The sequence below is a fragment of the Delphinus delphis genome, chromosome 12 (assembly GCF_949987515.2).
Source record: "Delphinus delphis chromosome 12, mDelDel1.2, whole genome shotgun sequence".
Classification (NCBI taxonomy): domain Eukaryota; kingdom Metazoa; phylum Chordata; class Mammalia; order Artiodactyla; family Delphinidae; genus Delphinus; species Delphinus delphis.
The window spans coordinates 52,434,343-52,506,431 of record NC_082694.2 but is presented as its reverse complement, the minus strand read 5'-3'; the positions used below and the strand labels follow the sequence as shown (position 1 = coordinate 52,506,431).

At 46.1% G+C, this 72,089-nt stretch overlaps 1 protein-coding gene across 1 annotated transcript; it reads left to right on the top strand.

The window, feature by feature from the left end:
* The first annotated feature begins 45,594 nt into the window (after nucleotides 1-45,594).
* TMEM247 (transmembrane protein 247) lies at nucleotides 45,595-70,021 on the top strand. Its single transcript, XM_060027541.1, is given in 5 exon segments — nucleotides 45,595-45,612; nucleotides 45,615-45,713; nucleotides 46,425-46,778; nucleotides 49,542-49,730; nucleotides 69,998-70,021. Coding segments are annotated over 5 exon segments (684 nt in total).
* The last annotated feature ends 2,068 nt before the right edge of the window (nucleotides 70,022-72,089 follow it).

The following is a 72,089-nucleotide window of genomic DNA, read 5'->3' as shown; positions in this document are numbered from 1 at the left end:
CCAAAAAAGAGGGGATATATGTATATGTATAGCTGATTCACTTTGCTGTACAGCAGAAACTAATACAACATTGTAAAGCAACTATACTCCAATAAAAATTAATAAAAACAAAAAAATAAAATAAAAACTTTCTGATGGACTCTAGGGTTGATCTTTATTATCTTCATTATAATGTTTCTTGAATATGTGTAAAACTATATATAAATGCCTTATACTTATAGAGCTTATATTATGAAACCAAACAAATAAATAAAAATACAAATTGTAAAACCAAAAAATAAAAAGCAAATTAGGCAAGACTGCTGCTACAAGGTCAATAAACAAGTTTCAATTACATTTCTATGTACAAGCAAGAAACAGAAAATGAAAATTTTTTTTTAAATACCATTTACAATAGCAAAAAGACATATCACATATCCAGGACTTTAACAGAAGTTCTGCAAGACCTTCACATAGAATAATATAAAACATTACCGAGAAAAAGTAAAGATGAAAACAAATGAAAGGCTTTACCATGCTCATGGACAGGAAGACAATATTTTAAAGATATCATTTTTCCCCATATTGATCAATAGGGTCAACGCAACTCCAATCAAAATCCCAACAGCCTTATTTATAGCAAGTACAGACAACTCTTTCTAGAAGTTTGGCTGTGTGGGGAGATGAAAAATAGGGTGACAGCTGGAAAAGGCCATGGGATCAAGAAAGGATTTCTTTTTAAGATGGGAAAGACTTAATTATGTTTACAAAAGTGAGAAATGGTTGATGGTTGTTCAAGGGATGAGATCCAAGCCAGGTGGAAGGAATGACTTTAGAAAGAAAAGGGAGCATCTCATCTATTCAAATGGATAGACAGAAGGAACAGGTGGGTGTAAATATAGGTTGGTTTGTAGATTTGATATGGGAATTGAAGAAAGTTCCCAACTGATAACTTCAATTTTCTTAGCAACACAGGAGATATTGAGGAGCGAAATGGAAGTTCGTAACAGTAAAGTGTTTAAATTATACTTGGGGAATGTGAGAAAAACAGCTGACAAGAGAAACATGGTACAATTGCTGACCAGTCCCAAGCATGTATTTGAGATTGGAAAGCATGAACGTACAAAGACAGCTGACAGTAAAACTGAGGCGGGATGGGATTTTCAGATACTGGCAAGAGTGATCCTGAAATGGCAGATGACAGTATCTAAGCTGGATAAGGTAGGACGGGAAGGATGGAGGTGCTGACGAGGTGGGAGATGGGAAGGGGATCAGTGGAAAGTGAATATCCCAAGGAAAACCACATCTTCATCTCTGTCATCTAATTCTGCACCTTCCTATAGCTTGTCTCACTCAGAGGCAGCGGAGATCTTGAAGTGATGTGATAAAGTCTCCCGGGGACATAGCCAGGAGTAGAAATGTCTCCTCAAGAACACTGGTCCTATCCGTTAGGATACCTTCAGCTCCAAGCAACAGGAAACCTTGACTAATAATGCCTTAAAATAATATCCAAACACAGAGCAAACTGCCAGATTGGCATATTCAGAGGCCCAGCAATGCCATGGAAGACCCAGGTCCTTTCCATCTCTCTGCTCTATCTTGTTCTCAGATGACTTCTCCTTGTGGTACCAAGTGACCATGTGCCTTGGCCAACTTTGTATTTACAGTGCATGACACAGAGTAGATTCTCTAAGTGTCCTTGTAAAATTGAATGAATGAATGAATGAATGGGTTTATTTCCTGGTTTTTCATAGACTTACAAGTCCAGCCTGACAAAGTAAGGATTTTAATACCAGACTTGACTCATATCCTTGGAAATATCTGGATGCTAAGATGACCAACTCTGAGAGCTGTCCAAACCTGGACAAACCACCATCCTTTGGTCCTGGGTCACAATGGGTCTTGGGAGGATGTCAAATTAGTTGCTTTAAGTAGATGTCCTCCATCCCTTAAGCTCAGGCCTCCTACCCATCATGAGCCTACTTTAGGCACCAGCCCCAGTCCTCAGCTCCCTGGGATCTCCCCTTCCTTTCATGTCCTGGAGCATATATATTGCTATGTCCTCATCTATTTATATGCCTTGTCTACCCACCTATAATGTAGGTCACCTGAGCACAGGGGTTGTGGCTTGCACATCATTTTGTATTTTACACACCTTATTAATCTTTGCATTTGAGTCTGGACTCCATAATTATCTCCCCGGTAACCTTATGCAAAGCCATTGCACACTCTGAGGATCAAGTCTCCTAGTTTACAGAATGTTCTCTAAGGTTCCATCTAGCTCTCACAACTCCTTGGTTCTTTTTGAATGGTTTTTGTGGCTCTTTGAAAAGATATAACAAGAAACAAGTATGGTTGCCGAACAGCATAGTTTCAATTGTTGATGGAAAAGATTAGAGGCAAAAACTCAAGGAGAGAACAATGATAAACTAATGGCAAGGAAGGGAGAGAAAAAAAAAACAGAAGCAGGGAGAGTGCTCAAACCAAGGAGATAAGGGTCATTAGCCTGGCAACTTCATGGGATGTTGTCTGCAGAAACAGGAAACCAGTGAGGGTCACCAAACATTCCTGGAACTGGAACTCTGAGTGTAGGGCTATGAAATTGTGGCGGCTAGTGGGAACGTACCACTGCAAAGTGTACTGCCTTCTGTCCAATAGAAATTTAATATGTCCCACACATAATTTTAAATTTTCTAATAATTACATTACAGAAAGTAAAAGCAGGTAAAGTTAATTTTAATGTTTTAGTTCATCTCATATACCAAAATATTATCATTTCAACATATAAAAATTTTAAAACTATGATAAAGGGATAAAGAAGATATGGTATACATATACAATGGAATATTACTCATCCATAAGAAAGAATGAAATAATGCCATTTGCAGCAACATGGATGGACCTAGAGATTATCATATTAAGTGAAATAAGTCAGACAAAGACAAGTATCATATGATATCACTTATATGTGGAATCTAAAACAATGATACAAATGAACTTATTTACAAAACAAAAATATACTCACAGACATAGAAAACAAACTCATGGTTACCAAAGGGGAGGGAGAGAGAAGGATAAATTAGGAGTTTGGGATTAAATTATACATACTACTATATATAAAATAAACAACAAGGACCTACTGTATAGCACAGGGAACTATACTCAATGTCTTGTAATAACCTATAATGGAAAAGAATCTGAAAAAGTATATATATATAAAAATATATATATGTATAACTGAATTACTTTGCTATGCACTTGAAACACAACATTGTAAATTAACTACTTCAATTAAGGAAAAAAATGTTTAGCTATTAAAAAGATATTTTACATTTATTTGTTTATACTAAGTCTTTAAAATTCAGCGTGTATTTTACACTTACAACACATCTCAATTTGGATTAGCTCTATATCAAGTGCTCAATAACTGTATAGCCCAGGTCTAAATGATATGGACCTCAGGATGCAAGGGTTCAGTTGTATTTTAAATTTCAGACACTGTTCTGAAAGGTCCCTTTTCTCATGGAATTTACATTCTTATGAGACAGGATATGAACAGGCTTCTTTTTAAGTTTCAGATGGTGACAAGTGCTATGAAAAGGGGAAAACATGGTAACTTGACAGAAGGCAAGTGGGGAGAAAATGGTGGAGACAACTTTAGAAAAAATGGTCAGAGGGTTAGAAGGACTCTCTGAGAAGGTGAAATTTGAGCGGAGATCTGAAAAGCAAGAAGGAGCCAGTCACGAGACTTGAGGGTGAGGCATTCCAGGTTAAATGAAGAGTCCTGGGGTCAGGATGAGCTTGTCTGGGCTTGAGAAACAGAAAGAGTGCCAATGTGGCAGGAGTGTGGGAATGAAGGGACAGTGATAAAGAGAGTGCAGAAAGGCAGGCAGCTACCGGACCACATAGGGCAGTAGCTCTCAACTCTGGTTGCAAAATACAATCGGCTCTGCAGCATCTAGAAAACACTCATGCCCAGGCCCTCATCTCCTCTCTCTGATTCAATTGGTCTGTGGAAACCTGAGGCATCAGTATGTTTAAAAGCATTCCAAGTGATTCGAAAGCTTAGGCAGGGTTGAGAGCCACTGAGTTGCAGACCCCAGCAGAGAGTCTGAATTGATTCGAAATGCAGGGGGAGGCATTGAAGGGTCTAGGGGAAGGTGTGACGAGATTCGATGAACAGTTTAAGGCCGATGATTTGTGGAGGCTGTGGAGGGATAACAGGAGAAGGAGGGGTGCTAGCAGGGAGCCCACTGGAGAGTGAGGGCACAGTGGAGAAGGATGCATATGGGGCACAGGGCTGATGGAATCTGCTGATGGAGGAGGTGCTGAGAATGAAGGACAGAGATGAAAGCTGACCCTATGGGGACACAGCAGCAAAGACCTCCACAAATCTGATATGGAGTCTCTAGAGGAGAATCACTTGGCATACTGACTTGGCAGGGAGGCAGAGGCTAGAGGAGGGTGTTCCTCAGCAAAGTGACTTACTTTGAACATTCGTATTACATTTATGAAGTGGACTTATTCTCCCTTGGAAATCTAATCTGTGTATGGGCCCCAGAGTTGGCCTTACCCCAGCAATACTGGTGCCATCTGTTCCCCCATCCCTTGGAGGCTTTTATGACCCTCTCTCTGCTGCATTTGAATGACCCAGGAGTAGACGGCTGACGGATGCTGGGCCAATAAGGGAACATCGTCATAGAGATGGAGAGACCGGGAGGCCGCCATGCTCAGCGCACCTTGGCGCCGTCGGCTGCCACAGTTCCTACGCGAGTGAGAGCGTGACGCGGACGAATGGAAAGCAGCAGAGAGAAGCCTCCTAGAGGCCTTGCAGTCCCTGCTTCTAGCTGTTTCTGAGGACCAGCCACGTGCCTGTCCTTCCTGAGGCTGTGGGAGTGACCCTTAATGAGGGGACATTCACACAACATAGAACTAACCACTTTGAAGTGCACTCTTCAATGGCATTTAGCACGTTCACGGTGTTGTGCAACCACCACTCCTAATTCCAAAACACTTTCCTCATCCCCAAAGAAAACCCCATACCCGTTAAGCGGTCACTCCCCAGCCCTGCAGTAACCACTCATCTACTTTCTGTCTCTATAGATTTACCTATTCTGGACATTTCTATAAACGGAATCATACAACACGTGACTCCCGTCTCTGGCTTCTTTCACTTAGCATAATGTCTTCAAGGTTCATCCAAGTGGTAGCGTGTATCAGAATCTTTCCTTCCTGTGGCTGAATAATATTCCATTATATGTATATACCACAGTTGGTTTATCCATTCGTCCATTAATGGACATTTGAGTTATTTCCACCTTGTGGCTACTGTGAGTAGTGCTACTACGAACATGTATGTACAAGTATTTGTTTGAGCCTCTTTTCAATTTTGAGGGCTATACACCTAGGAGTGGAATTGCTGGGCCATATGGTAATTCTTTCTAACTTTTTGAGGAACCACCGATAGTAGCATTTTCTTTTTGCTTAAAGTTGTACACATTGGCGGGGGCATAAATTAGGAATTTGAGATTAACAGATACACACTACTATATATAAAATAGATAACAAGGACCTACTGTATAGTACAGGGAACTATATTCAATATCTTGTAATAACCTATAATGGAAAAGAATCTAAAAGAAAGTATATACATATATATACACAACAGAATCACTTTGCTGTACACCTGAAGCTAAAATAGCATTGTAAGTCAACTATACTTCAATTTCTTTAAAAAATTGTACACATTGTATTTATGTCACTTTCGTTAAGTATACTGCTGTTATGGGCTCAAATCAGCTTTCCGGTCCATTCAGCAACCCACCAATTCCTTTGCAAATGCCTGGTCCCAAACACCCCAACGGCAGCAGCAGGACAGGATGCAGGGCCAGTGCTGTCACCTTGTGCTGACTCTACCCGTGCTCCATCCTCCCTGCCCTTCTTTATGCCCTCACTGCTTGCTCCTAAGCACCCTTCTGCTCCCCTCAGTGCTGGCTTGGGCTCCTCCCCGTTCCCATTAACTGACACACTCATTAACCACAAGCCTCCTCGTCTTCCCCTCTACCTCCATAGTGCTTACCTGCAGCCCATCCTAAGTCCCCATAAAGTCTTCTACCACTGACCCTACGGGCTCCTGTACTCCCATCCTCCTGGGTATACCCACAGCCTTTAATACAGGTTTCCACTCAGGTCAGCGGTCAGTTTTGTGGTTTCTGCCTGCTGCTCCTGTAATTTCAGGTATCAGACGGTAATCTCTGCCACCCCTTTCTCTGATGGTCCCCACAGCCTCCAGCAGGGCAGGTACTGGGGAAGCACACACAGATGGTCCAAATGAAGCAACAACCTCTCTGATGCAATGGACCTCTGCCTCTGTGGGGAGTACAGATCTCCTGTGTGACTGTGGTACATTCCTTCCCCTCTCCAGCCTTCATAAAACAAGAATGATCTTTTCCAGTGCCTACCTCGCAGGGAGAGGTATCCTGAGCACCCAACGTGATAATGGACAATGACAGTTAATAGTTTCTTTTGAACATAACAACCCTGCAAGGTAGGGATTGTTATACCAATTTTACAATGAGGCCATCAGGTCTGAGATATTCAGAAAGTACCTGAGGTCAACCCGCTATCAGTGCTAATTGCTGGGTTTTGATCCAGACCAGTTTGACTCCAAATTCTAGATTCCTTTCCCCACATGAAGCTGAAATTGCATTGAAATTACAACATGTTAGACTCTATATTAGCAAGAAGGCAGGGAAATGGTTACATTCATTAATTGTACCTCATAGGGGATAACGGTGGGATTCTTTTGAAAAGCAGCTTGGCAGTAAGTATCAAACCCCTAAATGTGTTCCTACCGCTTGACCTCGATGAATTTATTCTCAGGAAAACAGTTTTATAATGTAAAAAGGTACGTGCATAAAGTATTTATTTCTGCATTATTTGTAACGTCAATAAATTGGGAGTAATGTAAATGTCCAAATATAGGAGTTGGTTAAGAAAATTAGTGTCAAGTCAAAGAATATTATACAGCAATGGTGCTCAAGTGGGGACAATTTTGCCCCTGCAAAGGAAATCTGGCAATGTCTGAAGACATTTTTTGTTGTCCCAGCTTGGGATCAGAGGGTGAATTCTATTGTTATCTAATGAGGAGAGGCCAGAGATCCTGTTAAACATTCTACAATGAATAATACAGGCCCCAAAATGTCAATAGTGCTGAGAAACAGAAATTAAATATTATTAATATAAAGACCTTATGATTTCATGTTAAGAGAAAAAATAGAATTCTAAATTTGGGGTACACCATGATTATAACCATGGAAAACTATCTTGCATATTAAGGAACACTAGATGAAAACATATGAAACTGCAAAAAATACATTATTAAAGAGAATTTTCAAAGAGAAAAGGTATATATATATTTTTTACACTAAGCAAAAATTGGAAAAACTTGAAGGACAACTTGCTACAGTTGTGAGTTGCAACTGTTGTTTCCAGATCTAACATCGTACCTGGCACATTTTTGTGCTTGATAAATACTTTTGGAAAGAACAAAGGAACGCACCTTTTTTTTTTAAACAAAAAAAATGTTAACAGATCTGGATCAGAAGTGGCATTTTTAGAAAACCATCCACATGTCATATCCATTGTACGGATCAGGCCTCCTTCTGATGCAAAGGACAGAAATCAAGTTGAAACTAGTTTACGTAAGAAAAGAAGTATATTGGTTCATGTGACTTGGAGAAAAAGGGGTGGATCAGGCATTAGGTCAGACAGGATCCAAGAGCTCAAACAGCGCTACCTTCAACCTGCTATGTTCTGTACTCTCCCTCTTTCACTCTCAAACTACCACCGCACACACACTCTGTGAGTGTGGCCCTCGTTCTCTACTGTATACGGACTCCTCGTGCAGATGGGCGACAGAAGAGGCACAGTTGGCTCCAGACTTAACGTCATTTCAAGTATCCAGCTATGAGCCCAGAGAAAGAGAAAGCACCATCTCAGCTTCCTTGGAGAAAATCTCAAGGAAGGTTTCTGGTTGCCTGTGTTTGGGCCACACAACTACCCTTTGGTCCAACTGCTATGGTTGAATGCAGTTAGTAGAAAGCAGGAGGAGAACTGGCAGGAAAGAAGGCAAAGCAGACAAAAACAGCAAGTGTCCACTACCCTCAGGAAGCAGCAAACATTCAAGTATTTGAAAACAACTACTGACACAGATATAGGAGTGAGGTATGAGGACAGAGCCCAAAAGATGCAAAACGTTTGGGGTTTCACCTTATCCAAAAAAATGAGATAGTTTTGTGGACTGCTTTTTTTCTGCAACAAAAGAGGTAGGATCATGGAATCATAGGGCTGAAGGGGGCCTTAAACAGAATCTTGATCAGCCATCTTTTTAAAAGAAGTTTCAGGTACACGGCATTATAGTTCAACATCTGTATACACTATTGAGTCACCGCCACTACAAGTCTAGTTACTATCCATCATCTTACAGTTGACCTCCTTCACCCATTTCATCCAACTCCCAAATCCCTTCCCCTCTGATAACCACTAATCTATTCTCTGTCAGTTTTTGTTTAATTCTGTTTGTTGATTGGTTTTGGTTTTCGTTTTTTTCAGATTCCACATATGAGTGAAATCACTCAGCATAAAATCCTCAAGGTCCATCCTCATTGTAGAAAATGGCAGAATTTCATTCTTTTTTATAGCTGAGTAGTATTCCATTTTGTGTGTGTGTGTGTGTGTGTGTGTGTGTGTGATGTGTGTGTGTGTGTGTGAGAGAGAGAGAGAGAGACACACACACACATCTTCTTTATCCTTTGATAGACACTTAGGTTATTCCATATCTTGGTTATTTTAAATAATGCTGTAAAGAACATAGGGGTGCATATACCTTTTTGAATTACTGTTTTCATGTTCTTCTGACAACCATCTTGTTTTTGTACACAAAAGGTAACATAAAAAACACATCTTTTTTGGAAGCCTACAGCATGTCTAGTCCTAGGCTAGGCCCTGGATATCTGGAAGAAAGGGAGAGCCCATCCTTGTCATCCAGGTCAGCCTTCCATGGCAGGATGGGACATAAAGATGGACTTTGACCTTCAAAGCTATACATGAACTGGATCTAAGAATGGACCCAGTGAGTGAACTGAAGGAGGTATTATTTGAAGCAATGGCTTTTAAAACTTTTTGGATGGCAACTCAATAAAAAACACATTTTACAATATAACTCTGCATATCTGTATCTGTTATATAACACATACACACACATAACTGAGACATAAGTTTGATGAAATAAAACTTATCCTTACTACACATGACAGTGTTTAATACATTTTACTCCATTCTATTTTATTTAATTTTTAAAAATATATTTTAATGACCCATTAAGTTGATTTCAAGTCAAGACCCACTAATGGTTTAAGAACAGCAGTTTGGAACATTTGTTAAGAGAGGCTGAACATGTATTATTAACAAGACTCCCTTAGTCCTACATGGGGGTGGTGTTTGAATTTTCCACCATTAGACTCACCATTAGGAACAGAGGCATCTCCAGAAGTTCTCTTTAAAATTTAAATACTTTAATCTGGAGAGATTATAAGTAATCTTTAAGACCTAGTGAATGCTCTTCTATTGGCTCACATGGAAAACTTTAAAAGTGGTACCAGTAGCACTATCTGGAGATGGAAAAATGCTGATGGGGCCTGGGCGTTAGCAGTCTGCAAGAAAAGCTGAAAAAAATGCGTTCATTCGGGCTTCCCTGGTGGTGCAGTGGTTGGGAGTTTGCCTGCCGATGCAGGGGACGCAGGTTCGTGCCCCGGTCCGGGAGGATCCCACATGCCGCGGAGCGGCTGGGCCCGTGAGCCATGGCCGCTGGGGCTGCATGTCTGGAGCCTGTGCTCCACAACGGGAGAGGCCACAACAGTGAGAGGCCAGCGTACCGCAAAAAAAAAAAAGCATTCATTCATTCATGCATTCTTTCATTCAGAACCTGCTTAAATTATCTGAGCTTCAGTTCCTTGTTATAAAATAGGGCTAAAATTGTTCCATGCCATAAAACTACTATGCCTGTGGATATACATACATTGCCTTATGCTCCAAGCAGGGCCAAGCACCTAGTAGGAATCTGTGGTAAAACGTTTCATCGTTCCCAGCTCTTGGCTCCCTTCCTTAAAACACGATCATGCCATTGCCACGTGACTTAAGAGCTTTCCTACAGGTTGGGTTCACATCCTTGCCTACGTCAGGTTGGCTGTGTAACTTCCTTGAGTCAATGGGATGTGAATGGAAATGACAGAGAAAAAGCTTCAGGGACAGTGAGAGTTTCTTCCAGTTCTCTGGCTCTTCCTTTCAGCCATGGCTCATCTCAAATGAGGGCTTCCCCTTTAGCCTGGGTCCAAGATGAGAAGACACAGGGAGCAGAGCCACAGCTGACCTGGAGTGCTCATGACACACAAACAAATCTATGTTTTCTAAGCCACTGAGGTTTGGGGGTTACTGTTACCACAGCAAAATTGATTAATACAGAGCCCCACAAACAGAAGAAGCCACAGGAGGAATAGGAAGAGGACAATGCAGAATACGAGGGGAGGAGAAGAAATTTTTGAGTACCTATTGGTGCTCAGAATCATGTTAATGTCCGTGAGAGGTACAAGACTAAGGTTAGGAGATACATGCTGCCCTCTAGAAGTTTACAATCTAGTCGGAGTGGAGCCACGGACAGATGAAACGGGACCACGGGGACAACAGAATTTAAGGGCCAAGCATGCTCCAAGACCTAAGGCTGCCGTAATTCCAGGTGAGAAGGGAGAACTGTTAGTGGTGTGGAGAGAACATCAAGGACTCGACTGAGCTCTGAAGGATGCACAGCACTCGGGAAACCGCTATTGGCTGAGGAAAGGGCACAGAGCACGAGGAGTGAGGACACCTCACGGGGAGAGGCCGTGGCTGAGGAACACATTCTTGGCTTGAGGCGTCCATGACTTCTCCTAGGGGTCATCCCAAGTACCTACCTCTTCATCAGGATTAGACAGAGCTCACGGGCCCTCCTGTTTCTTTGGTGGGTGAAATAAAGATAATTAGAGACCTATGGATACAAGCAGAGCCCCAGAGATGCATGGAACTCTGGAGGCTCTGCCACGCAGGGGGTGGGTGGGTGTTCAGAACAGCTGCTGAGCCCCCCAGAGGTGAAGCGGACTGGGGCCGTGGGGTCTTGACCAAAGGTGTGTTTGGTTTTGGTTGTGACCCCAATCATCTACTTAGTATGACCCCATTTCTGGTCAATGAGCCCAGACTTTCATTTCTAGAACATCTCCCATGACTTCCTGAGAAAACTGAAGCTTGTGGCCTGAGGGTATTGCCCGCAACCAGTGAGAGTCAGAGGAGAGTTTTACAGGAACTGAGATGCAAACACATGCTGACCTTTGTTCTTTAAGGAGAATGCCTCCCCTTTGCTCTTTCCTCTGGAATTTCCCACATACCATGCTGACCTTGCCAAGGGAGAGTAGGCTTTTGCAAATTTAGACTTGCCCTGATCTACTCATAAAGGGATTTGCGCCAGTTACAGATATCTATATAGTACAGCTAGAGTTTTGTTTCAGTGAGAAGACTGGATTGAAGGAAAAATAAAGCAGGCAAAAGAGATAAAAGCAAAGAGTAAGACACAATGCTAGGCAAAAAGAGAACCACACATCGGACAGTATGCTTCCCAGGGCCAATACACAGAGGGTAATATTGGTTACAAGTCTTGTGGATTCTAAAAGGTGAAAACAGGTACCCAGGTGAAGCACATCTTGTACTGGAACTGAAACCAGGGAGTATTTTCTTCCAGCCCCGATGTTGTGGGTTGGAATGAATTCCACATTCAACAATGAATACAACCACAATGAATACAACCGCAGGTTTCAAGGGGCCATTCTTCAGTATAGACTAATGGCATGGGTCAAAGTTCAACTCATCAAAATGAATTCTCTGAAAGACCAAGACAATGCAGTCCAAGTCTGCAGCCATCTGACAATATCCTTTGACCCAAGGATAATATTTAGAATATAGAGAAACAGATGAATGGCGTCTCCTTCAAGTAATCCTCCTTGAACATTATTGCTTTAAAATGAGCTTCTGATAAGAATAGAGCTGCAGAGTTTCAAGCTACCAGGCAAAAGTTTGAGGTTTAGAGAATCTATTGTTCCCATTAAAGGAAGACTGAATATGCTTTGGCCACAAACCAAGTGGAGGGTGGGACCAATGTCCTCTTTTGCCAAAGAGCCTAATCAGGATTGGAGCCGGCATGAAAATCCACTGAACCTCCACCCAGAAGGGGGCCAGGAAGAGCAGCAAAGTTTCCCACAAGAATTAGCTCCCTATCTACTCCAACCTACGGCAAAGTCCCTAAAGCTGTACATCATAGAAATCAGCCACTGGCATGTTAGCCTAGAAAATGTTCAAAGCAGCCATTACCAACTGCCCACTAAGTCCACAAAACATTTAGTAAAGTGCCCAGGACACTTAGAATCTTAATACCAGTTCATAGATTAAAAAAAAACAACACTGCATTGGCCTAACCAAAATGAGCTGCATACAGTTATCTTTCCAAGTCACAAAATGAGAGTGCTAGCTTGAGAAAGGAGCGGGGGGGGGGGGGGGGGCGGGGGGGGGGCGGGGGGGGTAGTATACCAATGTAAAAAAAAAAAAAAAGAAAAGGTTTGGATATCACTATGAATTACTGTCTTTGAAAATAGATACTTGTCCCCACAAAGTCTTCTGATGACATGAAAAGAAAGTTCTAAGGAATTCTCATTTGTTCTTCCCTCTCTTGCCCACTGTCCACAACTCACTCAGCTCACCCAATAACCCTGAGAGTCTGTTTCACTGTTTCGTTCCCACACCAGCACCACACTGACAGTCTGGCCTTTCCAAACCACCACTGGAAACTTCAACTGAATTGATCATATATCAGACAGCCCTGATGCCAAAAACCTGTGACATTGTTCCTATCAGGAATCAAACCTTCATCTGCTAAGCTGGACTCATCTCCTGGGCAAGTGAAGGGACAAAGTTTGCACCTCACTTTACCTGGAGCAACAATTTTGGGACACAGTTCAAATTAGCCTTTAGTGGGAAAGATTAGTTTATACACTTCTGATTCCCCATGATACCTAATAGAGTATTGTGTACACAGTGGGAGCTCAATAATTGCTATCATTTGAGGAATACTCACTTTATTCGTGCTGTACTTGAAGCTTTACATAATATATTTCAGGCAAACATTTTGTCCTTCATTCTATCAATTCTCCTAGAAAGATATTATTGTCCCCATTTTAAAGATGGGAAAACAGAGGCTCTGACAAATCCATTGACTCATCCAAGACAGTACAGCTAGTAAGTGGCAGAGTGGACTTTGATCCCAAGACTGCCGAAAGCTAAAGCCTAAGTTCTTTCCACTCCATTATGCTGCATCCCTAAAAGCACATCATGAAAGCTACAAGCTCTTCCAGTGACTGTTGAACCAATAAGGAAAGTCATAGGTGGACAAAACTTGGCTCAATATCACAGGAACCTTCTAACAGTTACAAAATCCAGCAACAGAATAGCTCACGAGACAGTGAATGCTTCATCACAGAAACAACTTTCTGTCTGAGATAATAGAGGGGATTGCTACTCTGCATGAAAAGTTGAACTAGATGATCTCAATATCTGGAAGAAAAAAGAAAACAACAAAGACTGAAAGATTCTGAGGAATGAGGTCAAAGTTGAATTTTAGGCCCTTTCATAAGCACCTTATATATGAGACACTCTGTTTCAAGAGATAGAGATGAAAAAGACAACTCCCAGTATGGAAAAAGGGTTATAGTTTGAGCTGGGTATTAGAAAAAAAGTCAGATTTCAGAAAATGGGAGTGGAGAAAAGTTGAATGTTATGCCTAGTTCCAAATGAGGGGAACAGAATGTTCAAACACAAGATAGTGAGAAAGTATAGAACATATTTAGGGAAACGGAGGGTACCTCAAGAAAGTAGTGGGAGAGAAGCACAGAAAGGTAGGCCAGATTACAGAGGGCTTTGAATTTTAGTTGATTGCATTTGAGAACCATTGAGGCTTTTGAACAAGGGAGTGATTTATTCATGACTGTGGCTTAAATAGATCAATCTGAATCCTCAACAAAACATTAACAAATAGAATCCAACCACGTATTAAAAAAATCAATGTAACCCACGTCAATAGGCTAAAAAAGAAAAACATATGATATTAATTGATTCATAAAAAGCCTTTGACAAACTCTAACACCCATTCATGGTAAGAACCCTCAGCAGACTAGTAAAAGAAGGGTACTTCATCAGCTTGATAAAAAACATCTACAAACACCGGCACCTAACATATTTAATGGTGAGAAGACGGTAATTTTTCCCCTAAGATCAGGAACAAGACAATGATGTCCACTCTCACCATTCCTCTTCACAATCATACTGGAAGTCCTAGCTATTGCAAGAAGACAAGAAAAGGAAATAAAAAGTATACTGATGGGAAAGGAAGAAATGAAACTCTTTATTCACAGATGACATGATTACCTATGTAAATAGATCAATCTGGCACTCAGTATAGGAAGGAATCTTACTAATTTGGTGGCATAATTTTGAATCAAGAGAGTGGAACTAATGTCTTTTTTTTTTACTTGAACAAAAATGTTTATTATAATACTCTTTATAAAGGCTAACAGCTAGGGGAGAAATATCCAACCCTTAATGGTTGCATCACACAAATGCTACATCAAACAGTAGAATAATATATAGCCATTTAGAGTTGATGAGGAAGAAGCATTTTTCTGTCTCCATATTTTTAAATCTTTCTACAATTGACATGCATTATTTTTTGCAAAACATGTACTAAATAAATAATAAAAATTAGGATAAAATAAATTTGGGGGGGCTTCAAAAATTAAAACTCCTGTAGAAGAAAAGCTCTATTGTTTATATTCTGTTCTGTGACAAATAAGAATTTTAATGTATTTTGTTTTGCTTCTTTTCACATAAATAACCTGAAGTGGTCTTTTTTTTAATTTAATTTTTATTTTATATTGGAGTATAGTTGATTTACAATGTTGTGTTAGTTTCAGGTGTACAGTAAAGTGATTCAATTATACATATATCCATTCTTTTTCAGATTCTTTTCCATACAGGTTGTAACAGAATCTTGATAGAGTTCCCTGTGCTATACAGTAGGTCCTTGTTGATTACCTGTTTTATATATAGTAGTGTGTATATGTTATTTCCAAAAATTTATCCCCCACCCACCTTTCCCCTTTGGTAACCATAAGTTTGTTTTCGAAGGCTGTGAGTCTGTTTCTGTTTTGTAAATAAGTTCATTTGTATCATTTTTTTAGATTACAGTGGAACTAATTTCTTTAGCTCATGCTAGAGTAGAGACCTGTCAGAGCCCACATTAAAAACAAATAAACAAGGCCAAATTCCCAATTTAGATAGCAAACTTGAACTGTGTTGATATAGATGCTAAGGTACTTAGATTAAAAGTGAGGAATTTCACTAGATGTCAGGTATCAAGTCATCTGTTCTGTTCAGGCCAGCTCAGTAGCACTCTCCCTCTCCTCCTCCACCCTGGAAATAAACTTCTGTTCTGGAGGGTAGGGTATGATGTGATAGCTGTGTACTAATAAGCTGCTTTATAATGGTAATGAATTTATTTCATTTTCTTCTTCATCTTCTGCCAGGCTCAGCCCAAGCAATTAGGATAACATTAGAAACAAAAATGGCCACGATACAATCCAACACTTCCATATTTCTGTGATGGTTTCCAAGTGAATATGTCCTTCTGTAATTATCAAACTAGATAGAAAACTTCAGAACAATTAAATCAGTGAGAATGTTATTGACAATGTGTAAGATTCAACAGAGAATAAAAAGGAATGTAAGACAAGTATAATGTGGTGAAAGAGAAAAAGTAGGAGATTTAGAGTCAGATGGGCAAACCAGAGTTTTGAGTTTTGCACTGTTACCTTCAGCCACGTGATAAGCAAGTTTCTTAACCTCTCTGAGCCCTCAGCTTTCTTGCTTTTTCAATGAGAATGATAATAACAACCTAACGTTGTAAGAATGAAATGTGGAAATACGCATGAATTTGACTGATTGCAAATGGCTAAACAAATATTCGGTTTGTTATCCAATTGGTAAGGCAAAGCCTACCTATTGAGAGCATTAAGTGTACAAAGCAGATGAGGGGTACAGGCAGTACCAAGAGCAGAGGGAGAATTCCGTGGGCTGGGGTGGACAACTAAGGCATCCTAAAGGATATGGGATTCCAGTTGAATCCTAGAGGAATCAGAGTAGAATTTAGATAGTCAGCAAAGATGAGAGAGTTGCTGGCATAACAGAGGAGCTCAGAAATAATTATCGAATGAAGTAATGAATGGAAAGCATAGAGAAACAAAAGAACAAATTGGAATGTCCACGATATATTCTAGAGACAGTGATAGGCCAAAGGTTAAAATTAAGATGGCCCTTGACTCTGCAGAAATTTTGTTTAAATGAGTTTTCTCCCTACAGGTGCCCACATGAACACTCAGGCATTTTCTAGAGATGGGCATTTCTGTTCCTCTGACCTTAGAGAGGTCACATGTCTATGGAAACCACACTGTGGCTGGTTTGACCCTTGGGTACTATGCTATCTCTCTGACCTGTGACTTGTATATTTGGGTGAATATATTTCCTGTAGCCCCAGTGGGACAAGACAGCTCTTGCACCTGCTGACATATTTAGACACATACATTATCTCAACGGCCACCGTTCTCTCTTGATAACCACATCACCTAGATTGCTAAGTCAGCTTTCTCCACAAACCACAGTACAAAATATTCTCATGGGGGAAAAAAAAAGGTGCCAAGGCATCTTCTGACTTTGACGTTTGCGTTTTCAAAATGAAGCTTTCAGGTAAGAATAATGGTCAGAGGGACAAGGAGCTTTCGTGGCCTGCGGGGAGGTACAGAGGTTGAGTCTGAGAGCAACAGAGGAGAGAGGTAGAGGCAGCAGAAATTAACAGAAGGAACCCTAGAGATTTGGGCTCTGGGCTAGGGCCTGTCGTTAAATAACTCCGTGATCTTGGGCAGGTCACTTAACCTCTCTGGGCATTCGTTTTGTCATATGACCATGGGGAGGCTGAGGGAAGTGACCTCCAAAAATCTTGCAGCTCTTACATTCTAGGACTGCAAATGAAAGAGACCCTATTTTCTGTGCTGGGAAGAGGCAGGTCAAGCCCAACTCTTCTTCTCTGATGCTCCTTTATCCATTCTCCCCCTCACAACCCCTCGTGACCTGGAAAAGTAACTGGCCCCATTATTAGAAAGCCCACGAATAACTAAAGTCAGGTGGAATCAGTAGGTCTGCTTTTTTCTGTTTGTTACTCTCACTGTCCCACAAAGAAGAAAAAGTCACTGCAGGGAGGTTTCCCCTACCCACTGAGGCTTTAAGTGGGACTGTTCGTCAAGTCCTAGTCACCAAAACATTACTACGAGTACCACACTTTTGCTAGACATTGACTGGACTTGATTGGAGGACACAGACCAGGACGGCAAGGGTCTGGGACCCTTGTCTAATGAGGAACAAGAAGGAATGGGGGGGGGGCGCTTCCCTGGTGGCGCAGTGGTTAAGAATCTGCCTGCCAATTCAGGGGACACGGGTTCGAGCCCTGGTCTGGGAAGATCCCACATGTCACGGAGCAACTAAGCCCGTGCGCTACAACTACTGAGCCTGCGCTCTAGAGCCCACAAGCCAAAACTACTGAGCCCGCATGCTGCAACTACTGAATCCCATGCGCCTAGAGCCCGTGCTCCCCAACAAAGAGAAGTCACTGCAATGAGAAGCCCGTGCACTGGAACCAAGAGTAGCCCCCGGCTCGCCACAACTAGAGAAAGCCCGCGCACAGCAACGAAGACCCAACGCAGCCAAAAATAAATAAGTAAAATAAATTTAAAAAAAAAAAAGAAGGAATGAGGGCACTTGAGAGAAACACGATGATGGCTACAAGCAGCTGAAAGGTGGACAGAGATGGTAGGTTTGCTTGATGCCGCTCCACAGGGCATAACTGAGCGCCACCAGAGGAAGCCTGAGGGAGGCAGGTGACACCGCCACTGGAAGAAGAGCTTGCCCACAATAAAAGCATCCAGAAGTATCTCATGGGGGTAGTGACCTCCCTGCCCCAGGAAATGTTCTAGCCCCAAAGGCTCCTTGCCCATCTGCCAGGAGACCTCATACACTCAGCATGGCAAGGGGTCAAGGGTTCTTTCCAAGGCTGAGATTCTGTGGTTCTACCATAGAGTTGACTCTGAAGCTCAGCAAGTGTGGTTTGCCGTACTTTCTAGTTTTTCTTTTTTTTTTTTTTTTTAACTTGCCTGAGTTCTTATATATTGAATCCTGTGCTTTGACTGTACTCATTGCTTTTTCCATTGAGGGGGCAGGGACTCCAGGCTTTTGGTTTAAAGCCCCCTAATTTCCATCTCCTCTCCCAATCAAAAGTCCCACCAATGTGATCAGGAATAAAAGTTTAGATGCACAGAGATGATCAGTTAAAGGTTTTGCTAAGCCAATTGTCCTTTTACAAAGTAGAAAAAGGCCATTGTAAGTTTCCATTTTTCTGATCAGACTATTATAGAGGGGGCCCACCCTTCCTGTACTGTACAGAGAAGAATAAAATACAGTCACTTTTACATAGCATCTGAGGGGACCTCACACAGGTCAGTGGCAGGGATTCAGAACAAACTCCAGAGCATCCCAGGAGGCAGGACAACTGACTACGGCCACTCTCGTGCTGGTTTCAAGTTTCTTTGCCCACTTTTGGAATCCTTGGCTCAGATTCCCTTTCTTAAATTGTTACATAATTTGCACCTAAGACATTCCTCTTCACGAAATCATTAAATTTGACATAGCAATACTGTTTATAAATAGAAACAACCCAGCTCTACAATGAAAGAGTACTATCTTGTTAAACTTTGAACAGTTCACGCATTGCAATGTCATGCAGCCCCGAGACAGAATTATTTAAAATCCATGAAGCAACATGTGCTGGAGATCCCCAGACCCCACCCCTATCTTCTGGTATCCTCAGTTGTTACAAAAGAGCACACAGCCAGAGAAGGACTTCAAAACAGGACCCGGGCCCCACAATGTTCCTGAGTTATCACCTCATGAACATTCCCCACAATCTGACAGTTGGAGAGATCCCTCCCACCTTTGAGGAAAACTAAAGAACTTTTACTGATGACCTCAATGTTGTAGACCAAAGCCAATGCAGCCCTCTCTCCCATCTCCCTGGAGAAAACAGTGCCTAGAAGTACATGTGCAGGGGCCCTGGGCCACTCATATCCCCCCAAAGGGCCTGACGTCCCCTCCATACAGTGAACCTAAGGCATCTTTTCAGATGGAGCCACACAGGTATTTCTAGTCCCTTAAATTCTAAACTCCTAGACACTAACTTTATTCACCTGGGTGATAAATCATGTCAATTTCACTGGAGATGTTGAACCTTTCATAACACAGGGAAAGTCACCCTGTGTTGGCCGAACGGACCATCCAACCCAATGTCTGCCCTCTGATATCTGTCCTAACACCACTCGGCGTAAGAACGGCCCTTTCCAAAACTCCAGTCCACACTGGCCCTGCCTCTGCAGGTGCCTGAGCCCTTCCTCTGTGGGTCATACCCTGAATGTCAATCTTGTCTCCTTTGCTCCTCCTCTAATTCACCCTGTTTCTTTCATTGGACTGAAAGCTCCTGCTGGCAGGGCCCGGAACCCAGGCCCAGGGAATCCAGCACAAGATGCAGGCCCATAGCGTGTGCTCCCTAGGGACTTGTGGAATTAAACTCGAAGCACAGGTCTTCCCAAACAGCCTAAGTAGCCCTTAATAACCCAATAGGAATGCCATCCATGAGCTTATCCATAACACACGAATCAAGCTTTGTCATACAAATCCTCCAAGTATTAGCTTCTGGAATATGGCTGGCAGCCGGAATCCCCTTGGCCAGATCATCTATGAATATCTGAAATAAGGAATACATCCTCTAACCGCAGAGGAATGTTACAGGTTTAAGTAACAGAAAATATCACATAGCACGTGTATCAGAAAGCACCAGGGCTCTGTGGGCCCCGCCTCTTCTCTCCCTGCCCCCTGGGCACACGCAACCCAAGAGACACAGCCCTCCTGAAGCCCACTCTGTCTCCCCAGCTCACCCCAATGTCTCCAGTTCTCCTGCTTCTCTCACTGCCAGTGTCCTTTCTGAGTCTCCCTTTAGGCCTCTTCCTCCAATGGTCCTATTTTCCTGTTCACACATTTCTCAGGCAGTAGGGGGTGAGAATTTTCCCAGTCTCCTAGCTTCTAGCCAGGGACCCTCTAAGGAGGACTGCCATAAGCTTAGTCTCCTCTAATTAAAGTGGGACAGACTAAGATGTCCTAAATTCAAGCTGTCCAAGACTCTGGAGAAAACTGCCCCATGTGTCTGACACTAGAACCTCATCCCTCAGCTCTGAAAGCCCTTCCTTGGGGCAGAAGCCCGGGAAACACAGGGGCTCCCAGTCACCATGCTGACTTGGCGTGCTGACTCTGCCCCTCTCACGTGTCTTCCAGGATCCCTTACAACACGAGTACTCGTGATTTTCCATTGCTAAGGGCTTGTGACAACACACACTCCTAATCCCTGCAAACACTGAGAAGCATGGAGTTCTAATCAGGAAGGGAACTCCAGTGATTTCGACTTTTATATGTCCATACATTCAGTCCTTGGAAGTTTTCTGTCTACAGCTCAGGTCAGAAGGACAGACCTTTCCCCTCAAGCACTTGGCATTCATGGAAGGAAGCTTCCTTTCCATGAAACTTGGAAAATATTTAATTATAGAAAACGTGCAAAATTTCTCATGTGCACATGCAAATGCCCATGAACACAGAAGCAGGCACACTTGCTTGAAAAACTGGAAAGCCAGCCTAGCGAAAACCAGCAAGTAGTTACAAACATAATTCTAATATAATTCAGGCACGTTCAAATTCAATTTATTTAATATTCAAATTACTCATTTCTTTTGAGTGGGGGAAAAAACAGGTACTTTGTGTCTTTCAAGGAATTTTTCCATTTCCTCTAAGTTATCAAACTTACTGACATAAAGCTGTTCACAATATTTCCTTATTACTCTCTTCAAAGTGGCATCACCTCTCATTCCTGATACTGGTCATCCATGCTGTTTTTCCTGATAAGTCTGACAAGGGCTTTATTTTTCTTGATCTTCTCATGGAACCAGCTTTTGATTTTTCTGTATTTATGGTGTCTGAGTCTATTTACTTTCTCACTGATTTCCTCTCTGGTCTCTAGGATTTCCCTTTTCTGCTTACATTTCAGTTTTATTTGCTCTTCTTATCCGACCTTTTTATTTCCTAATGCAGGCATTTTAGTCCTATGATTTCCCCTAGCAGTACTGCTTTAGCGGTATCCCACAAATTGTGAAATCCTGTGTTTTCATTCCCATTCAGTTTAAAAATACTTTCTAATACTGCTTTTTATTTCTTCAACTCATGTGTTATTTAGAAGTGTGTTACATAGTTTCCAAATATTTGGGAATTTTCCAGATATCATTCATTTACTGGCCTCTAGTTTAATTCCACTGTGATCAGAGAACACACTTATATGACGTAAGTCCTTTTAAATGTATTGAGACATACTTTATTGGCCAGAATTTGTTCTATCTTGGTACATTGTCTGTGTACATTTGAGGAAAATATGTATTCCGCTGTTGTTGGGTGGAGTGTTCTATAAAGTATCAATTAAATCATACTGATTGATAATATTGTTCAAGTCTTCTATATCCCTACTGATTTTCTATCTGCTTTGTTCTATCCATTATTGAGGGAGGTGGGTGTTGAAGTCATTACTGATAATTGTGAATTTTTCTACTCCTCCTTGCAGTTCTAGCAATTTTTGTTCCATACATTTTGAAACTCTGTTTTTAGATGCATAAATGTTTGGGATTGCTATCTTCTTGATGAGTTGAAGTCATTATGAAATGACTCTCTTTAGTGTCTGGTGTATTCACTGTTCTGAGATCTACTGACATTAATATAGCTGCTATAATTAGCATTTCTTTTTCTTTTTTTTTTTTACTATAAACCTATTTATATCTTTATATATATTATTTATTGTGACAGGATTTCTACCATCTAGTTAATTAATACACCCATCACCTATTTTTTTTTTTTTTTTTTTTTTGCGGTACGCGGGCCTCTCACCGTTGTGGCCTCTCCCGTTGCGGAGCACAGGCTCCGGACGCGCAGGCTCAGCGGCCATGGCTCACGGGCCCAGCCGCTTCACGGCATGTGGGATCTTCCCGGACCAGGGCACGAACCCGTGTCCCCTGCATCGGCAGGCGGACTCTCAACCACTGTGCCACCAGGGAAGCCCTATTTTTTTTTTTTAATGAGAACACATAAGTTCTACTCTCCTAGCAAATTTTAATTGTAAAATACAACGTTGTCAACTACAGTCACCATGTTTTAATCAGATCCTCAAACCTTATTCCTCTAACAGCCTTTTACCAACCTCTCCCTATTAAATCGTCAATATTTAAAATGAATTTATTCTAAGCATGTAATCGGACCTTGCTTTTTTATCCAATCTGACAATCTCTGCCTTTTAATCTGGGTGCTTGCACCATTTCCATTTCATGTCATTATTGCTATGCTGGAGTTTGAACTTACCATCTTGATATGTGTTTTCTACTTGTCCCATCGGCTTTTGTTCCCTTTCTGCCCACTTTTGGATTAATTATTTGTGATTCCTGTTATCTCCTTTGATGGCTCATTCACTAGACTCCATAGTGGTTGCTTCCAATAAGCATATTTTCTTTCAAGTGTTTACTCCTTTACAGAGTATGAGAACCCTAAAATAGTACTTTCATTTCTCCCCTCCTGCTCTCTGCTATTATTGTCATACATTTTAATTCTACATGTTATAAAACTCACAATACATTGTTATTTTTGCTTTAAAATTCTACTACTTTTAAAGATATTTAAATAATAAGAAAAAAGCTATACATTTACCCACATAGTTACTATTTCTGGTGCTCTTTATTTCTTGTGTTGATCCAGGATTACATCTGATATAATTTTCCTTCTACGTGAAGAACTTCCTTTAACATTTCTTGTAGCACAGGTCTGCTGGTGATGAATTTTTTCAGTTTTTTTTTTTTTAGGTCTGATAAAGCCTTTATTTCACAGTGAAGGATATGTCACTAGGTAAAGAATTCTATGTCAACATTTTTTAAAATGTCAGTACTTTAAAGATATTGCTCCATTGTCGTCTTACTTACATTGTTTCCAGTGATAATTCTGTTATCATTCTTCTCTTTGTTCCTTTGTCCTTTTTCCCTGGTTGCCCAGTTGGTTTTCTCTTTGCCACAAGTATTAAGCAATTTGATTATCATGTGCATTGCTTTAGCTTTCTTCATGTTTTTTGCACTTGGGTTGTTTCTGTAGATGTATAGCTTTTATCAAATTTGGACATTTTTAAGTCAATTTCTTTAAAGATTTTTCTTCTCTCCTCTCCTTTGGGATACTTTGACTACTTGAAGCTGTCCCAGAGTTCACTGATGCTGTCCTTTTTTTTTTTTTCTTTTTCAATCTTTTTTGCCCTGTTTCATTTTGAATAGCTTCCATTACTATCTCAAGTTCATTAATCTTTTCTTCTGCAGTTTATAACTTGCCATTAATTCCATGCACTGTATTCTTCACCTTAGACATTATAGTTTTCACCTCTAGTAGTTCAGTCCAGGTCTTTTTAATGTATCTTCCATGTCTCTACTTAATATAGTCAATCTTTTCTGTAGCTTTTTAACATACTGGATATAGTTACAGTAATTGTTTTAATTTTTGTTTACTAACTATCATCTGTATCATTTTTTGGTCAGTTTCAATTGATTGACCTTTCTCATTATGTGCTGTATTTTCATTTGTTTCTTTTGCATCCCTGGAAGATTTTGATTGCATGCCAGACATTGTGAATTTTATCTTGTTGGGTACTGAATACTTTGTACTCTTACAAATATTTTCAAGATTTTTTCTAAGATGCAGTTACTTGGAAACACTGATTCATGCAGGCCTTTCTTTTATGTACCAGAACAGCACTTTGTCTAGGGTTCATTTTCCCCATTACCAAGGGAAAACCCTTCTTAGTTACTCTAAAAAATACCCTGTGAGTTATGAGGTTTCTAGTCTGGCTACTGGGACTAAGCACTGTGTTAAACTATATGTGATGTCTGGTGACTGTCCCCTCTAATCCTTCAGGCGGTTCTTTCCCAGGCCCCCCAGGTAGTTTCCTCACATGCACACATTGATCACTACTCAACAGCATACTTAAGGCGGAACCCTCTACAGATCTCTACAACTCTGTGTGCAGTTATCTCCTGTTTTCTAGTATGAAAAGTCTAGCCATCTTGGCTTCCCCAGACTTCAGTTCCATCTCTTTAACTCAAGACTGGTGGACAGTTTTTGAATTCCCCTTTCCTAATCCATAGCCTGAAATTTTTCTCCAGGCAGTAAAAGCTGGGGAAATGGCAAGACTCACTCATTTTTTGGTCTTTCAAGGATTACTGTTCTTTGCTGCTTGATATCCAAAGTCTTGAGAGCTATAGTTTTATATTTTGTCTGGTTTTTTTTTTTTTTTTTTAGGTGTTTTAGGTAGGAGGGTTAATCTAGTTTTTGTTATTCTATATTGGGCAGAAGTGGAAGTCAGGACTGTGGATGCCCATTTTAATATCTGCTACAGTGGTAGCCATACCAGAGTGAAAACTATGGGGGAGAAAAAGGAGGTTTATCCCCTCTTAAATCAGATGATAAAATTCAGAGATGACATTATTTTGTGAGAGTATAAAGAGCCAGAGCAAAATACATTCAAACATATCAAGTGAGTCAAAGAAATGTAACCTCTAACCGAAGCAGTGGCAGAGTTTGTTGTAATCTTGGCAAAGTAATAAACTGTCACAAAAATCAGGCAATGTGTACATTGATATTGAATGCAGAGGAATGGGCTTACGGTGCCCATTTGGAGGTCAGGGACCAGAGCCCTGTTCCAGTGTCATGGGCAAGATTCAAGCCCTGTGGCCTGCTCAGGGTTTTCTCTGATCAATGAGAAACTTGTGTCAGAAGCCCTGAGTCACTCAAATTGAAATAACACAATTGTTTTCCTATTGGATAAGTGCCTTTCTAACACTAGGAGATCTAAAACTTAGTATAGCAATGATTAAATAAATCAAATCTGTACTAAAGGTAAGATGTTAAATTTAGGAACAATCTCTGTAAGTCTAATATTCAAGTCCCATATAATGTTTAAGAGAATTTACATATTAGAGTATCTAGCAAATTAAGCTTATGATTCTAATTTATAATGTGTATTAGAATTTTCAACTTAAAATCATGTCTAAGATGCATTAGGTTTATGTAGACTATCAGGAATTACCTTATTTATGTTTAATTTCATATCTTTTAAACAATTACATAAATACTTCAGAAGATAGTGTTGATTAACTGGACAGTTGGAGCACTTAAAAATAGAATTTGAATGTTAAAGGCAGTTTGAATATTTTTGAGTAAATTAGAGTGGGCCCCCTTCAACATGATTCTATCGAATAAATATTTGTTAGAGTGACAAATAGAATTATGAAATTTTCAGGTTAAACTTAAAAGCCTAGAGGAAGACTAGAGTTATCTACAACGTAAATATAAATTTTGAAACAAAAGTAGACCCTGAATAATCTTGTGTGTCAATGCTCCCTCCTTCCCCCAGAATAACAAAAAACTCACGATGACTCCACAAACCCCAGCCCTCCTAAAGCACAGTGTGAAAACTATTGCTGTCAGCTGTGGGCAGTCACTGAAGGGTTTTCACAAGGCTAAAGATAGCTAACCCTACTGAATACTAACTCTGTACCAGGCACTGTTCTTTACCAATTTTCTCACTGAATTGTCACAATAACCCTCTGAAGTAGGGATTACTTTTAGTCCTAGTTTTACCAATGAGGCAACTAAGGTTCACAGCCAAGCTGTGGTAGAGCTGGGGTTCAAATCAGGCCTCTTAATCCAGAGTCTGTGCCTTCAACCACCACGCCATGTGCAATATGATCCCTTTAGGTTTGGTTTTATTTGCCTTTGTTTTCAAAGAGTATTCCAACAACAACACAGAGGATGGGTCAGCAAGAAGACAGGGTCAGGGAGACCAGCAGGGAAATGGCTGCCCCCATCCAAGTGATGGGTAACAAATACATGAGTTAGGACTGTATTACTGGAGTTGGAGGAAAGATGGCAGATTTAGAGGAAAGCTGGGAGAGGTATGCTTGGGAAGTAACCATTGGACTAGCTGAGATAAAGGTGACCCTAGGTTACTACAAGGAGTTGGGCAGGGGAACTGGGGAGGATAGCAAGGGACAAGGTAGAGAGAAGAGAAGGATTGAATCTGAAGTGTTTGTGGAACAGTCAGTAAATTGCTGGGCATGTGGGTCTGAAGGTTAGGACAAAGACAGGGGCTAAGACTTGGGATGGCAAAACATTTGTTAGCAGGCATAGCGATATGAAAAGAATAATGCTAATCCAACTCAACCCATAACTAGTTTTTGCCGAAAGCTGTGGTTTTGTTTGCTAATTTTTAGAGATCTAAGTCTCTAAGGGTTAACATGGAATCACGGTGGGAAATAAAACTGCCTTTTACAGTCACCCTAAAGAGAAAACTAGGTAGCCAACGGCATCAAAAAAACAACAAAACAGAGCGTTCCCCAAACTGACCATGGCCAAGGCCTGTTGGTGAGTGAGTGCAAAGGATATACCAAAGAGTGTTAAACGTGGTACCTGCCTTCAGGGGGCAACCAAACTCCCTCTGTACCTGGTATTCAAATATCTGCTATCCACCAGGGAGCTAAATGGGTCAATCCAATATGTATTAATGCGTCTGTAAGTATCTTTCACAGTTTAGGATCTGGTCTTGCCTTAAAGTTGCCAGGTTCTAGAAACTTTGTTATTTCTTCTTTTATTCGCTTGGATCATCAAAGGGGTAGGACACATAATCATTTTTCCATTGTTTGGGCAGAACCCATTACAGTTGCTGAGAGGCGGTAATTGAGTTTATCAAATGAAATTACCTCCACTCAGCCCACCTCCTCTTCAGCTTGCCTGTCTCAATCAGGAAGAACCAACACCACCTTTCACAAAGGACACTTGCATATTTGAATGGCTTCCCAGGAGTCTTTGAGTGGCATATAATTACACATAATTTAATTTTTTTTGTCATTAGTCCCTGAGGCTTTGATCCAAAGTCTGTATTATTCTGATATAAGGAAAATAAAGCCCCACCTCAAATTAAATATTTGCCTTTGAGTAGAGTTTGCTGTTCATTGTACAACTGATCTTCTGGTAGAGTCTTCGGTTTCCAGGAGCCACTTCGGGGCTTGGCATCTTTTCCAGGTCCTTGTGTTTCCCCATCAGTTGTCAGGTCACCAGGAGCCCAAGCACCACTCACGTTTCAAAGACACTTCCAGACACAAGGTCTCAGGAGGTGACACATACGAGAATCTCCTATCTCTTGTATCTTCCACGTGAGGCTAGCCATCCTGACCTTGAGTTTAGGGGATGGGGTGCTCGTGTTGAAACAACACACTGATGGAGGCAAAATAAAGCACTCGTGCATTTGTTTCAAGTAACGTAGCCAACACCAGTCACAATCTGGCCAATTTTCCATTTTTAAATTAACATCTATTAAGTACCTCCAATATGAGAATATATTATACCTGCCCTCAAGGACCTAACACTATTGTAAAAGAAAGAGACTGGAAATGGTCAGCAGTAGAAGGAGGTGAAATGAAGTACAAGCTGCTAAAATTAGGCAGAGGAATCTCAGAAAGAAGAATGAACTTACCAGGCCATTCCTCTTCAGCTTTTAGGAAGAAAATCTCCCTCCCTCCCTGGTGGCTAAGCCAACCATCACATTGTTCCCAACTCCCCATTATGATTCTTTAGGAGCTGCCTAAATTCTCCCCAACTTAGACTGAGGAGTTTATCACCCAGACCCGCTGATTTCCTTTTCACTCCAATTCCCAGCATCAGCTCAGGGGAATTTTGAATCCATGTAAACGATATCTAGCTTCCCAGTCCCCAGGTCATTAACACTCTCAGCTCCAGTGACCTTTACTCCTTTCCATATTGGGCTGCCCATCCCCTTGGTCCCACCTCCTATATTACAACCACCCAAAACCACTTCATCCTCACAGTCTTAACCTTAACATTGCACTCTCAGATCATAATCTTTGATTTCTCCGGCTGTCACTCAGGTCTTCCCACTATACCTACTCTCTGACCTCATCCTGACCTCTGAGCTCCTGACTCTACCTGGTTCTCCATGTCTGTCAGCATCTCCTGACCTCACTTCATTCCCCATCTACATGGTTTCACTTCCATTGTCCTCTCACCCCAGTGCTATCATCATCCGCTTGCCTTTCTATCACATCCACCCCATAAACTCCTAAACCTGGGTTAACCTAAATATCCACCTTCTGTACTAGGGCTACTTTTAGGACTGCCGGAGAACATCTCACTACAATGAAGAATGGCACCCCACAAATTCACAGCATCAGCTGTACACTCACCACTCTCAGAAACTCCCGGACTTCTCCCACTCCCCTCAGGTTTCTAACATTCGTGTTTTTCCTCAAGTTCCCAACTCAACTCCCTTCTCTCTTAGTTGACCCTAATTCTTATCTTAGAGAAATATCAATTAAACTCTCTCAACCTTCTGCCCCTCCATGACCACTACGTAGCAATCTCTCTAGGTCCGCCCTCAGCGTTACCCTTCTGCAGAAGACAAGACATTCCGGATGTTCAGATGTATCCATTATCACTGACTTCCTCAAGGACTTGGCTCCATCAGGAACAATTTCTCTTCTGTAATTGTCAGCCTAGGAATTCCTACTGGATTCTTTACTTCTTCCTGTAAACAAGCTCATGCCTCTTCTTTAAAAAAAAAAAAAAAAAAAAATCTCCTTCGGGGCTTCCCTGGTGGCGCAGTGGTTGAGAATCCGCCTGCCAGTGCAGGGGACACGGGTTCGTGCCCCGGTCCAGAGAGATCCCACATGCCGCGGAGCGGCTGGGCCCGTGAGCCATGGCCGCTGAGCCTACGCGTCCAGAGCCTGTGCTCCGCAGCAGGAGAGGCCACAGCAGTGAGAGGCCCGCATACCGGAAAAAAAAAAAATCTCCTTCAATCCATCCCTTCCCTCTCACTTTCACCATACAGTACACCTTCCTTCCACAGCCAAGCTTATAGGACAGTCTCCACTTCCTCACCTCCCATCCACTCCCCAACATGGACAATCTGGCATCCACCCCTCCCAGGCCTCTGAAAATGCCTAGTCAACATCTACACTCAGGTGTCTCACGGACAGCTCACACTCAACATGTCCAGAACTAAACTGTTCATCTCCGAACCCAAACCTTCTTCACCCACAATCCTTACCAGCTCAGTTGAGGGTAATGCCTTCCTTCCAGTTGCTCATGCTAGGAAATTCAGAACAATCCTTTCTCTCATGCCCAGTAGCCCAATTCATCAGGAATTCTGTTGTCTGTACATTCAAAATAGATCCAGAATTTGACACTTCTGACCACCTCCAGTGCCACCATCCTGACTCAAGATATCACCACCTCTCGCCTGGATTACTCCACTAGGAGGTCTCCCTGCTACTACCCTCCCCTCCTACAGTCTATCATCAGTGCAGTAGCCAGAATAATCTGTTTTTTTTTTTTTTTTTTTTTTTTTTTGCAGTACGCGGGCCTCTCACCGCCGCGGCCTCTCCCGTTGCGGAGCACAGGCTCCGGACGCGCAGGCTCAGCGGCCATGGCCCACGGCCCAGCCGCTCCGCGGCATGTGGGATCCTCCCGGACCGGGGCACGAACCCGTGTCCCCTGCATCGGCAGGCAGACTCTCAACCACTCTCAACCACTGCGCCACCAGGGAAGCCCCTAATCTGCATTTTTAAAGCATAAGTTATACCATATCATTCCTTGGCTCAAAACATTCTGTTGCTACCCAAAGTCAAAGTCCTTCTAATGGTCGGCCAGGCCCTAGAAGGTTTGCCTCCACTCTACCCCTTACCTCCCTGATGTATCTCCTACTATTTTCTCGTCACCCACTCGCCTCGAGCCATGCTGCCTGCCTTGCTATTCCAGGCAGATTCCACCCTGAGGCCCTGTCGCTGGCTATACCTTTTGCCTGAAATGCTTTTCCCCAGATGGTCGACTTCTCACCATTTTCAAGTCTTTGCTCACATGTAAATCTCTGACCACCGTATTAAAAACACAACCCCTACCCAGCGTTCCTGATTTTCCTCTTAATATGTTTGACTTTTTTATCTATAGCACTTACCACACGCAGGCATGCTATAAATACACTTATTTGCTAACGTTCACTCTTTATCAGCTAGTCTCCCCTCACTAGAATGGAATTATTTACTGATATATCCCAAGTTCTAAGAACAGTACCTGGCATATAGTAGGCATTCAGTATATGTTTGTTGAAAGTGAGTTGAATTACCAAGGTCACTGGTGATCCAAAGGAAACTTTCCAGGCCTTGCCTTTGCGGATATCCCTGCAATTCTGACACTGTAGACCAGTGCATCCCCCCTTAAACTCCTCTCCTCCTATCATTTTCCTTCTACATCTCTCTCCACTCTTCCCTGTTTCCAGGTTTCTCTTCCTTTAAGCAGTGACGGTCCTCCCACTCCATTCTCAATCGCCCCCTCCTCCCCAGTCTTCACGTTCTCCCTAAACAAGCTCATTCACTCCAGGTTTCAACCACCACCTAAACATTGATCTAAAACTTACACCTTCAGACAGACCTTTTCTTCAGCTTCAGACCTATGTAAATCATCCGGTTACCAGATAATCTGAAACTCAATGTGTCCAAACCTGCTCCTCTTCCTGAGCTCCCTTTCTCAGTGAGCACCACTTGCCCAACTGTCCAAACCAGAGACCCGGGGTGTGTGTGTGTGTGTGTCCTACAGGCTGCTCCCTCTCTCTGCTTCTAACCTGGCCTCTCCAACCCTTCCCCCGTGCGGTCTCAGCAGGATCACTCAGGCTGCTTCCTGCCCCTCAGCCATCTACAGGGGGAAACCTAAACTCCCCACAGGCAGGAGTCCCAGTCCCGAACATAACTGCCTCCCGTCCAGCCACCACCCTCCCACAGCCCACCTGGACAGTCTTGAGCTCATGCTTGCAGTCTCCCCTCAACGTGCATGCCTGCGCGTGCCTCCAAGCCTTTGCGCGTGCTTTTCCCTCTGCTGGTAAAGTCCCACCCTACCTCTCTCTCTAGACATCTCGTTCTTCAAACTTCGGGTGCCACATCCGGCTAAAGCCTTGCCCGATTCCCCCAAGCAACCCAGAGCACTCCATTCATTCTTCGGCCATATTATGCCTCCCTCATGGCAATTACCTTGTGGTCTTATAATTATCATAAACCCTCCCTTTGACCTCCCGTGGTAGTTGTGAGGGTCAAGTCATAATAGGAGAAAGGGCTTGGTAAGCTGTAATACCTCAAACAGCTCTTAGTCATGCAGGGAGGCAGGAGCCAATGGTGAGAGATTCAAGGAAAGAATTACAACATAATGAGATTATTACTACCATGAGTTTAGATGTGGAAATTGAGGCTCAAAGACCCTTTCGGGCTTCAACAAGGAGCAATAAGCCTGGGATCTAAGCATCCTGGTAACCATGGAGCATGAATCAGGGTTCAAGTACAGGAAACAGAATCCATTCTTGTTGATTAAGGAAACATGCTGTAACATAGGGAATTCAGTGCTTACAGATCATGGAAAGAGTATGAGAAGAGAACTCGAAGCTGGGCCATCAGAAATGGCAATCAGAACCTGCCACCTAACTTGCCATCGAGGAGCTGCCACCTAACTTGCCCATCAGGGGAGCTGCCACCTCTGCCATAATCAGGATGGCAGAGAATAAAATCTCAACACACAGAATCATTGAAATCAGCAGCACACTGCCAAAACTCCAGTTTCAAAATCTGGGAGGCATTGCCACCCCACCGACACCCGTGGAGCTAGTGACTAGACATGAAGTCACAGCTGCAGAGACATCCACACCCAGAATCAGGCTGGTCACCAGCAAGAGCCAGTGCAGCATGAAGATGACCTCCCTTCACTTCCACCTCCAGATACTGTATCAGTGCATCTAGTAGTGGAAACTAACTTAAATCCAGAATCCTAGGAGCAGGGGAACCTGAGGAATGATGTTTTTAGCTTTCCAGCCTCTCAGGCACAGGAAGACACATAGAAGGAGCTTGAAATGGATGCCAAGTGCCAACCCACCACACAGCACGAAGAGGAGGTCACATTAAGGGATACACATCTTATTATGGACAAGTTCCTCTCAGGGAAGACACAGTGTTTGCTTATTGGTTGGTTGGTTGTTTTAGAACAAAGAACTGAAGGACATTTTAGTTCCTAGGGAAAGAAAGTTTTTCCTCATATGAACTGCTGAAAGAAAGTTCTCACATGAAGGCATTCCATGGAGGACACTGTATGATGTGACATACAGTGTCTTCGGCGGAAGCTTCACAGCAGATACAGAGGAGGCATTCGTGTGCTTGCTGGTCCTTACGTCACTTTTGCTAAAAGCAAAGGTATAACATGGACCTGGAACCAGGGACCTCACTTGTCCCCGTAGCTGTCATTAGACTGTCTGACCCTTAGGTCGGTCACTTTCAAACTGTGCTCCATGGAGCCTGGGGGTTCACAGAGGAGCCTGGGAACTCTCGGTCCCCTCTCCTAGACACAGCCAGAGTTTTATCCATCTTATCTCAAGTCCACATAAAATTCCCTTTGAAGAAAAGCGTTTAATTGCTTTTTAAAATGTTTGAAAATTAGTCTTTGACCATCTCTCGTAAAAGTTACTTCTTACAACTGGCTTTTGGTAGAAAGCAAGCTTCGAACGATGTGAAATCTGACACTGGCCCACAAGACCAGAACTCTGTTGAGCTGATCAAGACAGATTCAAAAGCTTTAAAGAGGCTTGAAATGGCCAGTTGTGAGGTGGCCTTCTCCGGATGGCAAAGTCTGTGAATTTTTCTTCTCCACCATTGCCCACAGAACCCAGGTCCGGGCTGGGACCATGACGCAAAATAAATCGCAGAATGTTGGGGTACAAAAGGAACTTGGAGGTCCTCCAGCCCAATACCCTCATTTTACAGGTGAGAAAACTGAGGTCTGGAGGGAGGAAGGGGCTGGTTAGCCGCAGAGCCGGGCCGCCCCTCCCCCACCCAGCTCCTCCCGTGGGCATTTACACCTACCTGCTCCTGCCAGTTCTATATTTAATCAATGTCTTGCCTGCATCTGTAACTCCCTTAGAATTAAAATGCACACCTCACAATGCTAGCAGTGTTTTCCCGCAGGGTGCTGAGCATTTACTAGAGATTAGTGATTCCAAGAAAACTGCAGCAAATAAACGTCTTCATCAATCATACGAGCAAGCTGTCTGAAAGGGTCTGAATTGAGGAATAAAATGCCTCCGGATGCCTTTTGCCCTTCCAGAAAAGGATCTACCACCTTTGTTGTTTCTCTCCCCACTTCTTAGGCAGAACCCCTGGTCTCTACTCCCAAAACAGAGCCTGCCAAATGCGGCTCAGCTGTCTACCTATCCAGCAAAAACAGCTGAATCCTGGTTCTGCAGGGAGAGGAGCAGCAGCCCCTGGTGAAGGGAAGCCCAGCCACAGCCAGGGATTTTCCACTTAGGCCGAGGTTTGCTCTCCATTCCTTAAACTGACTGGTAGCTGGAGGCCGAGTCAGGACGCAGGGGCAGGGCGGAGAGCACGTTCTGAAGGGCCCAGGAGACCAGAGTATGGGGAGAGCCTGTTGGAGGAGTCCCAACAGCTCTGTGCTTCCACTATCCTTCTCACCTGTTACTGCTTATATTTGGCCAAATGATATCAGTCACTTCAGGTGGAATACCTTTAAAGCTGAACGCTCTCCCCTCACCAGGCTTTCCTCTACGGCCTTGTCCGTTTCTTCCAGGGTCCTACCACCCTCCTTGTCTTGGAAGCCTAAACTCAGTCAAATACTGTTGATCCTTTCTGCGTAATGGCTTTTGTGTCTGTCCTCCAGGCGCCATCTTGGCCTCCCACCCCATCCTCTCTGGCCCGGAACTTACAGGGGTCCCCAAGATGGGCCCCTCCCCTTGGTCTCTCCAATCCCCTCTCATACACAAACGGCCGCATTAATCTTCCTCACACGCCTTCGCATGTGATCCTTACAAACTCGCAGTGTTCTCCAAAGCAATGAGCCGGGACTTCAAGGGCCTCCGAAACTGGGTCTCTCCACGATGGGCACACACGCATGGGCGTGTATACACATACATACACGCACACACAGAGCTTTTAAACCTGAATGACGTCCCCACCGTTCCTAGGAAATGGTCCATGGATTCCTGTCATTGTGCCATTGTTCCCACCACTTCCCCAGCCTGGCACTCCCTCCCCCATAATATGAACGAAATCCCTCTCATCCTTTCGACCTTCCCTCCTCCTTCCACCTTCCAGGTCCACAGAGAGCCCCGCCCATCCTGACTGCACACGCCACTTGTCATCTGCACTGTCTGTGTGAACGCGGCCTACAGACAGCTGGCAAGTCAGAGCACATGTCATTACCCCGGTCTTACGGGAACAGAACCTGCACCTAACGAGCCGAAAGGCCCGTCTGCCAAGTCCGCACAGCAGCGGGTAGTTTCAGCAGGACTCGCCCGGGTCTCCAGCCCAGTCCTCTCCCAGGACCCCTGCAAAGCCAGAGGCAGAGGAGCCAAGGGACTGGAAGGAGAAGGAAGAGGCGGTGGGGGGGGGGGGGGGGAGGGGCCGTGCTTGGGGAGTGTAGCGGAGGGGGGAGAAGCCGTGAGTAATGGTCAGCTCCCCCAGTCAGCCAGAAAAAACAGGGCAAGCCCTGCCTGCAGAAGCATCCGGCACAGCACACACCACGTGATCAGCCAGACCCGGGCACCGAGGAGTGGCCGGCTTCCTATAAACAGCCCCATTGCCTTGTGGTAAAAACACGAGGGGGCAGTGTTTATGGTTTCCTGGGAGGGAGGCCGGAGGCCACTACCTTATCTGCATTCTGCATTATCACATTGACTTGGGGGAGTTCGACACACTTTGTCAGGCTGTGTAGGAAAACGCAGTAGCCAGGCCTTCCAAACAGGGCCCTTTTGTCCACAGCTGACACCCTGGCCCAGAGCCCAGCTCAGCTTCAGGGAAGATTTAGGTCAGAAGGAAAATGGGGGCGGGGGTGGCTGCAGCCTTAAAATCTGGTCTAGCACAAGAGGAGAGAGACGTTTCCCCTCTTCCCACGGTCACACCTGCGCCCCTGAGGCAGCGTCAGGGGCTGGCTGGCCTTCCCTTAGCCATTACGGCTGGCTTTAAGGAGAAAACGTGGGTAGGTCTCACCAGCCCTGCAAAACAGCTACTTGGCAAATTCCCATGGTGCTGGAAACTCCCCATTTTGCCATTTCGCTCGCTTGTCACCGCTCTCCAGTCAGCTCAAGTCAGAAGCTCTTTCCTTACCTGTTTGGAGTTTGCAGAGCCGTGCAAAGGGGGAACATGACCCGAGAGAAGCTTCCAGTCAGCTGGGGAGGTGGTCACGGAGCTAGGAGCCATTTCCAAAGCAAATGAGCTTCAAGAGGCGAAAAGCATGTCGTCCCGAATCACGCAGAGTTTGAGGGCTGTGTCTGCTTTGTAGGAAGTTCATTTTCCACAGTGTTTTCTCTACTCAGAGGGGGGTTTTTGAGGAGCAGCGCTTTCACCACCTGCTGCCACGTTTCCCCCAAAACGCCCTCCCAGAAAGCCTCCTCTTCCCAGAAGTCAGCCCGAGAACCTTCCCAGAAGGCCAGTTCTTATCGCCCATGCGCATTTATAGGGTTGGCAAATAGGCTTCAGGTGCCCGCATCTTTTGTGAAAAGGGGTCACCTGTGCAGGCCTGGCTCTGGCCGCCCTGCGGCGCTTGCCTGCTGGCCTCGCCCGCCATCTTCTGGACAAACGCGGTACTGCTGCCAGGGAGAGGCTTCTTGGACGGAGGATTCTCCTTGGGCTGAGGCTTCCAGGGCAAACTTGAAAACCAACCAGGGCAGGGCCATGAAAAAGAACTACACTTGAATGCCTAGAAAACAGTCACCGACTTCATTTTCAACAGCAAAGATGCATGTAAGGATACATCTCTTTGTTTTTTGGGGGTTTTTTTGCGGTACGCGGGCCTCTTACTGTTGTGGCCTCTCCCGTTGCGGAGCACAGGCTCCGGACGCGCAAGCTCCTGACGCGTAGGCTCAGCGGCCAAGGCTCACAGGCCCAGCCGCTCCGCGGCATGTGGGATCTTCCCGGACCGGGGCACGAACCCGCGTCCTCTGCATTGGCAGGCGGACTCTCAACCACTGCGCCACCAGGGAAGCCCTCTCTGTTGTTTTTTAATCATTTCCAGTGTGTCTTGCCTCACTTACCACTAGAGAAACATGCATTTGAACCCCAGCTATGAGCCAGATGCCTTGCTAGGTGCTGAGAGCCAGATGAATCACACAGTCTCTGTCCTAAAAGAAAGCCTTAAGTCTTTTTGGATGAACCTAAAACTTCTCTTTAAAATTCAGTTTAAAAAAAAAAAAAAAAGCCTGGAGTCTTTTTGGATGAACCTAAAATTTCTCTAAAAAATTAAGTTAAGGGACTTTCCTGGTGGTGCAGTGGTTGGGACTCTGTGCTCCCAATTCCGGGGGCCCGGGTTCAATCCCTGGTCAGGGAACTAGATCCCACATGCATGCTGAGACTGATGAGCCCACGAGCCACAACTAGGGAGCCTGCCTGCTGCAACTGGGACCCGGCGCAGCCAAATAAAATCAATATTTTTTAAAAAATTAAGTTAAAAAAAAAACAACCTGAAGTCCAGAGGTCCAGAAACAGGTGAGCCAATGGTAGCATTGCAATGTGATCACTGCCACGAGGGTGTGTACCACGTGCCATAAGGCCCCAAAAGAGGAAGTCTGCCTGGGGCAGAAAGGGAAATGGTCCAAGGGGAACAGAGAAGGTGACATTTGACTGCTGGTGAACAGCCAAAAGGGAGGGCAGGGAAGGCTCAAGTAAGTCTCATAGAGTCAAAAACTCTCACCACTTCCTCCCCTCTCTGTATTGGCCAGCAACATTGTTAGCAGAACACTGGTCACTGGGAACCTTACGGGGTGTTGAACCTTGGAAGGTCTAGAGAAGGCAGAGAGGCAAAAGGTCGTGGGATCTCTTTCAGGATGACTTGTGGGGGGCTGCAGAGACACTGGTTCAGTCCACAGGTGTGGGACAGACAGTAACTGCTGTGGCCAAGAGGAAGTAAAACGCCAGACTTCGGAGTGAAAGAAAACTGGGCTTGGATCTCGCCTTTGCTACTTTAACAGCTGTGTGACATGGACAAACCACTTAACTTCTCTGAGCCACAGTTTCTTCACATATACATAGGGGTAATAACAATCCCTGCTGAGAGGACTTAAATGAGGCAACGCCCGTGGAGCCCTAACACCTGCAGGTCCTAGTCAGTGACTGGCTGTGGAGACCTGGGGGCATGATGCTGAGGCCCTAGTGTGGTTCTTCCGTGGAGCCCTGTGTCTGCCTGTTCCCAGAAGCACCCCACACCTCTCAGGCATCTTCCCAATAGGGTTGGCGCACCTCATGAGACATACTTATACTAAAAGATGATTCGTTGTTTAGCTGGTCCTCTTGTATTTTTAGCGGCTAAATCTGGCAACCCCACTTCCAATCCCATGTTTGGGGGGATGAGCCAAGGTAGTAGCCAAGACAGATAATGGAAGTAGTTTTGACGCTGCCATGGAAGCCCCTGGAAGCCGCTGGGAACTCAGGCAAACCAAAGCCAGAGACTTTCAGGCAGCTTCTGCAGGTCAAAGCTCATTTCAATCCACTCTCTAATAATGATCCCAGCGTCCCTAAGGCAGGGTCCCTGTGAGTTCTGCAGGAAACTAGTTCTAAGGGCAGGAAACACAGCACACAGGGGAAAATGAGTCTAGATCAAATAAAGTTGCACATTAAACAGGCTCCTTCACTGCTAGACATTATGTTGATGTGAACTGGAGATTTCTAGTGGGGGAAGGGGGGATGGTTTACTTGGGGGATGGCTTCCCAATTCCCATCTGGTCATGGAAACTTGATCTTCACATGCATCCCTTAGGGCTGGCTTTCTAGGAAAAGCTGCTCTAAGGTGACACCTGAACGCAAAATTACATCAAAAACTCCTATAAACCACAGGCAAGACACAGGTGCTAACCCAGTCCCTGTCAGAGTGAAACCATTTTTGATCCTGCCAGCGACGCAAGCAGCCTCTTAACCAGCAGAGATAGCATAGCCATGGCCCACGTGTGGGTGTTTAGGGAGGCTCTCACTTTAAGTGCTGGGATTTTAAGCGGATGGGGTGTTCATCGTCTTGTGGCACAGTGAGGGGTTCTCAGAAGCCTTCCCCAAACTCCCAGCCATCTCTCTCATTATTCTGCTTCTGCACCTAAAATTCCATCACTGGGGTGCGGAGGCCTTGATACTACTTCCAGTGCAAATATGCCTACGAAGACTGGCTCGTGAGCCTCCATCAGCCACCCCCATGTGGTGTGAGTCAGTAGATGGGACCCCTCTCAGGTGGCAGCTCTGGTGGTACCTTTGTTTTCTTGGCTGGGAAGTTATTCTGAGGCTCAGAGCAGGTGCACAAGTTGAAGGAGGAAGCAGGCCTGAGCCGTCAGAGGGGAGCTGGGGCCCTGCTGGGGCCAGCAGAGAAGAAACACAAGCTAAGCTCTTTCAGAATTTGCCAAGCCCAGGCCTTACTTGGAATCCTGTAAAAATCTAAACACAGGCACAGCTGTGCCCTCACGCACAGCTAGAGGCACTTAATCCTTTCCCACAGGTTTCGCTCCCCTCTGGAGACTTCCGTCTATCCAGAGGCCTCTAGTCACTGCGGGATGACATGGCATTTACAGGCACAGGTCAGACTCGGGGCCAGGCCTGCTCTCACCTAGCCCCCAGTTCTGGAAACCGAGCCACCTGCTACCCCAGGTCCAAGACCTGAGTGCTTGGTCCTGCCCCATCACCTTATTTCCTAAGCCCAAAAGTTGATTCCCTGCCAGATTCACCCGTCCTAGTGTCTTAGTTTTCTGCCTGTCATTCCACCTTGGGGCCTGCATCCCTTGGCCCTTCACCCCTGCAAGGACTGGAAGTTGTACCCCAGGGCCCAGGACAAAGCCAGATGCTTCTATCACAGCTCTCCTACGCCTCCTGCCTGCTGGGACCAACTGCTTCCCACTAGAGGTCCTGACGGCCACAGGTCCCCCTTATGGCTCCTTGCATTGCTGGTCTCATTCCCGTGGTTCTGTCTAAGCTCAGCTGGTGCGTATTTCTGTTTATGACGTATTCCTCCCCACCTCAGTCTCCTCCCTGGAACACAGCCTCCACAAAGCCAGTTCTGCAGATTTGCGTTGCCATCAGGCATTTTTAGAGCCTGGAATCCCTCCCAGGGGCCTTATGGATTTAGTGTGTCTGGGGTGACCTGAGAATTCTGCAAACGACCGGGAGCAAGAACTTCTGGAAAAACTCCTAGCCTGAGAGCTGCCCCATAAGGACAAACCAGACCACAAGGGGGCAGTGTCGGCCAACATTGCTTCACTGAGTTAAGGTCACCCTCCTGTTGTAGCTGCAGAGGGAAGGAGGCAGAGTAAAGTTCTTTACGGGAATACGTTTATTTTATGTTAACTTACATGAAATGAGAAAAGAGTTTCAGATGAAACATTCAAGGAGGATTTTTTTGAGGGCGACTTCAGCATTGTCATAGGGGAGACCTTCCATACTTCATTCAGCACATTCTAGAAGGCCAGCTCAGGGCAGAAGTACCACCTGGCTCCACGCCCACCTGCTGTAAGGTGGGAGCAAGGATAACAGGCCAGCATGAAGCAGGGCAAATTTCACGGCCCCAGGTTTTACGTGCAGAAGCTCATCCCTGGAGGGTTCCAATGACGTGCCTGGGTCTTGGCTTCGCCAACGGCAGAGCTTAACCCAGGACCCCAGGACCCCGACCCTCGGGCCAGAACATTTTCTGCTGCACTCTGCTGGGCCCCTCCTCTAATCCTGGATGAGTTATTCAGAAGTTATTGCTGAGAGCCCCTGAGGCCCAGGCTAGAGGGTCTCCATGCCCCCTTCCGGTTCTGAATGATGGACGTCCAGAATTTTAGCCTTACGCCAGCTCTCCATTGGAGTATTCCTCCCATCAGGAGCTCCACCTGGGTAGAGCATAAGGGCACCTGTATTCAGGCTTCACCACAGGGGGGCTTTGCTTTAATAAGCCCAGTATATAAACGGCCCTTGGACTTACAGAAATTATAGATTGGGGGAAAGCAGCTTTGAGAAATGATGCACAAAATTCCTTTAAATAGCAAGGTTCTCACACTCAACACCCTGCTTTCCAAGCATTTAAAATAGAGTTAAACCTACAAGCCTTTAATTTATACCCAACTTTGTGGGACTTCATCTGCTGCTAATTCACTCACATTGGAGTAGAGGGATCAAACAACAAAAGTGGTCAGGAAGTGAGGCCTCTGGTCCTACTTGGAGGGTGTAAGGACACAGAGGAGAAGGTGTAGCTCCTTGACTCTCTGGTCTGCCTGCCTATGTCACACTCACTAGCCAGAAGGGAGTCACAGCCTGACCAGGGCCGTCGGCTACACTGACCCTTTATGGTCCCTGCTGAGAGCGAGGCAGCCTGCCCTGCCCTCAACCAGCCACTGCTCTAAGGGGAGGATGAGGCAAGCACCAGGTCATTTAACACAAGGCGGCCAGAGAAACGCAAAGCATACAGTTTCACTGCAATGGGCCTTGAAGGCTGGAGGGACTTTCATAGGTGGAGATAAAGGAGAAAGCATTTTGTAGGCTGAGAAAACCACCAGCAAAAAGTCAGGAAGGCAGGTGAGCTAGGGTGTACCTAGAGAACATCAAGAAGCATTCTCTCTCTCCAGCTAGACTGTATACTCCACAAAGAGTGCCTATGATGATCCTTGGTCTTCCCCACAGTACCTAGTTCAGGGTCATGAACCTGGAAGGGGCTTGTGATATATCATTTGGGGTGAATTTCTCAAAAGGCAGGGCCTTCCCCCAGGGCATCGAGGCAGGTGTGTTGAAAGGGAACTGAATTCCTAGTACATGCATGCTGTCCCAGTTATCAGTTTACTGCCTCTCAGCTGTAAGTCCTTAACTGCCCAGCTCCTGACACTGAAGCAAAGCCCTGTAAGCACTTCTCTCGCCAGCCCATGATGTTAAGCTCTGTCAATAGAGGGTGCGGGGGAGACATCAGAAGGGGCTTCTCTTCCCGGTTCTGGTACACTTCCCTTTTTTCTTACTCTCACAATGCTGGGCTGGCACACTGAGTGGTACTCATCTTCAGAGGGTTTCAGGGGCACCTTGGGGGCAGCTTGTCCCAACCAGTTTCCCAGCTAAGGGTCTCCAATGACCTCCCGGAAAGTTTAACACCAACTTCTAGGCAGCTTCTGGGTGAGGTTTGTTGGCAACCCAGTGGACAGTTTCCCACTTGACCTTGACCTCAGTGAACTTATACATGGTTCAGTGGCCCCAGCCACACTCTCTCCAGTGAGATCTGAATTTCAGGCTCTAAGAAGCACCTCTCCCAAATTCACTCCTGTATTATTTAGAGTTCTCTTTACCCCTAAGCAGCCAATCCCCTGTCACTAGTTAATACTTCTTTATAGTCTGCCTCCCCTGTTGGAATTACTGTGTGGTTTCTGTCTCCTGACTCGGCCCTGACGGATACAGTGCTCATACACGTGCTGTTGGGCTGCACGCCACAGGCCTGCAAGCCTTCTTACGGCCAAAGGAGGCCATAAGGAAGAGGCTGGGAACAGCGACAGAGCTATCAATGGTTTATTGGACAGGGGATCTTACACTCCTGAAGCCAGGGAGGCTACCATTTATAGGGGGAACTGATGTCAGGTTGGCTCATCAGTTCCCGGGAAAACCAGCCGCTGGGGCACATCCCGCACAGCCCCTTTGGTTAACAACCATCACAAGGGCAGACATTTCCCTTTAATAAACTGGCAGTTGGAGCCGTCCTGGACTAAGGATTAGAACAGTCACTAGCTGGGGCAGGGGGCAAACACGTAGGCAGTTACCGGTTAAGTTCTATGATTAAGAGGTTCGGATAGTCAAGTGAGTAGCGTGCAGATGAAGCAGGGACAGGTTGAGCAGGGGACGTACAGAGAGCAAGAGAACAGCCATCTCGAGTGGCCTGACCACACACATGCCTTCACACACATCCCTGCGTACTCCCTGGAGGGGCTGTCCTCGAGCAGCTCCTTGCTCCCTCCTTACTCAGATTTCCCCAGCAAATCCTCTGGGCATTTAGGTCACCTCTTCCTCTCGAATACCCACAGTATCAGCCAGGGTTCAGTCAGGAAAACAGAAAACACTTTCAGTATTTCCAGTAGGAAGGGAGTTAATACAGGGACATTGGCGCTTAAGTCCTGGCTTCACCCGATCCTAACTGTGTCACTATGGGCAGGCGACTTAGCCTTTCTGAAACTCAGTTACCACTTCTAGGAAGACAGAGACAATCACAGTACCAAACTCATATGGTTGCTCTGAAAAATTACGTAAAATAATCCTTGAAAAATTACCAATACCTGGTACGTGGTTAGTGCCCAATAACTGTAAGCTAATGTTGGTGTTACTACAATACTAGATTGCTTTACGGGCCCCAACTCTTCATACTGCCCCATATCCGTACTTTTTACCCTATGTCTTCACAGTTCTTCCCACGAAAAGGATGGAGAACATTTCCACATCCTTTGGCTTTGATTTTGGCCAAAGCCAAAGCCAATAGCATAAGATGGAAGTGGTGGTATGCCAATTCCAAGACCTCTGTGCTTCTTCTATTGCCATGAAAAGAGCATGCCAAGGCTAGCCCACTGTCCCCAAGAAAAGGAAGAGGGACACATGAAATGAAGCTGCCTTGGCCAAGCCCCCTAGATGAGCCCAGCCTAGATCAGTCAACTATTAGATGTCTGAGCTAAATAAATGCTTACTGTTACATGCCACTGAGATTTTATGGTTGTTTGATATACAGCTGATACAACTACCCCTACAACTTATTATACGTTATAGTACTTGGTGATTTTTAATAGCAGCTCATTATTTGGTTATATATAATTGTTTCCTTGGGCAGGTCTCTCCTAATTAAGATCGCCAGACTTAGCGAATAAAAATACAGAATCCCCAGTCAAATTTGAATTTCAGATAAACATGAAGAATTTTTTAGTATAAGTGTGTCCCATGCAATTTCTAGGACCTATTTATACTAAAACTTATTTGTCTAAAATTTAAATTTAACTGGGCACCCTTACATATATTTATCTGGCAATCCTACTCCCAGTGCTTGAGACAGGATCAACATCTTACACAGAAACTGTGAGATAGTTCCCATGGTCACCATCATAATTCTGGGAGAGGAAGGCCATGGTTCAGTTAAAGATTTGCAAGAGGGAGTTCCCTAGTGGTCTAGTGGTTAGGATTCTGGGCTTTCACTGCCATGGCCTGGGTTCAATCCCTAGTCAAAGAACTGAGATCCAGGGCTTCCCTGGTGGCGCAGTGGTTGAGAGTCTGCCTGCCGTTGCAGGGGGTGCGGGTTCGTGCCCCAGTCCGGGAAGATTCCACATGCTGCGAAACGGCTGGGCCCGTGAGCCGTGGCCGCTGAGCCTGCGCGGCCGGAGCCTGTGCTCCACAACGGGAGAGGCCACGACAGTGAGAGGCCCGCGTACCGCCAAAAAAAAAAAAAGAACTGAGATGCTGCAAGCCATGCGGCGTGGCCAGAAAGAAAAAAAAAAAAGATTTGCAAGAAGGTAGATCTTGAGCACTTTCTTCTCTCCAGTGATGGAGCCCCTTGTAATAATGATGATGATGGTTTCATTTACTTAGCCCCCGTAGAGGCAGATACTATGCGAAGAGACTATCTTAGTTTCACACCAGTGCTGCAGTGCAGGGGAGTGGCCAGATCTTTATCCGCATTTACAAATGAGTACACTGAGCAGCAGAAAGGTAAAATAACTTTCCCTTGGACACACAGCTAGAGAGAGGAGCAAAGCTAGAATTCAAATGCAGCCTTTTCTCTTTCCATATGCAACCTTGCCTTCCAACTACCAAAAATGTTTTTTGTCATTTCCACAAAACTGAAGACAACAAAGTATATTCCCCAGCCCCCATTCTCTTTACTGGTCCCATTCAATCCATTCAATGAATAACTGAGGTTGTATTAGTTTGCTAGGGCTGTCATAGCAAAGTACCATAGACTGGGTGGCTTAAACAACAGAAGTTTATTTTCTCACAGTTCTGGAGGCTAGATGTCCAAGATCAAGGGGTCGGCAGGGTTGGTTCCATCTGAAGGCTGTAAGGGAAGGATCTGTTCCAGGCCTATGATGATTAATTTTCTGTGTCAACTTGACTAGGCCCTGGGATGCCCAAATATCTGGTTAGACATTATTTCTGAGTATGTCTGTGAGGATGCTTCTGGAAGAGATTAGCATTTGAATTGGTGGACTGAATAAAGCAGATTGCCCTATCCAGTGTGAATGGGCATCATCTCATCCTTTGAGGGCCTGAATGGAGCAAAAAGCCGGAGGAAGGCTGAATTGATTTTCTCTGTCTGTCTGAGCTGAGATCTTGGCCTTCTCCTGGCTTTGGACTGGGACTTATACCAGCAGCAGTCCTGGTTATTAGGCCTTCAGACTCAGACTGGAATTCGTGCCACCAGCTTTCATGAGTCTCCCACTTGCAGACAGCAGATCGTGCCACTTCTCGGCCTCCATAATCACATGAGCCAGTTCTTTATAAGTCCTATTTGAATTTATAAGGCTGGGCTCCTATTGGTTTTCTGGAGAACACTAATACAAGCCCTGTCTCCTTGGTCTTTAGATGGCCATCTTCTCCCATCTTCATATCATCTCCTTCTGTGCATGTCTGTGTCCAAATTTCCTCTTCTAAGGACATCAGTCATATTGGATTAGGACCCACCCTAATGACCTTATTTTAACTTAATCACCTCTGTAAAGACGCTATCTCTAAATAAAGTCACGTTCTAAGGTCCTTGGGGTTAGGACTCCAACCAATGAATGTGCGGGGCGAGGGCACATAATTCAGCCCATAACAGGGTTTGTGGAGCTAATCGTGACTCATCTCAATACAGGCTGCATTTAAAAGAGGAACTCAAGAGAACAGATTTCAGATGATGGAACTCTGGATTTCAAGTGGTGGGATTCTAGTTTTCACAGCAGTCCCTAGGGGTGGCAAAGGCCCATCCTACAGCTCTTAATAATGGCGCCTCAAAGGTATCACACCCTCTGCCAAAGGGGCCTTAGCAACTGGTGGAATGTGGGTTATTATGAGGACAGGGCATTGTGATGGTGGCCAGGCTGTGGAATCTTGTGAGGCCAAATGTTAATGCCTCAAAAGATGTCCTTTGGCCCCAACCGGCAGTATTGTGGTTTTCTGGATGGCAACAGAGGACAGGGAGAGATGATGGAAGGCCGGGGGGCAGGAGAAAGCTGCCCAACCTTCCCTAAGATGGTGCCTGATGACCCCATGTCCGAAGGGAAGTCAAAGGCTTCTTTGGTAAGGAGGATGCCTCTTCTCACTGCCCCAGCCTGTCCCAGCACAGGGGGGAAGAGCATAATGGGGACACCACAAGATAGGAGCTGAGAGCTGTTAGATTCCAGAGAACTGCTAAGAAGTGTAGGAGACGTGCACCCTATCCCCACGCTGGCACTCAGCTGTAACTGGAGACCAGGCAGCCCTTCATAAGATTGTCAGGTCCCTTGAAGCTGGCTTTGGTCTCCCTCATCTAGCGCTCCATGTGGGGCCCTTTCCTCCTCCTGCAGATGGGACCAGGCTTCCCCATAACCCTACCGTTGGTTCCCATATACTGAGGTTCTCTCAATGCAGACCTTGGGTTTCTTCCTCCCTCTGTGGCCCCCAGAGGACTGGATGTCTAATTGGCCTCAAAGTAGAGTGGGAGGTGGGAAAGTTACCTCCAGTAGTGATCTGAAGATCACGAGGAAGACAGACTTCTACTCAACCCTCCCAAAGGCCCCACTTGCAACTTTAGGGCGCCATTCTTCTGTGTCCGTTTCCCCTCTCCTCCTTAACTCTCAGGTCCTGATAACTCCGTCGAAGTTTCTCGGAAGAACTCAGTCTAGATGTTTACAATTCACACCGCTTTCAAGCACCCCAGTGCACTGTGCCTGGGGCTGCAGGAGCGTGGTGGGGTAGGGGGTGGGCGGCCCCATGCTAACCCCTCCAGACCCCCCACTTCCCCCTTCCCAGGCCCAGGAGGCAGAGTCCCCCAAGCCAGACTCGTCCTACGACTACCATGAGGAGATGGAAACTTGTGAGGACAGAGGCTGCCCGGGGCCACCTAAGTCACTCTCCTCCAAGGCCGGCCCCGCCACCACCAAGGGCCAGGAGGGCGATGGACCTGAACGCGCAGAGCCGCCCCTGGCCCCAGCCGCAGCGGCGCCGGGGACCCCAGGGCCCCAGCGAAACGACGAGATGGAGCTGGAGAAGATGCGCATGGAGTTCGAGCTCGAGCGGCTCTGGTACCTGCAGGAGGAGAACGAGCGGCAGCGGCAGCACGAAGAGGTGATGGAGCAGCTGCGGCAGCAGGCGACGCCCCGCCTGGTAGGTGACAGGTCCCAGCTGGGAGGCGAAGGGTGCGGGGAAACTCGGGGTGAGGGGAGCCCATCCCTGACCTGCACGGGGAGCCCACCTTACCTGCTTCTCGGCTGTTCCCCACCCTGCGCCCGCCGGCTCACTGCTTTAGAGCTTCCATGTTAAGCTGAGATCCAACTCTTCAAGGATCAACCCTCCCCAGGAGGGACCTGGAAGCCACCTTGTCCACTTGCCTGTCCATGGCTTTCCTCCTCAGGGAAAACTCTTCAACACTTCGTCTATGTCTGGATTTCCACCACTCTCTACTCCTCTCTGCATCTCTTAAAATAGGACGCCTGGGACTAGACCCAGAACTCCCACTGCAGTCTGGCTAGTGGATTTTGATAGAACCATCCCCTGCTCCCCTGATCAGGGCCGCACGTGTTCTGTTGGATCACGCTGCCTTGCTGTCAACTAAAACTTAGACATCTTTTGGCAAGAAATGGACCACTCTCCCCTAATCTAAATGGGGATAAGAAAGCCTGCTTGTGATTAAATGGGATGGGAAATGCTTAGCACTCTGGCTGGGCCTTCATAAGCACTAAATAATGAAAGATGTTATTGTTTAAAGCAATGCTGTCTGGGCTTTAAAATCAGACAGTCCTGGGTTAAAATCCTGGCTCCACCACATATAAATTGTGTGACACTGGGCAAGTTACTGATCCTCTCTGGGCCTTGGTCTGCTCATCTGTAAGGTAATACCTACCTCATAGGGTTGTCGTGAGGATTAAATGAAAGAATGCACGTGAGGCACTTTGCAGTGGGCCTGGCACATTGAGGTAAGCGCTCAGTGTTAGCTATTACCATTTTTATGTACTCACGCAATTCACTTCTTGACACAAAGGCAACAACTTACGTTCATCATTTCTCAATTTTATCAGGATGTAAAGTATTAGCTATGCTTCCCAGCTCTGAGTCATCCTCAGTTCTGAGAAACTTGCCTCCTGGCTTTATCCAAGTCATTGCTGTAATTGTTGAGGAGGATATGACCTAAAGTAAATACCACTAAAAGATCTCCCTACAGGTTAGCAATGTTCCATTAATCAGCACCCTTGAGTTACATCATCTCCAGCTCACATTTCTCTACCTTGTCCAGAAAACTGTACTGAGACACACTGTCAAATGGTTTCCCAGAATTAAGATATTACACTATAGCAATTCCCCAACTGACTGGTCCATTTTTTTTTTTTTAAGAAAATTAGGTTGGTTTTGCATGATTTGTTCTCAATGAACACATGCTGGCTTCTTAACAATTCTCTTTTGTTTTTCTTGCTCACAAAATACCTGCTTTTTAGTTTGAAAATCTTTCTCCTTGCTGGAGGAGATGGAAATCCTTGGTGTACAGTCCTATCTGCTCTCTGTCTTCTGCTTTAAAAAAAAAATAGACGACTGAAAGCGTTTTGAAAAGTCTAAAAGGTTTCACAAATGCACAATTTGTTATCAAAATCACAAATAATAGCCATTAGCACGTAGACCACAAACAGTGGCAGAAAGTCCACGGAACCAGAGCCACACCAGGTCTGCAGAAAAACACAAGATCTGTCCAGCCCTCCAGTCCCACCAGAACACTGGGTTTCTTCCTCTGGTCTTCCATCTTCCTTACTATTCATTTTAGAGGTGGCATCACTGGAGTCATTTCCTGCCCCCTCAGTTTTATTTAGTTACTCTCACATTTTACGTAGCTGGTTCAACAATAGTATGTCCAAAACCCCAGTCTTTTAACAATAGATTACAAAAGGGTTTTACTTCCTGTGCCTGTACTTGGAGAGCTGACTTAATTTTTAAGCCTACCACCTCTCTTCTTCTGGGTGGGTGGGTGGGTGGGTAGATAATTGTCATTGTATTGAAAAATATCTCTATGAATATGTTTCTAGTGAATTTAGGGCATCACAGTCCCTGCCATATGCCTGCTTACAAAAAATGTGGCATGAGTTGAAAAGATATTTTAAAGAATGAACCGTGGGTAATGCCTTCTTAACTATAGATCAAAATAGCTATATCAGCTTTTACTCTACTTATATGTTGATGCTTTCTATAGTTAAAGTGGGGGTCTGTTCGACTTTAGTTATGTAGATTCTGGAAAAGAGCAACACACAGGCAGAATCAGCCAGACAGCTCAAGCTGCCTCCCCCACACCCAAACCCTAAGAGTTTACGGAGGCCCCATCACCTGTCTCTTACTACCTGTCCGCAGGAGAGACCACCCCCTGGGCTGAAGGACCACAGCCTGACCTTATGTGACATGCACTAGGGCCCAGAGAGTCAGACACAGTCATCTGTGCCCAAGGGACCCCCTCTCATTGCGCCACCACCCAGAAAGCAAGGTGGAGTATCTGGGGACACTGTCCAGAGAACACGCCCAAGACCTGGTGTCCAGATGTGGGGATCTCGAGTAGGAAAGAGACTGCCCACATGTGGGCTCAGAGGCTGCATGGAGCGTACCAAGAAAGGAAGGGGGTGGCCTGACTCAGGAGGGCTAAGACCAGGCTCAAGAAGTGAAAACTCATGAGGCCCCTCTGTGCCCGTGACCTTGCCTGGGATTTTCATTCTCGTCCTCACTCTTCCTCATCATCATCTTGTGAGGTGGGCACGATTACCCTCACCTTAGGTGAGGAAGACAGCCTGCCCGAGGTCACGTTCAGGAAGGGACAAGAGCAGGATCGAAGCCCGGGTCTGCCTGGTATACCACCCAAGCCCTGGTTTTGCCATTTCTACTCTCTTCTTTCCCCCACAGTTCTCGGGAGGCCTCCAGGATCTCCTGCTTCCCCAGAACCAATTCGCCATGTTCCTGTACTGCTTCATCTTCATACACATAATCTATGTCACCAAGGAGATGGTCTTCTTTCTCTTCTCCAAGCACTACCTGTTCTGCATCGTGGCCATGTTGCTCTGTTTGATTAAAACTTTATGGTCATACTTCCAAGTGCCTTTGCTCTCTCAACACTGGGCACCTCCTTCCCTCACCTGTGCCTCCCTCCCATCAGAACTTGCTGTTAGGAAATGTTTGCTGTCAACCATTTACACCTTAGTGCGGAGAAACATGTTGTTCAGGCCTTCTACTAAGCCTGAGTCCCCACTGTGGATGAAGATGCTTTATTCCCCAAGAGGAGAATTTCAGAAGGTAGCAGGCCAGGGAAGTATCTGTAGGGAGAAGGGTTTAGAAAGCCTTTCCAGAATCACAGAAATCATACCATGACCAGGCTGACTTGGGATCCACCACATCTACTCAGATAGATCTTCCCTGAGGTGTGGGGAGCTGTGGTAGGCTTTTGCGGATAGGCCCCTCAAAGATGTCCACATCCCTGTGAATATGTCACCTTACGTGGTAAAAGAGACTTTGAGATTAAATTAAGGGCCTTGAAATGAAGAGATGATCCTGGACTACCCAGAGGAGCACAATGTAATCATAAGGGTCCTTATAAGAGGGAGGCAGGAGGGTAAGAGGCAGAGAAGGAGATGTGGCCATGGGAGCAGAGGGGAGAGTGGTGCAGGACCACGAGCCAAGGAATGCGGGCAGCCTATAGAAGTTAGAAAAGGCAAGAAAACGGGTTCTTTCCTAGAGCCACCAGAGGAATGCAGCCCTGCCAAACCCATTTTAAACATGTGACCTCCAGAACTGTAAGAGAATAAATCTGAGTTGTTTTAAGCCACTACGTTTGTAATAATTTATTGCAGCAGCAACACTAACACAGGAAACTAATACAGGAGCCAAGGTTCCCCAAGCTCTTTCCAGCTCTGCAGACATGTCAAGATGGCATCACCAAGGCATTGGCAAGGGTGCATCTAGCCCTGGGCCTGAGCAGGACTGTACACAGTCCACCACGCATGCTTGGAGCCTGCCCTCAGCAACATGCAATTCAAGAAGAGAGACGCTGAAGCTCCAGGAAACCCAGGACAGGCCCATCAGGTACCCTGAGCACTGAGCAGCATGTGCCTGGGTGAGGCGGGGGCAAAATCTGGGCATACTCCTAGGGGCGCTGGTAAGGAGGCATTGATTGATTAGGCGCAGTCAGCAATGCTGCTCCAGTGGACAAATAGGAGAAAAAAACCTAAACAGGCCACACGCCCAACCCTCAAATCACATACACACACATACACGCACACAGAGATACACAGCAAATAGTCGTCTACAACAGAGATATACACAACCACAGGCAGCAACAACCAAAAGGAACAGACTTTGGGCACTAGGGGACTCACGAGAGGCACAGAAGTGGCCCAGTGTAACAACGCAAAGGAGTTCACCTCCCCCATCCTCTACACATATACGTACGTGCGCGCGCGCACACACACACGCACACGCACACACACACACACAGCAGGTTGTCAGCTGCCCCCACCTCGCCAGCCCTGCCCAGGAATGATGGCCAGCACGGGAGACTTTAAGGATAACGCAGCAAACTGAATGGACACAGCTTTGCAATCAATCAAGTCTCTTTTGACCCTTCCTCTTCCTGGACATAAGGCTCTGCTTTAAGAGGAACAAAAGAATACGTTCTGTCTTGCTGGGCTCTCTGAGTGATGCAGAGTGAAACACATGAAAAGAGAAGACCGCCGCGGGACTCATTGTCAGTACACATTATCATGCCGTTTCAGTCCACGGTGACTTCTCATTTTCCACCCAGTTCAATGCATTCATTCCCATTTATAGCTGTGCGTGACAGGTATTTACTTGGAAGTAATAAAACTGTCATTTCTCATTAAACTTTCAATGGCAGAATTTTTTTGCTATGGGTCACTTCTCACAATCTAATTTGATCTGGGTTTCTGGGGTGGGATTGAGGCAAAAGAAGGAGGAGATCAGGATATCAAAAAGATTAAGGCCCAGATGTTTAATTCACTACAACAAACAGAATTGGGAGTTTGTTTATAAAAAAAAAAAAAAAAACTGCTATAAGGCCATTCAATTCATCATCCCGTTGCCAGGTAAAACTGGACTTAAATACACCCATTTTCCTTACAAATCTTCAGAGAAAGATTAGTAAACTCCTTTCAGTTAAGTTAGCATGTCTTCTCACCCCCTTCACAATGGCCATGAAATCTCCCCTCTATCCTTACTTCCTACTCTGATAGAAGACTGAAGCCAGTAGCCAAAGATCTACCCTAGGCAAAAATGAAAACAGCTCATGGTCACTCCACAAACTTGATACAGACCTCACTGTTCAAATGCAACGCAGAAAATCAGAAGGAAGGGAGAGACAAAAGTGGAGAGAGATACAAAGGATAGAAAAAAGGCACAGCCTAGGATTACCAAGCAGGCAACAAGTCAACATACAAGCCCTTCTGGAGCACCTCCAATGTGCCAGGCACTTGGCTACATGCTTTATGGAGGCCTGGGAGGCAGACATGTACATTATCCCCATTTCACAGACAAGGATACTGAGGCTCAGAGAGGTTAAGTGATGTACCCGAGATCATCTTAGATCTCAAGTCTGACTCCAAAGTGACCTTTCTGTATTTCCACACTCCCAAAATCCTGCCTTGGAGGATCTCACAGCCTTGCTGAGGAGATGCAGCTAATACACACTGAAGTATAAAGAAACTGTCAGGCACATAGACCTCAGTGATGAAGGAGATTAAAGGAGAGGTCCCTGGAGCCCAGGGTGATAGGAAGTCTTCTCAAAAGAGCAGCCCACAAGGGCAGGTAAGCCTATGACAGGTAGAAAGGAGTAGGGAGAACTCATGTGAATTAAGACCAGGGTGGGAGTGTATAATCTATACTCAAAGAAGGGGCAGGCACATCCTTGCTCCAGTGAATGGTAACAGGCCTGGAAAACCGATTTGGAGCCAAATTTTATAGTCTTGAATATTGACCTGAGGAATATGAACTTAGTCCCTTGGGAAACAAGGAATCCCTGAAGATTGTAGAGTGAGATAGTGACCCTCCCCCCACAAAGAGGGGAAAGCCTCCCCCCTCCCCTCTCCTGGGGGCCACGTTCTTGCCTTGACCTTCTCTTCCCATTTCCAATCCAGGAACATTCTTTCTAAGGTCCCAGCGTGAAGACTGCATTTAGCTGTAAAAGAAACCCAGCCACAGTGGCTCAACCAAATAGGGGTTTATGTGTCTCACATACTAAGAAGTCCCAGGTTGGGCAGCCCGTGATGGTGAAACTTCTCAAGGAAGTCATCGAGAACTCAGTCATAGAGGATCCTTCCTTCTGTTCCACCACCCTTAGCATATGGCGTTCATCCCCCTCACCCCATGGCTTTTAGCCTTATAATCTCAAGATGGCTGCTACAGCTCCAGGTATCAACTCCAGGTCAGCAGAGGGGGAAAAGAAATGGGGCCATCTTTTTTCAAAGCTTTCCAGAGAGATCCGCCTAGAGACTTCTGCTTACATCTCATTGGTCAGCCTGGTCATGTTGCTGCTCCTAGCTTCAAGGACATATGAGGTGTGGTAAGTTTTTGGCCTGGACAGTGTTGCAGCCTTGAACAAAATTAAGATTCTGATAATATGGTGGGGGTGGGGAAGGGGAGGGTGGATACTGAATAAGCAAATAACTGTGTCTACCGTACCTTGCTGCTTCCTTAAGCCCAGCTCCCACTCTCTGCCCCAGTGTCATGGTCCAGGTTGAGACAACTGGGTAGGACACAGCTGTAGCCAAGCTGGGCCTGACCCACAGCTGCACTTCTGCCTTAAGGCCTGACTCACATACCACAGCAGGAAGGTCATGGTTTTCTCCGGATACACAACTGGAACAGCTCTGCCTGCAACCTCCTGACCTCTGCCTGAGGCCCCAGTATCTTACACAACCGGGGCCACAGCCTTGCCTGGGGACTTAGAAGAGCACATCCCTCTGTGCTGGGTGCTCTCAGCAAAGTTGCAGGAGGAGGTGAGTCTGCCCTGAGAGTCCCTCCCCTTCCTGAGTCCCAGATCCCACAGGACAGAGCCCAGTGCCCCCAGTGTCTGTCCTGTCATCCCACTCACACCGTGACGCTGAAGACAGAGTGTAACAGATCCTACACATTACACTCAGCTTCAGCCCAAGCAATTAAGCACTAATAGTGAATTCCAGGAAGGCTTAGGAGGAGAAAGATAGAAGAATCTTTCCTGCTCCCCAAATGGACTCACATACGTTGCAACCCTGAGCCCAGGGACGGGGCTAGAGTCCTGGAGATGCTGAGATCTGCGGGAGGGAAGGGGGAGCAGGCTTGGTTTCCAAGGCCACTTCCCTGCCAGATCGGTTTCTAATCCCACTTTAGGAGGTGATTGCAAGCAAGTTGGTTAAGCTTTCTAGGCTTTATTTGGGTGACCTGAAAATTATCTAGACTCTAACTCAGTTTTTAAAAAAAAAAAAAAAGGTGGGGAATGGGGAGAATGGGACCAAAGAGCTTAGGGTCTGATTTCAGAAATTCCTATCTAACTTATCTGAGATGGTGTCCTGGGAGCACCTGAAGAGTGTCCCAACTGATTGTAATGTTCAGCTTCCTTACAAAACCTAAATCCTTGCTACTCTGCACGTGATCTGAGGACCAGCAGCCCCAGGCATCTTAGAAATGCAGCATCCCAGGCCCCACCATGGACCCACTGATCGTTTGCATTTTTGACAACATCCCCAAAGACTCTTGTGCACCTGAAAGTCTGCAAAGCACTGCTCTAGGTGATGTGACTCAATTCAACCTTTGCTCTGTTGTGAAGACACTGCTCTTGGCCTGGAGGGTCTTCGGGGGTGGGAGGGTACCTGGAGGCAAGATAGGAAGGAGTGGAGAGAGGATAACTGAGCACGTAGCCCCCACCAGTGCTGTGGGGGCCTCCATCACAGCTGGCAGGCGCAGGCTGGATGGCAGTGCGTCCGCCCCTCCTCCCTCTGTGCTCTTCACCAGTCCTTGCTCTGGGCTTCTGAGCAACCAAATGATTTCTCCCAGCACTCTGCGATTCACCAGAAACTTCCAGAATCCCCCCAGGCCTATCTCTGCCTCTGTCCCTTTTATGATCTAGCTCCGTTGTGTGTAGCTTGGGGAAAAAAAATCTCGCTAATATACATTCATTCATTATTTAAAGGTTGCCACTGTTCTTTCAGGAAGGTTAAGCATGATTAAAAGATGGGATTTTTTCCACAGGGCACAGCAGAAAAACTAGGGCTCCCGCATTTTTAAGCTGTTTTGGCCAAGCCTTATTGCATAATTTAAAGCCTGTGACTTATTTAGATTTAATTAGCCAAAGGAGCAGCAGCTGCAGGTTCATTAGTCAGTATTTATTAAGCGCTCCCAGAGGGCTTGTCCAGGGCTCTTAAGAGCCAAGTGGAGGATCAGCTTTGGACTTGCAAATTTCCTACACTTAAGTATGAGGGTATCGCAGATAGCGTCAGGAGGCAGGCATTTTTATTCCTCAAGAACAAAGGGGTGGCATCAAAGGGTCTGGGGTCATGAGACAAATCCCACAAACACCTCTGGCATGAGTCAGTGATTTAGGGACTCGTGGTGACAGGTATGATAACAGTGTGCAGGCTCATGGAAAAGGCAGAGCTATACAAATGAGAGGTGTTAGTAAAAGATGAGCAAAGGGCTTCCCTGGTGGCGCAGTGGTTGAGAGTCCGCCTGCCGATGCAGGGGACACGGGTTCGTGCCCCGGTCCGGGAAGATCCCACATGCCGCGGAGCGGCTGGGCCCGTGAGCCATGGCCGCTGAGCCTGCGCGTCCGGAGCCTGTGCTCCGCCAACGGGAGAGGCCACAACAGTGAGAGGCCCGCGTACCGCAAAAAAAAAAAAAAAAAAATAGATGAGCAAAGAATGTGTAGGGATCACCGACCTGACTTTAAGAACTGGGAGAAGTGGAGAGGATCAGAACCGGCTCCAGAGTCTGTGAGGCCCAGCGCAAAAGGACAATGCAGGGCGTCGAGAATTCCAAGGTGGTGACAGCAGAGCCTGAAACCAAGTGTGAGGTCTCCCTGAGCGCAGGGTCCCCCTGAGCATGGGGCCCGGTGCCAATGCCGTGGCAGTCCGCCCATGAGGCCAGCCCTCGAGGTGGATGAAGGAGACCCTCTGGGGTGGGGGGCTTTTGTGGATCCCCTCAAATCCCATCCTGGTCCTCGGCACCCCATCAGCTGGAGGAAGGGGAGCAGGTGCTATGCATTTTGAAAGGGGGTGGGGGCCACGGGAGCAGGCCCAGCAGTGGAGGATGCTGCGTGTGGTGGCCTGGGGGGACAGAAGGTCCCCTCCCAGGCAATGCGGGGGTGCCCCTCGCACACCCACCGGCTCTGGAGGCAGAGTCTGGCTGAGCGGGAGGCACCTCTTGGTGTGCAGGTCACGCCCCAGGCTTGCAGCTGCTAATCCCAGGGCTAAATGTAGCATAGAGCTCTCCAACTCTTGGCGTTTCCCCTCCCTCCTGGCTTCCGCCCCCAGCCCCATTCAGCTGCCCGTTTTTCTCTGGGCTAGAAAATCCCAAAATAGGAGAATAAAGCTACACTTTTTACCCTCATGAGCCTCATTTGTATCAAATGACACAGTCACTTTGCCGCAAACTTTTCATCAAAGGAGCCTTTGTAGGGTCCTGGGGCAGAAAGCAGGCCTTGGAAGACAGCCACCAGGAAGCCGGGCAGAAAGTGCTGAGCAAGGCAACCCTTAGTTTAGGCAGTGTGGGGGGTGGGGGGAGGGAGGCGGGGGAGGGCGGTCTCAGACATTCTCTACCATGGACCTGCTCTCCTCCCAGCACTCTGACCAGGAGATGCCAGAGCAGCTAATTGTGTGCTGCAGGGACCAACCCACTGCCGTGGTGGGGGGGGGGGGGTGTCAATCAGTGCTTGAAGCAAATGAATTAACAAGCCAATGAACTAAAGGATACACTAGACAACCTGAGAGGATCCCGAGCTCAAGCCTCTGTGAAGACGTGCTGGAGAGGAGAGAAGGGAGCACACGCTTCCCCAGTACCTACTGGGTGTTCTGCCCCGTGCAACACACTTTATGTCAACTCATCCCACGGCGGCTCCCTGAGGGAGTGCTATACCCATCCTCCCTTTGCAGATGAGAACGAGACTCAGAGAGGTTCAGGAGTTGCCTGAGCTCCCTCAGCAAGAAGGTGGCAGAGGTCAAGTGTGGCGCAGAGCTGAAAGCTGCTTTAAAGAAAGCTACGAAATCTATGTCTCGTTTATTTGTATTTGTGAATGACGATTCAGAGCTGCTTTGATAACGTATGTGAAAAGTACTGTTACTGTATTTCACATGGTATTGTGCAGTCCACTATGTCCTCTGTATTGCACACCTACGGGTAGTGGCTTCAAAGGTACTTGGCTTAAAAATCTACCGTTTCATTCCACCCACTCTCTCCCTTCCTCCCACCAAAGGCTGTGGAGGGAAATGTCTCTGAGAGGGGACAAGGACGTTAAGTCCTCATCACTAGCCCAGGAACTCCACACACCTGCTATTTTCTTGGCGAGAGGGAGATCCACACTCAAAGCCCTTGATGCCCCCAGTCCCCTCCCTCCCTCCCATTTCCACCATGTGAGGATGCAGGCCCCCTGTCTAGTTGTTCAAGGGCATCCAGGAATCCAGTCTTTTTATGTGTTGGTTCCATCTTTTTAAGCACTCTATGGACCTAACAAAGGTCTGTGGGCCCACCAGTTCACAAACTTTGAACTTGAGGTGTGATTTCCCTTATGATAGAGTCTTCTGTTTCACTCAGAGACATGCTGGGGGGTTTCTTCAAACAGAAACACTCCTAGTTACGAAAATAGAACGTGATTCACTCCAGCACCGCGTTTAAGCACAGAAGCAGCAGTAAAGCATGCTTCTTCCCTTCACAAATAGCCTCACCTTGAGGTGTTTCAAGAGACAGATCTCTTAATGCATTTCAAATCAGGTTAGAGTGGCAAAAATCCAATTTTCACACAACTTCTTGAAGGAAGATGGGAATTTGGCTCGAGCCTGGATCAGAGTTAAAGAAGGGACAAGGCAGGGGCCTGGGGGTGGGGAAATGAGGCAAGAGAGTGCGTTGAGGGTGGAGGGCAAAGGTGGGTGCCCTCGCTGAGAGACGTGGAGAGAGGCTGGCAACAGCTCTGTGAAGTTGGTGAGACAGAGAGGTGGGTCCTTCGGATCGGAGCCAACTGGAGAGGGGAAGAGGATGAGGGAGCTCCTTAGTTGCCATGGTGACAAAGGAATAAGGAAAGGGGGGGGAAGAGTGAGGGGGGAATCTCGGAGAAGAGCTATATTGTGCTGCTACAACCAGCTCTCTCCTCTCCACCCAGGAGCCCTGCCTATGACTCCCTGGGCCCTCTGCCACCTCCCCCACCTGACTCCATTCATCCCTGGCGTGGATAAAGTACTATGAAATTACGTCAAGGACATTTAGATCCTATACATGGGTGGTCTGGACAGATACCTACTTACAGTGCATCTGGGTCTCCAAAAGGCCTCTTGAATTCAAAAATATTTTCTCCACTGTCCTGCTGTATAAAGCTTACAATTCTACTATCAGGGCAAAATTTCCTGGACTAAGTATATGTTCAATTACAAACCCTCCTTAGGAACTGTAATATCTTGGATATTAACTTCTAGAATCTCATAAGTTAATTTATCACATGTAGCAGGGATCTCAGCCTAGGAATGTCCACTACTAGGATTCAGGCATATCTCAATATGTATGATAAATTAGTAGGGCAGACCCCAGACAGGCCAGTTCATAGGATGGTTCCAGTGACATCTGCTATGTGTGTTCAATGTTCATTTCCCCTTGATTTTCTTTTGGGGAACTCCCTGTTCATCAATCTTTGTCCATGAGGTTCAAGTGGGCTGACTTCCAATCGAGGGTGGACCCAAGACCCAGACCTGGCCAATCAGAGCATTCCATCTCCTGGCCAAATGATTGGTTCTGGTGTGGACACATGACCCAAGCCTAACCAATGAGTCTCAGACTTAGGACTTTCGCTGGAACTCCTGGGAAAGATAAACTCTCCACTGGGTACTAAGCAAGCAGAATAAATGTCCAGAGCTACTGGAGGCTGTCTTGTTCCACTTAGGGAAGGTCTCACTGAGAATAAAGCTGACGTGAAGAAAAGCAAAGCCAAGAAGAGATGAGAAGACTCAGGGAAGGAGAGGGAGGGAGGGAGGAGAGAGAGTGAGTCCCTGTTGACATGATTTGAGCCCCTGGATCCACCTGAAACAGAGACATCCCTAAGCTTTTCAGTTGCTGTTACCTTTGATTTAAATTGTGTTTCTGTCACTTGGAACCAAGAGTTCTGAATCACGCAAGGGCTTTCCCATCTGGCTAAGGAGAAGAGGATTACATGAGTTGGAACGTGGGCTCAGCAATAGCTAATGGAGGTGATTTGGCACCTGTTCCCAGCCTGTCCTCTGGAGAAAGCCGTGGGGTTGAACCTAAACAAGGGAGTGCGAGAGACATGGGGAGAAGTGGAGCTATTAGGAGCATACATGAGAACCCACATGTGGAAAGGGAGCCATTTGTCCACTTCTGGAGGGAAAACAGCCCTGCTCTGGCCCCATGAGGGGTTGAGGTATTGATGTCTGTGCCAAGGGAAATGGTGGTAGGACCTTGCTGAGAGGGGATGCCAGTGGGAAACCACAGAGAAGCATAGTCTGTACACTCACAAAAGGCTCCATGAAAAGACCATGAAAGGTCTGGAAGCAACCCAAGTGTCCATCAACTGATGGGTGGATAACTACTGTGTGAGAGAGCCATACAATGGAATATTATTTGGCAATAAAAAGGAATGAAGGGGCTTCCCTGGTGGTGCAGTGGTTAAGAATCCGCCTGCCAGTGCAGGGGACACGGGTTCGAGTCCTGGTCTGGGAAGATCCCACATGCTGTGGAGCAAATGGGCACGTGCGCTACAACTACTGAGACTGCACTCTAGAGCCCACAAGCCACAACTACTGAGGCACAGGCCTAGAGCCCGTGCTACGCAACAAGAGAAGCCACCACAATGAGTAGCCCCTGCTCACCGCAAGTAGAGGAAGCCCACACGCAGCAATGAAGACCCAATGCAGCCAAAAATAAATAAATTAAATAAATTAATTAAAAAAAAAAGGAATGGAGCATTGATCCATGCTACCACATGGCTGAACCCTGAAAACATCATGCTAAGTAAAATAAACCAATCACAAAGGACCACATATTTTATAATTCTATTCATATGAAATGTTCAGAATATGCAAATCTCTAGAGATTCGTGGCTGCTTAGGGCTAGGGGAACAGGGGGATTGAGGGATGAGAGCTAGGGGTGCACAGTTTCCTTTAGGGTGATGAAATGTCCTAAAATTAAATGTGGTGACGGCTGCAAAACCTGAAGATGCTAAAAGCCATCGAATTGCACACTTTAAATGGGGAAATTGTATGGTATATAAATTATATCTCAATAAAGCTGTTACCCTCCAAAATGGCTCTTGAGGTACCTGCCCAGTCCGCGTGTGGCAGGGGTAGGGGTGGGGGATTGGCCTCCAGGAGGCCCAGGGCACATGATGTAGCTCTTGCTACTCTGGGAGAGAGTGTGCCCTTCGATCCAATAAGAGGGACCTCACTCTGGGCCAGCACTTTAAGAGGGCTCCCCTCTGATTCTTATCTGGTCTCCCCCCTCCCCACAGGGTAAAAAGTCTGTAGGGCCAAGTGGACATGTACACCACACTCACACCTTCCAAGAACATACCCTAGGCATACAGGACCAAGGAACTCCTTGCCCATAAGGTCCCAAACCTGTTTCTCCAGCCTGCAGTCAGTCCTCTTCCCCAGGTCCCTCCTCCCTCCACAGGGTAGACTGGAATGGTGGTGAGCATAAAAGAGGTGTGATTGGAACCTGGATATGTAGGCTGGATGGCCACATCAGGCCCCTCCAAGGGTGAGGCAGAGCTGGGGGGTGAAGGAGAAGGGGACAGGCCATGGCCCATGAGTGCAGGGTGGCGGGGAGGGGGCCTGGGGCCAGGTCTCCCCAAAACCACCATGTTCCAGCATGGGGATCAGAGGAATAGGAGCATTCTCAATCCAAACTTGACCTTCTAGGTCATCATGAAGATTTATTTTTCAAGATAGGAAGCTGGAACATTTAACAATTTGTTAGCGCACTTGACAGTTGTAAGATACGTCAACACATGGCTTGTGGACCTCCCTTTGTCCTCGTGCTCCGGACCCCCTCAAATATAAAGATCTGATGCTGAGAGACGCTATACTTGAGAGAAATCTATCAGAGCTTTTCTTTCTAATGAATCCTGCTGTGGGGTTTCCCAGGTTGCATTTACTGATTTAGGGAACAGTTCATAGATTCTTCGCTCCAGGCTAAAGAGAAAGCTGATACTTGGCTGCCCACAACCTTGAAGTTTAATGATTTCTCTCAACGTCTCCTCAGCTCAGCCCATGGCTTAGGCACGTAGTGAGGGGCAGGCTGGAGACTGGGTGGTTCCCTGAGCCATACTAAGGAATCCGTGTCTGTCTGGCTCTCTTGTCTTCAGTCTTGTTGTTGTTGTTGCTTTAGGATATAATGTAATAGAGTCCAACTGGCAAGGAATTCTAGCAGAGGCTCATGGGAAACATCTGAGAGCAGGGCTGGGGCAGGCCAGAGAGTATCTCTTCATCCTTCCTTTGTATCTTCCTGATGGCCAAAATCTCTGGGGGATCCTGTGCTGGTGCCTTCAGGGTACAGACCTGCAAGACACACGGTCTCTGCCCTCCAAGAAGTTACCATCTGGTTGCAAAATAACACTGACACTGATCATTAAAACACAATATAAAACCCCTAAAATATAACTTAGGGTGTGACATAAAGCGTTTTCAAGACTAGAGATCATCTCGTCCAGAGTTTCTCTTCAGCACTGTTGACACTTTGGGCCACATTGTTCTTTGCTTGGAGAGAGGGGAGCTGTCCTGTGCATTGTAGGATAGTTAACAGCATTCCTGGCCTCTACTCACTAGATGCCAGTAACAGGCTCCCGGCCCCAGTTGTGACAACGAGAAATATCTCCAGATACTACCAAATGTCCTGTGGGGGTCAAAACTGCCCCCAGTTGAGAACCATTGCTCTAGTATAAATACCCCCCCATCATTTCCGGTATAAATAATGTCTATAGACAGAGAATTGCAGGAAGCCACATGCGGGGCAGATGATCGTGGGCTGGAGGAGCCTGGTTCTTGGAGGAGAAGGCAGCACCTGAGGCCGTCCTCAAAGGGTGGGTAGGGTTTGGTGAATCCAGCTAGAAGGACAGCACTCCAAGAGGGGAGACAGTATGCTCGAAGACAGGGAGGCTAGAACAAGCAGCGTGCCCCACATGGTTATGAGCTTGTGCAATGCCAAAAGGTGCCCAGTTGAGGGGACAAGTGGGCACTGAAATGCGGCCCACCCTCCCCTGGCCAAGCCATGCCCCTTGGCACTGGGCTGCGTCAGTCCAGAGGAAGGGGAGAATTTTTCTTAGTACAGAGGTGTCTTGTGAGCCCCACCTCATATGCTCACGGTGCTGTACTGCCCAAAGAAGGCCTTTTTCTAATGACAAAAGTGCCTCAGCAACAGGCCAAGCCCCCACGAATGAGCACAGCCTGGGATGGAGAGGACAGAGAGCCAGCAAAGTAGCCAGCCCTCTGTCAGGGACTGATGGGATCTCCAGCTTTCTCGGGCCCTCGATGGTCCCACTATGCTCCTCTCCACTCTGACTTCTCTGTGGGGAGCCCCCCAGCCCCCCTGCTCTGCAGAGGCCCCACATGGAAGAATGAGAAGGAAGGTCTTTCAAGAGCTCAAAGCACGTTGAACCAAAAGGAGAAGGAAAGCTCTAAGAGTCTGGGTCTGAGACAGACAGCAGCCAGTGTGCCTGGCTCAGATCCTTGCTGTTTCCATCCCCTCCTCAGAAAGACCCTACAGAGAGGTGGTCACCCCTCAGGGAAGGGACCCCTCGCCCCATCACCTTCCCTTTCTTTGCTCATCCATCCAGCAATGGACCAGCACAAACTAAGGTACAGGTGCTCTTGGGAATACATGAAGACCCTCCAAAGGGTACGTCCTTTGGCGTAAGTCATTTTAGGAGCCTCACATGATGAGTCCTCGACTTCCACAAGCGCTCTCTTATATAGCTGTCCTGTCTGAGCACATGGACGAGGGATGCTGCCTGTTTTCCCTCTTGCTTCGCTTGCACAATCACCCTTCTCCCACTTCCCAAAAGAAAGGCACACTACTTACCTGTCCCAAGTCTCCTCACAGCGCATTGGCTTAGGGAAAAATGCATGGTGCACTGAAAGGACAGTCTAAATGCCAGCATCCATGTGGAGAAAAGGGGTGACTAATGACTGGGCAAATCGACTAGCTTCCAATTCTCTGCTCTCATTCAAAGTGAAGGAGAATCTATTCTAGTTGTCAGCTGATAGGTTTTTAATGATCTACCCATATGATCTTTGAGACTAACTCAAAAGGAGTTTATAAAACTGAGCAACATTGCTACAACAAAACTCCCTACATTCCTTTGTACTTATGTATGTGAAAAGATTTCTGAGCTCAGCTCTTGCACCTATTTAAAACACAAAACAAAACAACACAAATAGAATTAATACTGAACCTTGACCCCTTCTAGCGATGAGTAATATTCATCCATGGATATATGAACTAATTGGGGTAGGGAAAAAAAGCTTCTTCTCATTAAGAGATGTATTTTCAATTCATCTTTATTTTTTATGCTTCCTTAGTAGCTATTAGATTTTCTAATAGCATTTGTTTTGATTAACTGTATATTAGTTGTCATGGTACAAATCCAGACAAAATATTCTCTAACATTTAGAATCTATGGTCACGAGAAATTTTAAAAATAAATTCATTTTATATACATAGCTTGGTTGGAGAGAAGTATGATAGGGTGATGCATAAAAGATATACAATCATAAAAATGTATTAGGATAAAATTCTGTAGGGAAAGTAGAAGGAAATATAAATTCAAGGAGGAAAAAGAGATGAAATTTTTCCAACTGTTAAGGCAGAATTTCATGTATTTTTTAAAAGGATTACAGTGGGTATCCAATCACTATAGTATTTCATTTAGAAACATTTCTCAGAGTACTGCAACACTTTTATCTTTAAATGTCAATATTTGCGTACACCAGAAAGTACACCCTATGTAACTGTTTAAACTATGGAAAAATTTTGTGTGTTGGCTCCTAAAAATGTGCAAAGGGGTACACATATTTTCCAAAAAAATTTTTGGAGTCTACAAGAAAAACATTTAGAGCACCAGCGTCACAGAGCTTGGCTTTTGCCTGCAAGGGGAGGGCCTACAATGAATGCAAAATCAGCACCTTTGAAGATTCCCTAAAGCTTGAGGGACCTGAGGGCACCCTTAAAGCGTTGCCAAGGGGGTGAGGGCTCTCACTATTGTGAAACTGGGCCAAGGAGCTCCCCCTTCGTCCTGTCAATATCTTCCTCCCTCGTCTTTCTCTTCTCACTTGTTTTATTTGCAGCTTTCCTCCAAAACCCCATTCTCTCCACTACAGATGCCCTGTCAGGTCAGTGTGAGATCTGTTCTGCTTTGTTGTGTCCCACCTCACCGGTCCTTTCTCCCAGAAGCCTTCGGGTGGGCGGGCAGTGTCCCCACCCACGCCCCCCAGCCTCGCTGGCCGCAGTCTAATACCCCGTGTACACGCGCGGCACCCACTGCTTCCTCCAGTTTTCTCTTGCTTTGGGCTAGTCCTCACTCCCCAGCTAAGCCATAAGTTTTCTCATCTGTGTCTCCAAACCTCTCTTCTCAGCAGTAAGAGGCGGATAAAAAGAATTAAGCGCGATGAAATCTGAACAGCGCCTGGCACCGAGACTGGCCTGCAGCCAGAACTTGGCACCCAGCTGCATTCAGCAAATACTTGCTAATCGTGCTGTTGAATTTTCTCGCTGGCCAGTGATTACAGAAGTCTGGGCTTCCTAGCGTCCCCCTTCTTCGCCCAGGGAACCAAAGAGAGTTCCCAAATCCCCAGGTCTCCTTTAAATAGCTTGCCAAGTAGGGGTGATGGAAATACCTTCCCCCTCCCGCCACCGCTACTGCGGCCGAGTCCGCTCTGGGTGCCCGAGCCCAGGCTGGCGGGGTGAAGGGGGTGGGGGGAGCCGGGAGCTATGAGGTCATACTCGGGTCACGTGACCGCTGCCGCATCTGTCAACTGTGGTACAATTACTAAGCCGGTCGGGGCTAGCGACATTCAAACCAGTTCTCTCTTCCTCCTCCCTCTCCCAGGCTCCGGGCCCTTTCACACCAAGGGACCGTCTCAAAAGTCTAGGACCCTGAAGGAGTTGGCTTCCACATGCTACAATTTAAAGGACTGGGATAGAAAGAAAGGAGGCAGGGTGTGGGGGCGGGGGGGGGGGGGGGTGGGGGGGAGAAAAAAAAGTCCAAGACTGCACTTACTGCTGCTGCAGTTTGAAAATTGTGCTTAAGGTTCTTTAAAATCTTTTTCTGTCAAAGCAATTTGGCATATGTATTACAGAGTCTTTTAAAAATCCTCATACTCTATGAGTATACCCATTAATTCCAGCTCCAGCACGCTTGTAAGGGAAGTAATCCAACAGAGGCAAAGGTTTCGGGACACGAAATTCACCGGCTTGTTATTGAAATTAACAAACTATATAACGAAATAGATTAGGGTATAAAAGAACAATAAAATATTGTTCAGTTGTTAAGAATGGTGATTTCCAAGAATCTTTCATGACATGGAAGATGTATGAGAAAATGACCACAGGGAGCATTTGCGGAGCACTTCCTGTGTGCCAGATGTTCTGCTAAACGCTTTCCACGGATTGATTCTTACAACCTAAGTAGACAGATACTATTATTATCCCTCTTCTAAAAACTGTGGCCTAGAGAAGGAAGCTGCCTAAGGTTGACTAGCTAATAAAGTGTGAAAATTGAGGCTGAGCGGTTATCCAAAGGGTTTACCTAAATAAATGGCAGAGGCAGGATTTGAACTCACAGAGTCAAATCCTGAGACTGGAGACCAGTCTTTTAACCTCCATGCTCTTAACTGCCTGCCTAGTAGTAACTAGCAAGAAATCAGTATGAACGCTGCACACACACCATCAGGCCAGTAATATGTATACACACATGTGCCCCTACACACAATATATGAGTAGCAAAAGAGTGGAAGGACAGACACCCACATTTTCACACTGGTGTCTGTCAGTGGTACAATTATGAGTGATTTAAGTTTTCTTTATGCTACTCTAAATCTTTTAAATTAATACAATGTATATGTATTAATTTAACAAGTAGACAAAATGTTAAATACAGACTGATTCCACTAGAGAGCCATGTGCTAATTATGGGATTATTTATTATAAGGACAACTTGAAAGTAGCTCAAGTGTCAATTACTGTTTGAATAGTTAAATGAATTATAAAACATATTGGGTGCAAAAATCTGCAGGCATGGAAAATGAAGGATACAAAGATCAAGTGATACCGTTATATGAAAAATCAAGGTACAAAATGGTAGGCATATTATGCACAGTCATTTGAAAATATTACTGTAAAATATGAAAGAAAGGAGAAAAAGATAACTATATCAGGATGATAAAATTATATGTGATTTTTAAACTTTTCTGAACTTCTATAATGTCTTTTATTTCTTGTATACTAATATAAATATTTTCATTGAGTTAAGGTTCCATATCAAAATTAGCATGGAGCACATGGGAATCTTTTTTGCCTTTTTAGAATGCTTTCTGTTTTATCTCATTTCATTGACAAAACGCCCCAATGAGAATACTGTAGGCACTTTCTTATCCATTAAGAAAAGTTAAGGCACTGAAATGGTGAATGAGTTACTTGGAGTAAACCAGCAAATGCATGGCAACCCCTGGGACTAGAACCCAGGCCTGCAATCTCCTACCCCAGAACTCTGACCTATAAACCACACCAATTCCTTTCTGTGAAGGGCTGCATGGTGCTGCCTAGAGAATACAAACTACTATTACAAGACTCCAAACTCTGAGATCCAAGTGTATATTCTCTCAATGAGCAAGAGCCTGGAGGCAGGGAGCATGCATTGCCCTATTTTTGCTCTTTGTCTTCAGAGTGAGAATGTCTAAGGCCCAAGGCTTCCCCCGCCCCTCCAAAGCCCTCCACACACACACACTCCCTACACACAGCCAGCCACGTCCCCAAAAGCAGGCCACCTGCGAACATGCCTTGCTCTTGGATGGAGAGAGAGGCCAGCAGATGTGCAGTGTATCCTCCCCGACACCCTTTAGTGTACAACCCTGCCCACGGCCCCCACAGGAGAAGGGTCAGGGGCCCTACAGGCCAGCATGTGTCAAAGGCCAGTCTCAAACTAGGTAGGCACCAGACAAGCAAGCCTCGAAAGAAAGATCAGGACATACAGACAACCAACAGGCACATGAAAAGATTCTCAACGTCACTAATTATTAGAGAAATGCCAATCAAAACTACAGTGAGGTACCACCTCACACGGGTCCGAATGGCCATCGTCAAAATGTCTACAAATAACAAATGCTGGAGAGTGTGTGGAGAAAAGGGAACCCTCCTACAGGATTGGTGAGAATGTAAATTGATGCAGCCACTATGGAGAACAGTATGGAGGTTCCTTAAAAAACTAAAAATAGAGCTACCATATGATTCAGCAATGCCTTGCCTGGGCATATATCCAGAAAAGACAAAAACTCTAATTCGAAAAGATACGTGCACCCCAGTGTTCATAGCAGCACTAGTTACAATAGCCAAGACATGGAAGCAACCTAAATGACCATCTACAGATGAATGGATAAGAGATGTAGTGTGTGTGTGTGTGTGTGTGTGTGTGTGTATATATATATATATATATATATATATACACACACACACACACAATGGAATATAAGCCATAAAAAAGAATGAAATAATGCCATTTGCAGCAACATGGATGGACCTAGAGATTATACTAAGTGAAGTAAGTCAGACAGAAAAAGACAAATATCATATGACACAAGTGAATTTATTTACAAAACAGAAATAGACTCACAGACATAGAAAACAAACATATGGCTACCAAAGGGGAAAGGGGGGATAGGGATGAATTAGGAGTTTGGGATTAACATATACATACTGCTATATATAAAATAGGTAAACAGCAAGGACCTACTGTATAGCACAGGGAACTATACTCAGTATCTTGTGATAACCTATAACGGAAAAGAATCTGAAAAAGGAAATATATATGTGTATATTATATACATATATATAATACTGAATCACTTTGCTATACACCTGAAACTAACACAACATTGTAAATCAACTATACTTCAATCAAAAAGAGAGAGAGAGAGAGAGAACAGAAGAGGTCAAGTGTCAGCAACAGTGGGTGAAGCCAGCAGTGGGGAGCTGGGGGGCTGAGGAACCCCAAGGAACTGGGTCATCAGGCCCTGGTCCCTCATGCAACAGAAGGAGATGTGACTTGCCAGGGTCACACAACAGCCAGACAGAGTAGAAGTAAACCCAATCCACAGCCCAAAGGAACTAGTCAAAGGCCAGGCCCAAACTCCACAGAGCCAGGCTTCATTCATTCATTCAAGATATAACCAGTGCCATTCCTGCTTACCAGATCTTCCTGATGTCATGGGTCCAGAGCCAGTACGCTGTTCCCAGTCCACTCCCTTCCCAGGGATCAGGTGACTCCCATGACTCAAGAAGACAAACAAGTCACAAGCAAGGGAGAAGCTGCCCCTCCAGAGAAACAAATGCAAACTCCAAAGCGTGGAAAACAAACCAATGGGCTGAGTCCAGGGGCGTGACAAGTCCAAGCACTCCAGAGCCCAGTGAGGAAAGCTTCCAGGAGGAGGAGTCAGGAGGTGGTATGACTTGAGTGGTCCAGAAGGATAGGTGTGCTATAAAGTTTGAGCTAAAAGAAAACCAGAAGATTCCATAGGTATGGTAACGCATAAGAAGCTAAGAGGGGGAGGGAAGCCTAGGTTTACAAATCCTGATGGCAGGGGAGGGTCCCTAGTAAGGAGAAAGGGAGGTGGAGGTGCTTGGATAGGGTAATTTCTGTAAACAATACATTTAAGTGTTTGTCCTCAACCTGGAGTGGAAAACATGCGATACCTGAATATTAGCAGCTCCTGCTACTGAAGACAAAGGTAAAGGTAATGGTACTTTCTGTAAGGAAAAGGGACGCCATTGGCCCCAGATGCTATTTACAAAGGGCTTTTCAGGAAAAAAAAAAAAAAGTCTTGCCTATAAAGAGACCTGTCCATTAATCTGAGCTGATGATGACTGGGTGGTTTGTTTTCCTATTTCCATGGGATCTGTGGGGTTTCTTTTGAGCAAAGGAGAGGGGCAAATGCTGTGTTGGGGACCTAACAGAGACGCAGGGACACAGTAAAATGAGGTCATGTCCCTTCCATGCTTGCAAGCCCTAAGTGGCTTCCGATTGTACTTAGAATAAATTCAGATCCCTTTAAGGGCCGCCCACAAGACCCCTTCTGTCTCACCTTCACTCTCTTGGTGAAGCCCCACTGACCTCCTCTCTGCTTCTCAAGCCAGCAGAGCTTTCTCTGCCTGGTGCCTCACACTGGGGTTCCCTCTGCTCAGAATGTCCTTCCCTTCCGCCCCCTTCCCCCCACCCTGCTGTTTGCGTGGATGCCTCCTTCTCCTGCCTTAGGTGCACAGGGCCCTACCTGAGCAGAGGCCGCCAAAGGCCTCCCTGCCCCTAACCTTTTACTTCTCCATAGCACTTAGATCAACCGAAGTCACCAGCTGTCTAGTTGCTCAGTGTAGCGAGTGTCCCCTCCTGAGCCCTCAGCCCTCTCACTTGTGCCCACCATCCCCCTCAGCAGGTTCCTTTGGAAAAGCTGGGGTCTTAACTGCCCTGTTCACTGAAAGGGATGCGGTGCCAGGCAGAGCGCCTGACATTGGTAACCAGCCAATAAATATTTGTGGAATGAATGAATGAATAAGAGGTCTGCTGATTTGAATGTAACTGAGTGAAAACCCAGAGCTCAAATTCCAAAGGAGAAAATAAGAATCTTTACACACTCCCTATTGCTTCCCTTGCTCCTGCTGAGCCCCAGTGCAACTTGCTTCCACTTTCCTCCCTCCTCCTCCCTCTCTTCTTTCTTTTACAGAGGTTCACGAGCACCTGCTCTGGCCGGTGCTGTGTGGTGGCCCCACCTTCCCACCCACTCTGCTCCCCAATATGCCCCCGGGGCCCTGACCTCATCCAGGACCCCAGTCTATCCCTGGGCCCCCTCAAGTCACATCCCTTATACAGTCACTCCCCCCCCGCCCCCGTACCTCTTCTCTGTAGACCTTCATTGTGGCTGAGCCCTGAGGACAGAACACCCTGGGAAAGAGAAATGAAGGATTCTCCAAGGAACCAGCTATAGCCATGTATTTGCTAACATATTTGTCCTGCTGGGAGCCAAAGTTTTGGAGCTTTTAAACATTAAGTTTTCATTAAAAAGGAATGACAACAACCCAGTCTTATCAGGTTTTTTGTTTGCAGTCCCAAGGGTCTTATTAGCTGTCTATGACCCAGGACTGCTTCCTTGCTTCCTTTGAGCCTCAGATTCAAATGAACATTTGGCTTTCAAGATCCCTTCAAGTTCTAAATCTTGTGTGATCTTGGGGATGTGAATCCACTCAGGCTTGGTAACAGCCAGGAGTCATCAAACATCACCCTCTCTGGGCTCACCTCCCAGTGATAAAAAAAACACGTGCCCAATTCCATCACTCCACGGGTGTGCAGGAGGAGGTGGTGAGCTGGACCAAGGGTCTGCCAAGACTGTCTGAGCTGGGGATCCCTTCTGCTGCGTCTGCGGAGAGAATGGAGTAGCCTGCCTTCCAGTGAAAGGGGTCCCATCCTGCAGGAAAGGACCACGGGGTGAGCTGTGAGGTTGTGTGGGAAAGCTGGGGGGTTGTGAGAAAGTGGGGGTTTATCATGCTTTAGAACAGAGCTTGGGAAGGTGAGGGTGGGAGGAGAGATTCAGCCTTTTCCAGCGTTGTCAATGACCAGGCATGATGTCAGAAACGAGGTAATGAACAGGGAGGGTACAGAGAAGGAGACAGGGGAGGGCAGAGGAAAGGGGCAAAGACTTGAGTATCTCCCTGGGGAGTTCAGTGAGGGGCTGCACTGGCTCCCAGAGCCACGCGGGTTGGGGTTGGCCCAGCATAGGTCTGCTGACCCCCTTCCAGGGATCTTGGGACCCTAGGGACAGAGAGGAAGCCCTGCAGCATTTTCTGAGGTTCCAGCACGTGCTCAAAGTATCCTTTCCATTTCTGGCTCTCCAGGCAGCTCAGGATCGGAATTAAATCTACGCTCTCCCTCCACCAGGTTATCTTTGCCGACAGCCTTCCTGTGGGGGGCGGGGGGGGCTGGCCTCAGTGAGGGGCAAGGCCTGGCTCCCCGATGTTCGGTCTCCCCCAGCCCTCCCCAGGCAGGGAGTGAGCCTGCAGAAGCAGCCTCGCCATCAGCACTGCCTGGGTCTGTGTCAGCAGCAAACAGCTTCCCTTGCACCTCGGGAGGAAGTGTTAATGAGAAGAGCGGTGGGGAAGGGTTGTGCCTGCCTGCGGTTGTAACAGTTTGCTCCTTTTGGCTCCTGGGGACTGAGGAACTTACACAAGGAACACGCCTTCTTGAGGGTAAGACAGTTAACGCTAATAAAGAATGTGGGTACGTTTGTACCAGACAACTAACACAAAGGGCCCAGTGCAAACATCTCTAAAGCAAAGATCCCGACAGGACCGCAGCTGCCAGAAGGGACAGGACGGTGACCAGCAGCCTACCCCACAGGTCTAGGGTGGCACTGGGAGCTACAGAAAGGTGAGGGCTAAGCTTTGCCTCTGCGTGGCTGAGGCCCCTAAGGACGACCCAGCCCATCCACAGCCCCCTGCCTTCACACCCAGGTCCAAAGCAAACGCCCTCTCGTCTGTTTCCCAGGGAGGGAAGGGATCCAGTAAGCCCTGACTGAAGTGAGTCCTGCTTGAGTTCAGGCTCTACCCATCTGCAGCCTTCCCCTCAGCAGCAGTAGAGAGGGATTTTCTTGTCAAGAGCCATCGCTGGGTTACAGGGCGGGCGTCCGTGCCCTGGTCCTTGCCTCACGTCATTGCCCTTTTCTACGGCACAATCCGTGGTTGAAGAGAAGGCCTCCATCCAGAAACCAGAGCCAGGCCGGGAATGAAGAATGTAACAAATATAAATGTCTGTTCAGACCCTACGACGTGCACACGCAGCGTCAGCACTAGAAGAACAAGGCAGCAGGGACCACAGAGAAGAATGAAGACACAGTCCCTACCGACAAAGATCTGTGTCGAAAAAGATGGGCCGAGGAGACAAAGCAGCTGACAGGAAATAACGGCAATGCATGGCAAGTCCTCATGAACAGGGGCTGCGGTCCTGG